Source organism: Ruditapes philippinarum, unplaced genomic scaffold (assembly GCF_026571515.1).
Source record: "Ruditapes philippinarum isolate M1 unplaced genomic scaffold, ASM2657151v2 ctg4254_1_1_1_1, whole genome shotgun sequence".
NCBI lineage: Eukaryota > Metazoa > Mollusca > Bivalvia > Venerida > Veneridae > Ruditapes > Ruditapes philippinarum.
In genome coordinates this window covers 2,877-71,624 of record NW_026861107.1, presented here as the reverse complement: position 1 = coordinate 71,624, position 68,748 = coordinate 2,877, and the positions used below count along the sequence as shown (strand labels likewise).

Sequence of the window (68,748 nt, the reverse complement as noted above, 5' to 3'; positions counted from 1 at the left end):
AATGTTTTTTTTGTCTTTAAATGCCAGAATTACAGAGTAAATACGTATTCAATGTCTGTTTCTCAAGGATTGCTTATAAAATGAGGAAAAAGTGGTCAGTTATTTACAATAGTCAGACAAAATTAAACAAGAAATGTGTCCATAGGACACGGATGCCCCCACACGCCACTGTTCTGTCAATCTTGTGACTCTAGGCCAAATATTTTTTGGACTATATGTGCCACAAGGTGAAAACTAAAAATCAACAAAGGGCCATAATTCTGTTAAATTTGGTCGCAGCAAAAATTCCTCCCTTGACTACCATCTACACATTAGGTTGTTCATCCCTGGAGGTTTAAGCAAAATCTGCCATCCGGTTTAAGAGGTGATGCGTTCACAAGATTTCGGGACGTACGGACAGACGGACGGACGTACGGACGGACATACGGACGGACGGACACTCGGACGGACAAGTGCAACGCTATATGCTTCCACTATGTGGGGGCATAAAAAATCACACAACATAAAACTATGAAGAATAAGAGTTACGTACCAGTCAGTTGAACACGCCATGAGATATTATTCCCAGGATGTTAGTTTTATTTTTATTATAATTATGTTATTTATCTTTATATCCTCGCGAACTTTATGACACATTGTTTTATGTATTCAGAAGATTATTTATGTAGGAAAATATATAATCACATGAAAGCCGTGCACTTATTTAAGAACTTGTCGGGGGTGTTTGTATAAATTGTGTTCTTTATTCTTGTAAACAACGATCAATGGATCTATATAGGTGAGACATTAGCAATGTGTACGAGTTTTTACAAGATACGTTACTTAGGCCAAAACATTTCTGAACCATGTGTGACTTAAACATTTTGTTATCATGTATAAGTCTGAAGATATCCTATTGGTCTGAAACAGTTAGATATGGAGAAAGAAATTAAACACAGGTACATTTTACATGAACTGTTTTGCAAAACCTTTTTGTATAAAATCGCTTAAGGCATTTTTGGTTTTCTAATTGTGAAACAAATGGAAGCAAATCACAATACAGTACACGGTGACAATGTAAAGACAGGAATATTGTTTATGACGGCAATAAAAAACGTAATGATTTTATAGTATATGTCTTCAGTTCTCACAGGGATTGTATATCAAATGAACCGTCAATTGCACATTATCAACACGATACCAATAACAAAAATCGTAAAACAGGATGCGTTTTATGTATTTTATGTAATTTGCTGTAGAAACTGCTATCGAATAAGAGGAACCGAGCATGTAAAACTTGTATATGCAGACTGTTTCCTATATAAAAAAATATATATAACTAGTAACTTTGTAGTAATCTTAAATACTTGCATTTCTAATAAGTTTACTGTATAAGCAGTATTATGCATACACTCATTTATATAAATATCTGGAGAAAGGGTGATCCCTCGGAAGCATTAAAATCAGCAAAATCATAAGTAAATTGCAGACTCAGTTTTATTGAGTCTGTACATGAGGGATAATAAAACTCTGCAACATCCCTCAAGCCCCATAGGACCGGCTTGAGCGGTACTCAATTTTGAACACTTAAAAGTGCTGGAATCAAATATCCTGAAGGACCAGAAGAATATAATAACATTGAAGTAAAAAGTACGGGGCAACTTTTTATGCATGCCACACAGCACTTGTTGAGATTTGTAAATAAGAATATTTCCATTATTACACATATAATTACGATGATTTAGCTTATATTGTCTTTTCAAGGTCAAAGAAGCCATAAACTGCTTTGCATTGGATAAACGCAAACATAATCCTTAAGTTAAGCAAACAATATTTGAAGTTAAATTCAAAGAGAAAAACATCAAAATAAAATGATAATAGCTGTCTAGTAAGGATAACATTTCACAGTGTTATAAGAAAATGTCTGTGTTTGTATATAGATAATACTATCAAAGAAATCATTGGACAAAACATTTCCGTGTTTCGATATATGATATTGAATTCAAATCTCTTTCACAATATTTATACTTCAATTCATGTTGTTTTTTGTTTTGTTTTTAAATTATAAAATCTTGGTTTACATTTGTTTTATTACAGAAACATGTTTAAATTTATAATTATTTTTTAATACTGTAGTATTTTACTTTTGTATCGTAATACATTACTTTGCAAACGGTAATTTAAACATTCATCAAATTGCTCGTCCGTTACTTGCCCGATATGGAATATATGATTCTGCAAAAAATCACACCAAGGCGTGACTAGACTTCCTTCCTCGTTAACATTTAGCAAGGACAACATATAGATAACTCGGCTATTTTGGTGTTTATCAATATGAAAAATATTTCTTGTAGCGTAATATGGGCCATGGCGTGATATTTTGTAGTAATTTATATAACATATAAAATAATAAAGATCAAAACATTTTACTGTTATTAATTCTTTATAAAATATGGCTTAATTTGTGTTTGATTCACAAGGAACGTCTTTTGTATTTCCGCCCTTTTCAACATTAATTTTAACAAAATAAAGTTCGTTATAAATCTCAATTGATATGCCACGAACCGTTATTTATTGAATAGTGAAATTCAATAACAAAAACCCGTTCAGTTCCTATATCTATTCCTAATGATTTGTTTTTCAATTACAACAGCAAACGAGAAAACTTTGAAATTGCTTTTCATGCTTTTATTTATAGATATTTTTTATGTAGTATTCGGGTAGGAATGCTGGAACCATCAAAATAGAAACGAGTCAAGTATAAGAAATTTAGTACCACAAAGATTATAATGATGTGCAAAACGATCTTCAGGGATGGTTTAATTGTTATGTAATGTTAATTCATTTACTTGAATTGAATTGTAATTCAAGGGTTAAATGTCAAATACATAACAGTCGATCTCAATAAGAAACCAATTTTTGGAATAAGGAAAACGCTATAATCCTTTTTAGACACAAAATTTGTTTCAATTTGATTATTACATTAAAATACTTGAATTCAATGATACAGATTTAAGGATTTAAATTTATTTGATACATTACCATTTTATTCCCGTTTTGTTTTAAATCCTTATAACTATTCTATAAATTAAGAAAAATGTCTCAGAATTGTTTTTCTAAATAACAAATTCTAAATAGACACAACGTTTTGCGATATAATAATTAAATAATCTATTGCAACACTGAAAATGAAAATAAAACACAATTACATTAAGAGTAATCAGCATTGCATGACTTCTTTATTTGGAAACGAGTTTTCTTAATAAGAGCAATTAGCCGATCAACAATATTATTACTAACAAAATTCGGTTAGCAGGAAGACAATTCTTGTTTAAAATAACACAATCATGTGTTTCATCATTATTTCTGCTGGAATGATATAGGAGCTGTTGTAATGGCATTCTCAATATTCGTAAACAATGCATTTAATTCGATTTTTCTCTAGCGTTGTGTCTTTTGGTTGTGCGCATACAACTGATAGTTTGTGAAATCATAAAGTATTGTTAGTTGATTGTAATTCTTTGTTTGTTGTTGTTTTTTTTGTTTTTTGTTGTTTTTTTTAACTTAATTTTGATTAAAAGTACAAACTTCTTTTTGAGGGCAATTGCTGCACATCGTAACTGATGGATCTATGTTTTAAAGAAAGCAGGCACTTTAAACGTTGTTATAGGTTTGATAGCATAAACATTAAACAGATAGCAAAATTGTAGAGCAAAGCTATATTATTCTTAGTTGTTTTTATTATTACAAAATACATTTTGATAATTCTTTATCTAAACTGGTGGCTTTATTTGAAATTTTTGTAAAAAGCATGAAACTGTATTGAACATGAATGTACATTAGACTGGACATGATAGGGCAATTATGCATGTAAGGTGAAAACTGAAATCATTTATAGTCAAACAAACAACCTTTAAAATAGCAAGACAAAGCAAGATTGAAAATGTTTCAGGTTCGTTTTTTAATCTGTTCATGGGTGGCATTAATAAATGCAAGGTGAACTAATAAATCACACTTTATTGTTCATAGAACATTCAATGTTACAGGGCGAGTAGCAGTGTTTCTCCCATAATAATAAATGGTTGGTGCCCTAAACTAACAAAAAATGAAACGGCAAAACAACGGCATATCAAATTTGAGAAATAAGAGATTTTTAAAAAGGAATCAGTGGATTTGAAGAACAGAAAACCATCATTTTCATAAAGCAGTACTCATACAGAAATAACGGAATAATCCAACGAGAAAAGAACCAACAACACGAAATAGTGAGGATCAGAAGTATCACAGACACACTAAGAATATTGTGATGAACAATTTTCAGGGATTGAACATTTTACGTGGCTGTTTGACAGAACGTAAGTAGATACACGCAGATACTTTCAATGGACGCCAAACGACACCGAAAGTTTTGAAAGCAAGTTTGAAAAGATAGGCCAAAGTAGTTGCATACATTTGTGTTAAAATGCGATTATAAACTAATCTCAGTATGAAAAGGATATTATGAGGAAAAGGTCAGATGGTTTGTTCCTTGTATTTGTTTCATTCGAATCCAATTTAACATCATTTAATAAAAGGAATCGTATGTTATGACCTTAATTTCTCAAGTTAGTTTTATACCTTACAAATGCGAAGGTATTACAAATTTAAATAGGCTCTTGTTTGTTACAAAACTACCTGAACCATATCAGTATCAAATACTGCTAATACAGGCTAGTTATTGACAGGATTTCTGATGTAAACGGACATAAATGATAATCCTCATGGCAGTAACTGAGGTGAACATTTACAGTATCTGTCTGTTCCCATAAGGCTGCTCATTTAACGTAATGATTTAGCACGTTTTCAACAACTTGCTTATGAAAAATGAAGATAGTAACAAATTGTAGAACATGAGCAGTTACACAGTATGTTTGAGCTTGCTGTTTTGTTTTGTAATTAAGATCTAAGACTTTACCTGAACATTTATCAGCAGGTTTGTCCTTGAACACCAAGCTGAATGTATACCATGCCAGTTGTATTAAAATTGTAGTAAAAATTGTATTATCTTCAGGAAAAAAGTATTTTCTAGGTTGTTGTATAGAAACTTAAGTTCTTCATTGTAATTGGTGTATAGTATGTCGAGCATCATTCTTAAAAAATGCGTGATTCATGTTACAATTGTTATCTTATATATGTTTAGAACTTAGAAAAATGTTAAATTTGCTACGGTCAATCATTTTTGAATCTTTTGCTAAAAAATGAAAATGAATAGCTAGATTTATGGAATATATATAATTACCAAGACTTGAAGTATGCCTACTTGGAACAAAATCTTTATGCTGGACAGTACAGTTGTTTGTTCAGCAGTTAGGTCTACAACGCACATATTGTCCAAATATTGATTAATTCAATAAAAACGAATTAATTATCTGGATATTCTTATAAAATATATCTTGAAATAAATAATAATGTTGATATAGTTTTTAGTGATTATCAAAGTCCTCAGCTACTTTGTTCCTTTAAATTATCCTTGAAAACATGTATTAACGTGCAAAATTACATGAAAATTGCAGACTCGGTTTGATTGATTGATAAACCAACTGTTTAACAAACAAATATGATTAACTTTAAATATACAAATGTTAAAAACGGTAAAAATCAAGATTAAAGTTCAATTGGGTACAAGTTCCTCACTAGGAAAATGGTAATTGTTTCTCTTCTGTTTTGTACTATAATTGCTGAAATATGTCAATAGCCCCGTAACAGCTGCCGGCAGATTGAAATGCAAGTTTGTTACCTATAAGAATACGTTTCATATTCTATAACTGTAGATACTAAATCAAATCATTAAGAATGAATGTAACAGTAAGAATTGAAAACAAATGCATATAAAAAGGTTGCTGAATTTCTTACGTACATACCAAAACTACGAAAAATTGATTAAAGAATGTCAGCTTAATATTCCGTGTACGATTGTCCTTTCTATATTTCTGTCAAGAAGATAATTGGATTTCTGTCACAAAACTCGTACCATTTTGACAAGAAAAAGTAATTGCCTTTGTATGCATATACATTCATATAAAGAAACGCAAAAATAAAATTCTATCAATTCTAGATTGACCACTGTGACACTGCAGATATATTAGCAATACGGAGATGGATTCACTCCTGTCCGACCTAGAAATAATTCATATTTTCTAAATTAGATACAAAGAATAACATATGCATACGCCATACACTGTTATTAAATTTGTTCATATTGCGCATAGTTCTATGTTATTATTTACTTTTGAAAATCATTTTTAATCAAGTTTTATGTATTGAATAGGCAAAATTCGTATGTTTTCCTGATTCTTCGGGCAACAATCAATGCAAAGTAATTAGAAAGTTTATTTGTGATATAAATATTAGTTATCTCTCTTGGAAATTTATGAATGTACTTCGGATAAAACATATTAATTTAGGTTCTGAGACAATGGGTCTCCTTTGCATTCATTAACATACGTTTTTCTATGTAATAAATGTTATTTATTTTTTCAATTAGGCAACAATTTATACAGTTACAATTATTGTAACAATCACTGATAACTACCTTTTACCTTCCGAATTTAAAGTGAATAAGTCTTATATTATGCTTGGTTTTCAAAGCAATAAATAATGAAATTGAAAGTAATTAGTATCAGACATCACAACAAGCCACGAGGTAATTATATTTGGATGTTGTTGGCAACTTACTTTATTAATGAGCAATCCGCATATTTCTACTTTTCAATTTTTCAGAAATTCTGATGAGAATAACTCAGTAGAAACTAGTGTCTTATTTACTGAAAATATTTCTTAGACAAATCAGTTACAGAAACATAAAAGTAACGGTAGACAATGGAGGATAAATAAGTGACGTGAGGCCTGATTTACACCGACATAAGTGAAGAGAATAACATAAATGAACATTTATAATGTCTGTCTGTTTTCAGGTTGTGCTCGTTAAATGTGTCGGAAATAGCAAGTTATCAACACGACGCCATTGCTGATAAATGAAGTTGAGAATTGTAAAACAGGAAGAGTTAAATATCAAATTTGTTGTGATACTTGAAAGCAAAATCTTAATTTTAAGTCAGTTATTTGTAAGAGTTTTAAGCCTTAAACTCGTCCAAATATTTAGATTAATGGAGTAAGAAATTGTAGAGTTATCTTATTTATATTACACCTTTAAAATAATTGAATTCTCCATTGATCAAAGTTATGCTGTTAATTTAAAATTAACTAGCCAAGATTTGAGTGAAAGTTATACTGCACATGAAAACAATAGAATATTGGTATTTCTTTAAGTTTATTGTGATTTAATTTATTTTTTGTGCCGTCAATAAAAAATTTAATGATGAGCAATAGTCTACTAACGAGACTTCAAGCAAAACTGCACGGTTATTGTTGGCAAATAATTTGATAACATTACCGTATTACAAGTATTATTGAAAGAGCATTTTCCAGGCAAAAACGAAAGTACGTTGTACTGTCGTTGTTACTAAAGTTCTTTCGGAGAGAAATCTTAACAAAGGTTTATTTCCTTCCGAAAAAATATATACAAAAAGACGCTACAATGTTAAGGATCCCTTGCATTATTTTGAATAATTTGATTTCGAGGCATAATTCTATTGAATTTAAACTCACCTTAATTCAAATTGAAAAAAAAAATAATGTGTGCAAATATTAAAACAATATCTAAATTTAGTAGTTACTAGAGTTCTTTTTCTAATTACCTTAAGTATGTTTGTATTTTTATACATCTGAAACACAATAAACACAAGTACTACAGTTACCATATTTTCTATTATACTTTACAAGAATATCTTCAGGTTTTAATACAATAGTTCTTTCAAGTTTCTATTAGTAATGGAAAACAAATATTAAATACAACTTTTAACTTACAACTTTATTTGCTAAAAGAGTGCCCGGTTTTGAAGTTGAACACATAACTTTACACAACTTCTCCAATTAAAATTACCATCAACTTCACATTTAATCTCTTCACAACAATGTTTTATATAACGTCGTTTTAATGACCTTACATGATAAAAACTGAGAAGACAAAGTGACGTTCAAAAATAAATTCTTTCACACTGATTTAGAATTCAGATTATCAGGTTACCTAGAAATTTTTCAAATATGGGAATTATTCATCTGACACAGAAAATCACACATTGTCTTAATTTTCTAAGACATCTTTTTTTAGAAAAACAAATATATACCACAAACGAGCATATCCATAATAAGAATAATGTATTTGATTTGAACATGTTTGTATAAGTTCATTTCGATGCTCAAGTCTATAGTATCATATCAGCTGTATAGCTTAACAAGCGATTAGATGTTAATTTAATTTTTGTAATTGATGGAAATGTTGCATTCAATATCTAGGTCAAATTAAAAATAGACTTATATTCTCATTTATATACTTATGCCATGAATAAAATCACCTCCAGACTGAACTAATTCAACAGAAAAATCAATTTTCTTTTGGTCAAAATTGTGAGAAGGAATCATTATAAATAACCGTTATCTTTCATGCAGATTTAATTTTAAGTGACAGAATTGATAAAATTGACAATGTCATACCAAACAGCTTAAAGTGTGCAGAAATTGTTATTTAAATCTCTTTCCAAGCATCTCTAAAACATCCAGAAAAAAGAAAAAAAATGTACTTCTCACATATGTATTGGATACAATAACTGTAAAGTCGTTTTGTGATTAATAACATTGATGACATATGTACATAAATGTAGAGTCAAATTCCTGACTATATGCTGACCTATACTTATGAAAGACAAGATTGAATTGATATGAAAACTTTGAAAATTTAGTTTTAAACATCGTGTTCTATAAATGAACAGTGTTATATTGTTTCAGTATGTAGTCATGAAAATCATTTACTGTAAAACTTTCTTATAAGTATTAATATTTAAAAATCAATGAGCATGGACGCAAGCGTATGGCTGTAAAATTAGCATGATGTAAATCAATGAATCAATAAATAGAATAGTTACCCTTTTTTAAATCAAAAATACATTTCTATATTGTGAGTAATGACAAAGAATCTTATGTCTGGAGTAGATACCATTTATAATAACATAAATAATGCCTAAAAATATAACAATTTTCAAATAATTTTCAAGTTCAAATATTAAATAGATAAATCTGGAAAAACAGAAGCTAATGCTATACATCTTATCACATATGACAAAGGTGTCGATAACAAAGCTTCTTTTTTGAAGTCTGGATCAAATCCCTGAAGCAATAAAGATGTTACAGACAAAATAAGGAAAATTCTAAGGGAAGATGATTTAGAAAATATTGACGCATGAGAAATGAACTTTTTAAATGAAATAATAAAAGTCCAAGTTCAAGTGGGTAACAATTCTGGAAATATTGTGGCGACAGCTAAAGAGCTTACTACACATGATGTGGGTGATAATAAGAAACAAGCATTTGAAGCTTGCAACAAGTAACACACAATCGAGTTCGAAGTAGATACCTCCACAAATGAAGAACTTAAATTCTAAGTTTAAGTAGAATAATTCGGACAAAATGTGTGATAGAATTATGAATCTTGTCACACATCATTTGGGTGATGATAAGGAACATATATGCGAAGTTTGATGTAGATACCGTAAGAAATATAGACGTTATAGTGAAATTACATTTAAAAAGGAAGAATCTAAGTTCATTGGGAAATAACTGGTGCTAAAATCTCTTGTCACCTATGATTTGGATGGTGATAAGGAACATATAGTAAGGGTCTGAAGTTGATCCCTTAAGAATTAAAGTAACAAGAGTAAAATCATAATATTAAGGAAAATATCCAAGTCCACCAAATTTTTGATCTGAACTCTGGGCGCCGACTCGGATGCCGCAAAGGGGTGAGTAGGAAGACTCTCCATATACTTCGTATAGTCGAGCTTATATAATGTGGACAGAAGAAATTTATATTTGAGAACAATTGTGTCGAGTTTTGCCTTTTATCACATTACATGTAAACGTGTACGTTTTTAACACTTTGCTTGCATTTAAAGCAATAATGAATAATAGTTTTACAATTATAATTATTTGCTATACACAAAATGTGTTTTTTTAAAGTTTAAGTAAAAAAAATCGACAGCACAAAATGGTAAGCATTTTGTAGTTAAGTGTACTTTATCGTGTCAGTTATTCATTAGAAGAGACTTTGTTTTTCAAAATACCACACACATTCTTGTGCTTTTGTTAGATTTTAATTTTCTTTGCACATTAATGCTAAGACCTTTAGGAAATGAAATTGACTGCAATACGCCACAAGCTATTTCTTTATTCTAGAACAAAGAAGATAGAACATTTAACGCCACTTGTTATTCAAGACGAAATAAAAGATAATTACTTTCTACTTTTGATTATGTGTTTAATTTATCACTTGTGGCTTATCACCTGCTTTACGAATATTAATTGTAAAATTGCGGGGTTCAATGCAACGATATTTTCCCCCAGAAATGTTTTATTTTTCCTTACGTAACTGATTATTAAACGGTAATTTTTATTTTTGTGTACTTTTATAAGTTTCATGGACTAATAATATGAACTATTTTTCTTTTGTCGCGTTTGGCCTAATAGTATTGTTATAGTGATTAAGAGGTTTGTATGGTAGTAAAACAATTCTACTCAAAAATGTATAAGGGTAGCATTTGTCTCCGATGACAACATCGCCAATAAGATGAGCATATATTAGAACCTAAATAAATTTCTCATGCGGTTTTGTTAAAGCCATGTAAGGATCGTTCAGTACGACATAAATGTTGTGCTTGTGGTAATTCTGTTCCTTCTATTCGGCTTTTGTCTTGTTGGGTGGTTCCAGTATTCCCCTGCTAAATACTGTTGAATCACCTTTAGGATATGTGGCCTTTTTTAGATCTGTCTTTTGACGTACTTCCTGTGATATGCAGGTTTCGTAACCTCTGATCCGCTTTCAAAATTATTCCATTCTATTGAGTTTGACCCATTGTTTTCTCGTTTAGGGCACACGCATATTTTTTACTTGGGGACCATACGCCGCTTTTCATGGAATGGCACGTATGTGTCACATTGAAGGTTCCATGAAATCCGCCAAAGTTCATGTAAAATGTTGAATTCTGCTTAAGCCGGTGCGAGGGGGTGTGGACGGTCATTTGCACTTTACAATACCGTCCATGAACAGACTCAATCAAACCGAGCCTGCAACATTTTCAATTTGCCGTGTTAAGCGTTCTTTAGGGATTCATATTTTCTCTTTTGTTTTTTTTTGTAAACGTGAACCTCAAAAATCTAGATTTTGACGGCATGTATATAACGTGTATATTTCTATACTGCTGTGTTCTCGTTTTACGATTTGCAAATCAGCGTGTGTGTAAGCTTTCAACATAATGAATTAAAATCGAAAAACGCATATGAACGCAGCATAATAGGGCGGTTGGTGTTGCAGACAGGCATATCTCTGAGGCAGGTTGCTCCCACCTTAAAATTTCTCAAAGTGTTATTAACCGAGTATGGCCTTGTTTCCGAATCAAAGGGAATAGGTGGTGATCGTTCTATGTGTACAACATTTGAACATCATCGCTTTCTTTGCTCAGTTTAAAAAACTCAGGTGACTTTTTCATCGGTTTTATATAAATAAACAATGCGATCAAAATTTAATGTATCATAAACTGTTCAATATTTTAACCTGAACAATGATAGTTACATACTGCAAAAATCGCCCTAATCACAATTTATTTAGTAAACTAATTTATATACCCTGTGCCCCCTTTATGACATATAATAGCCATTTCACTGCTATCATCTTCAAGACCTGCTATAAAACCACAATTCAAACGCTATTTAACTATTTTGGGTGTGTTTTCTTAAGAAGTAAAATAAAACCTAGTTATGAAAAAAGTACTCGTTAAATATAATCGAAGTATAACAACCAGAATCTTATAGGTAACTGGATTAGAACGAAAATTAGAGGTTAATTAATTTGTTTACGGGTTTTCGAGACTCCACTGAAAAAAGGTGATTTGCTCAAACAATCTGTAAAATGCAAGCGTAACTATGGACTTCACATCATGTCAGTGTTTGCAGCATTTTTGTCTCTATAATATTTTAAGCACCACCTTAATTTCACTTATATTGCTATCTCTTTTGCATTTTATTAAGTATCATATGTAATAAGTCTCGACTGAAACGGAATTGTAATGTTTTTTTTTTAATTTGTGTAAAAAATACATTTAAAAAATGCAATCTAAGTCAACGTCTCTTCAAATGTCAGGATTGGTAAGTAATCAAATATGTCTCATGGCTTTATTTCTGAGTTATTGCTTTTAAAAAGGAAACAATAAAATAATTTTAGTGCAGGCATTTATTTTCAAATTCGTTTTCAAGAACTTCTAATTGATGAATAATTCTATTTGACTGTAATAAAACGAAAGAAGAATATGCTTAAACTTATAAGAAGGAAACAGAAAATTAAAACAAATTAAGCTACCAACTCAATCCGTGCAATGTTTTTTTTATGAATTTTATAAAATAATGTTAAGATTACATATTAATACTGTTTTTAACTTAACTAACTTATTGGAATTTAATATGAAGTATAACGCGTAGAACTAGAGTAATTTACAATATATAGTGGCTTTTTTAACTTTTCAAATATTTGATATGCTTTTTATATATTTTTTCCCATATTTCAACAAACAAAGGGTTTAAAAACAATAAGCTTTGTATATGTAAAGATTTTTGGCATGTCTTTTACAAATACTTAAATAAAAAGTAATATGTTTAAGTAAGTTGTCATAAAAACGTTTAACAAGTGCTTGAGATATATGAAAATCATTCAGGATATCTGGAAACAAATTACAAAACTTTAAATTGTATTGCAAAACATTAATCAAGATTTCAGCAAATGAATAGATAAAACAAGCGCTTGTAATGTATCAACCATAGCTATAAAGGGTCAGTGAGTATTTAACCGTGAAACACGTCAATGATTTCATTATTGTATTGCATGCACTATTTATCTCTATTCTAGAACCCATCAAGTACATTGCATTTTAGATACAAGATAATTTCAGTTAACATTTTAAGCAAAAGACCAACAATGCAAGCAAGATTAAAATGGAAAAGATAGAATGAAAAATGTGTCAATAGAATACAACTTTTACAGTAACTTTTCTTCTTTATCAATCTTCAAATGATTGTTGCGAAAAAAAATGAAATGATTCCTCTACAACTAAACAATTGATCCTGACGACCGATAACATTCTACATGATCTGCAGAAACAAATGTTAAATTTCATTTTAATGATTTGGACAAATTTGTTGCAAGAACTAATGCACTAACATTTGCTATTGATACAAGATTACCGAATTCAACTTGTATTAAGTCTGATATTCCCTGAAACAATATGTTAACAGATTCAATTAATTATTCTGTCAGATAAGCTTGCTGTATTATTCAATGTTCCAGTGATTTACAACTTGTATTATTTGAGATAAATGGAAAACTGTTCACATGATCTATTTGTTTATAACACGTAGTTGGTGTAAAACATATCAGTTTGTCTACATTTTGTCTGTATATGAATCGTATCTAAAGACGGTAACATTATTTACATATGTTCTATTACTATTACATTTCATTGATAAATTTTATTTTTTTTTACTTGAAACTAATGCTAGGCGTTAACAATATATGTTTAATCAAATGGTAATAAAAACCATTGTAATGCAGTTTGTTATATTTCAATAAAAAAATTGTGTTTATGAGACTTTCCTCGTATTAACTTCATCTATTACTTCATTCTTATTTGTTAATGCTTAATATTATATAACACAGCTTATCTTTTCCTTTTTGTCTTTCTAAAATGTTTTAAAGGTTGAATCATCCGTACACAGCAAAAACATTGGAGCTACTTTGATATTGAAACAAACGATGCTAAAATGTTGGAGAAAGAGAATCATATCTTCATTTTTACAATCAATTCAATAAGAGGGAAAACTAGACTGCCAACTTTCTATCGTTAAGATCTATATAAGAGAGGTAAGTCTGTCAGAACAACAAACAGTTGCTTTACAGAGTGATTTCACAGTGGCCAGAGAGATTTATTACACTATTATAGTATAACTTGTGTTTTCAGTTTTATTTATACTGGGCGCCGGCTTTGCCATATGTCCAAGACTATCGGCCTCTGTAACGTCGCTGGTCGTAGAGCCTGCTACGGAGGACTTAGTTCGCCTTCAACGTCGCTGATCGTATAGCCCCAATGGAGGTCTTCTCATGCCGTCCTTTGTCGTAGATCTTCTGTAGGACTCAATTCTCCGATCTTGAACGCAGTAGACAATATAGAAGAAAGGCACCTCTTCCGGGAAGAGAAGCTCTTTGTAGGGCTACACTTTTCGCCGTTGGTTAGGTCACACCAGCATAGTGACCTAACTAGGTCACCCATCTGGTGTAACCTATGCCCTCCGAGCGACTTGCACGCCGCGAAGGGAAGTCGAAGGTAGTATTGTAGTGAAACATACATAATATTTATATTGCCGTGTGACGGTATCTAAATAATACGCGTTTGCCCGGATGTCACCGTTGATGAAACAGTTGTTACAGCAACTGGTTGTTATGTTCTTATTGCTCTTGATAGTTGTTTTAAATAGTACACATTCTAGTTTCACTTTTTTGCATTTAACACGAAGATGTGAATAATTTCAAGTTTATTACTTTTCGCAGTACAAGGAATATTTTCGTTTGTTAGACGATTTGAAATAAAAGAATATCGATATTTACACAATCTGATAATGATAAAGTGTTTATCTAATTACACTTACACGTGTAATCTATTTTTAAAAATGGTTTAATACGTAATGTCTAATTACCACACACCTTTATTACCTTAATCACCTTTTACCTTTTATCGATTTTATGGAATTCATATTATGCATATGCCAAGACGTGTAGAAAATGCTTGTGACTACACGACGCCCCTTATTATTTGTTTTATTACATAACATAAGATAACACTTTACACGTCACTTGTAAATAATCAAAACAATATTGCTTTCTACTTTCGATTATGTTTTCATTTCTTGTCGCTTTCCACTGAATGTAAAGTTATCATTATACTGACCAATATACATATACACAAATGTGTACATCTAAAGGATAAAATATAAATAATGAATTATTAGTCATTGTCGTGCGCACACTTGCGAGTTACTAAGCCGTTGCCACGAGTTTCTTAGTCGTGGCCACGAGATACTATGTAATGACCACGATATACTATGTCGTTTCCACGAGTAACTAAGTCGTGGACACTAGATAATTAAGTATGTAGTGGCCACGAGTCACTAAATCGTGCGCACGAAATAATTAAGTGGTACGCAAGAGATATTATGTTGCGGCAACTAGTTTCTAAGTCGTGCGCAATTTCAAATAAAAGTACCTTAAGGTTGTTGCAATATAGTTTCTTAATTTTTAAGATCTATATTTGCAAAACCAAAAGTTTATTAACATAGGGCAGTTTATAGTTAACCGAAGACTACAAGTTGAACATAATGGTTTACACTTTAGAATGTCAGGTATGGAGAACCAAACAAAAACAATAACAGTCCGAAATCGTTGACTTAGTTTTACTGTACCTGTTTATGAATAAGAATTGGAATTGAAACATATCTAACACCACCACCTTGCACTGGTTAAAGCGGTATTTATTTCACGTTTAAGTCATAAATATGCAAAAATACAGTTATTGATAAAGCCCATTATTAAAAGAAAATTATATCAAACCCATCCCTTGATTTTCATCAGAATTTTAAAATTTTTTTTTTTGACCCACACTAAATACCACTTATTTCCATGGCTTAATAAAACTGAGCCTGCGTCATTCTATAATTTTGCTGTTTACGGCGTTCTTAAGGGTTTCAGTTTCTCCCTATATTAATGGGAAGTAACTCATGTTTACCACATTGTTGGTTCTTAGTCATTACTCTATATAAAGGGTATGATTATTGGCAGTGTGTTTTCAAGGTTGTAGAATAATAATATAATAGAGACATTCACTGAATAATACAGATGTTTTGTTATATTGCATAGATATTTAAAAGGAAATGTTACATTCCTCTTACCATTTATTGTGTTAACTGTAAACTAATACTTTAAGCCAAGTCTGTTACACATAACATGTTATATTCTAATGCAAGTAAACTTTAGATATAAAAAAGAAAGCACTCAAGATAACACTAAAATCGTATTTATCAAAAATAAAACAGTAGCTCTTCCTTCTTGATCATTCTTAAAATATCAATCTTAACAACGATGCGGAAAAAAAGTTTCCATCGTTGATTTAACCCCAAACATTTAACCTTGAAAACCAATAAAATTGTGAATGATCAACAAAAGCACATGTTAAATTTTATAGTACAATGATTTGGACAGAGTTGTTGCGTTTACCCTCACACTGACATTTGCTGTTGATAAATGTTTCACGATAACATTTTTTATTACGTCTGTTGTTCCAGGAAACAATATGTTAAAAGATTCATATCATTATTCTGTCAGATACACTAGATTTATTTTTCAATATATCAAAGATTTACAGCATGAACTATCTGATATACACGGAAAATGTAGACATAATCCGTATGTTTAATCAGTTTATCATTTAAAATTACAATGGGTCTATGTTTGAACTTTTGTCTGTTTCGCAAGACTGTTATGTCATTAACAGTAATTTAATGGAAAAACCGAAATGGAATTTAAGCAAACAAAAACAAAAAACAAGCAAACAAAATTAATGAGTTGCTGTTGCTATTGTTTTTGTTGTTGTTAAGTGTTGTGACTAAATAATATATAGTTTCAAATTTTTGAATTTAACACGATTATTACATTTCTATTCAATTCATTACAATACATTTACAATACATGGGATGTTTTAGTATTGTTAAAACGACCTGAAATTTTATGATAAATGAAAACCCTTCTAATATTCAGTTCTTTCCTGTAAATTTTGCAGGAAGTCAAACTGATCTCAGACGGACATCGTCCGAGGAAGTGGTTCTAACTCAATGACACAAAAGCTGGCCTACGAAAGTACATTTACCAACGCGGCTTGCACAACTAAGATGCTTAGGGCTATGTTCTTTTTTAAAAAGTGTTTCGGGTATGTATTTAGCCGTACGGAATGTCAAGCCAATTTTAAATGTAACAATGGATAATAATTCAGAATGATAAATGAGTGATTAGTGCATATCGATTCGACATATTTGTAGGCAAATATTTTTCGAATTTGAATATTTGACCGATACGAAATTGCATAGAATATAGGGTAACTTTCGTGATGCAACGGAACGATGAATTAAAACCAAAAAAACTACAGAAGACTTAACGGTTCTTGTATAATAAATACCGGAAAAAATAAATGTTAATTTGAATATAATACGTGCACGAATATAATTATTTTTAATAAATGCGCATTATTGAAAGCCAATGAAATATGAATAACAAGATCATCAAGGAATGGCGTAGTCAAATGAACGCAACCCCCATACGACCCAGCAACACAGGATTACCGGCAAGGAGCCCAGCAATACACCAAACAAGGACAGCAAAGTCAATTTCCTTTTAAGTGTAAATGTAAATACTTAATCCTGCATTGAAAATAATTTATATGTACGAACAATTATCAACAACATCACTGTCAAAATAATTCTTATGTTGTGTTTATGTTTTGCCTTTAATAGATTTTACTATATTCTCCTTGAATAATAACTATAATTCATCAAGTATGTTACGCAAATAAACATTATATGCAATAAAATGCAACACGAAGAAAATGAAAAACGTATAAAATGCAAGCACGAAGAAAATGAAAAACTTATCTATAGAGAAAAAAATAACCATTTGTCTTTGTCTTAGGTACCAATCAAATTCAAAATGACCAACAGCAGCAAATGACATTTCCTTGCAATGATTTGGACAAACGTGTAAACATTTCAGATTACACGAACAGTTTTGTTGATATATATGTTAACCGATTAAAAGTATTAGTACCTCTGCTGTTTTAGGAACCAATACGTTAAAATATTCAATTTATTGTTACATCAGACAGATATACACGTCTTATTCAATGTTTTAGTGATTTACAACATTATCTCAGATAAATGGAAAAATGTGTTTTTGTTGGCATGATCAATTTGTTAAACTTAGTTTATCTATATAAATCAGTCTATGTATGGATTGCTTCACAAGACTGTTACATTGTATATCATTTAAAATAGAAGCCGGGAGGCATACTTTATCTTAATGACATTTTTTCCATTCATATCGGAACTTCATTTGTAATGTAATTTAAAGCTGTAGATTTTGCTAGTGATGAAAAAAGGAATTAGTAAAATATTGATATTAAAGGGCTATTTGTTATATTTGAATATTACCCTTCGTTTTTATGAGACGTGCGTCGTATAAACTTCTCCAAATATGCGTTCATAAGTCACAGCTAAAAAAGGCGTTGCTGCTAATACTGTGTTTTTATGTTGTTTATTGTTGCAAACAAAATGCATTACAGATTCCTATGTTTGCATTTAACAAGATTATGTGAATTCTAATATATTCATTAATATTCACAGTACATATAAAGTTTTCTTTTTATAAACGATTTTATGGGAAGAATTGTGTAATTAAGTTATTTTTTAGAAGAGCTGCATAAATATTTCGAAATGCCACACACATTTTGTGGATTTTGTAATTGCTTTTAAAAATACTTTTAGGAAATACAAAAGACTTCTCGACCCAACAATCAATTTCTTTATTGTAGAACAAATATGATAGAGCATAAAAAGCCACTTGTTATTCACAACATAATCAAAGACAATTACTTTCTACTTTCGATTATGTGTTTAACAAAGCATCTGATGTATCATCTGTTTAAAAGTTATTAGTTCAGCAAAATGTATGCTCTACACTTTAAGAGTTTGTTTATACATTGTTGAGTTCAATACTGAATTCTTAAGGACGAGTACACAACTGTCAAAATTTAAGTAGATGGGGAGCTCTCTTTATTTTATATGTGTGTCATATTACAGAACTTCAAGTAAAATAAGTATTAAATATGATTTTATTTCAATCTACAAAACGAAATTCAGGCTAAATGGGGTACGATATGCATTTAATATAAAAACAAACAAAGGTTTCAAGAGGTACAATATGCATTTGATTTTTTTGCGTCTTCTGCACAAGTATCCTGTGTCATAAGTCCCCATTAGAACGCGACTGTATCGTAGACTCATGATTTATGTAATTAAATACATTGAGAAAATATCTCTCTAAGGGTCAGAATTGATTTCCATCACAGATGTTTCTATTGCTTACAAGACGTAACAATAAAATAATTCCAGTGCATGAATTCCGTAGCAAATATGTTTCTAGAAATATGTTTCTAGATGATTTTACCAAATGGACTGTAGAAAATACATCAATTTATATAAACATACATGTATATTTAACCATGAACTTTTGCGAAAATAACTCACTTATATAAAATAAAGTATTATACAAACTGTTTTGGATGTAAAATTCAGTGCAACTCAGATTCCATGTATTATTCAGTGTAAATCAAATTGCATGTAAATTACACAATTTCAATCCATGTACAATTCTGTAATTTAGTATCAAATTTGTATTTATATCATGAGAAATTCAGTATTTTGCAAATCAATCCATCTCAGAATATCTGAATACTGAACAAGGTTTGAAATGTAGTCTATTGGTTTATATAATATGGAAACGACGGCAATCCAAAAATAAATTTACAAACTTACAAGTATAAGACTACTATAGACTGTACTGATAAAGGGAAGTAACCGCTGCGAGGAGTTTTGAATGTTCACGGAATTCAGCGAAGTATCACCAGGCGTACTTATACAAGCATATGTTAATATATTCAAAAATGTTTATTCTCACAATCTCATTCTGGTAATAAAAATCACATAAAATTACACCATGATATAATGGCCCAGCACATGAAAAATCTTCAAATCATTGGTAATTGTTTGTTACATTTTGAGAACTATTTGTTACTGCGCAGCAGTAAATTAGAGTTAGTAATTTGGCTGTTTTTGCTCAAAATGACCAGTCTTTCCATAAGTTGTTATAACTAAAGCGGCTAACCGCAATAAAAATCTATTTTCTTCAGTCCAAACATCAGTGCTTTTTATCATTCTCGTGACATTCAAACCCGTTTGACACCAGTTGTTCAGAACTGTCCTAGTTTTTTCAAAGAAAAAGTAAGCAATCGTCTTTCCTTGTGAGACGGAATGACACAGCCTTTGCATTTTCGTCCATGGTTCACCCAGAAATCACCGATACCGTGTCAGTTCTTTCCAATTGCGACCAAGAATTGTGTCTACTTTTCGTACATGATATCTTAACCTAGTGGTTCTAACAATCCTACTGATAGTTAGACTCAGTCCTGGTAAAATTGAAGGTAAGAAAGTCAACTAGCAGACAACACTTACATTACCATACTTAAAGACTGTACATATATTTAATTATAATTGTTAACTAGTGATACTTCATTAATCACTTTCAGGTAGTCACCATCATTAATATATAATGTCAGTATTTTAATTTGTTGAATGTACATGATGGTTGAAGTATCGTTTGGGGTAATTATATAATCAAAATCAAACATTTTTTTCTTCCATAAGGGATCTGAGAGATGCATGGTAATTGAGTATAAATAGCTAATTTAAGGTACTGAACTTTCTGATTAGTGTGTATAGGTAAATGCCATATTTTTTTTTAATTTTGTAGATTTGAAAATTTGTTTTATATGTACCATGCATTTGATATTTCCCCTACCTCTACCCCCTCCCTTCTGTCCCTGTTACAACCCCAAAGATATTAATCTAATTCAATTCCCAAATGTAATATTCATAACAACAAAAATATGACACTCTGACATAACTTTCATTATATCAATATAAGTATAAATTATCAGAGAATGAACATATTATAAGTCCACGTGGTATTGATGTATGTTTACCCCCGAGATATATGAAAAGAATACAAAACTAGCAAGGTTTTGACCACGTGCTTAAATGCATATGACTAGATACAGATATGTCAACCCCAGCGCGTTCCATTTATTTGTTTGTGTATAATAAGATATAATTCGGTCGGTGGGAGTGATATGGACTCTGTTAGATCGTTGAGGATTAAGTCTGCTCTGATCGCCCTGCTCATTATCAAGAATACCTTTATGTGCCTCAATGGTTACTTCTTTACCAGCGTTCAGGATTTTGTATATTTAAATAAATTTCGCCTATGGTTTCAAGTCTCTACCTTTTGGTTCCAGGGAGACCAGTAAAAATAAATAAATTTTATCAAACACCACGGATTAGTAAAGTCCGTACAGGCACATGTTATTTTAATTGCAATTAAACACTTTTTTTTCAAATTTGACTGATGAATATTTACTGTTTACGTCCGAGTCTCGGTCGTTTGATCCATCTGCATAAATTTGTCTTAAACCAGTATATTATCAAAAGAAATATCTGTTTCTGATCTAACAAGGTACAGAAAATAAGATCTGTTTCTATTGAAGTTACTTCTAGCGATTCGATGGTCCAGGGAGGAACCACTAAAGCCCGACGGTCAGAAATACATATGTGTTTATGGTCCATTTTGTCAGCCGGTAGACCAGTATTGGGAAGAAGGTCCATACACTTGGATTTAGCAAAGCATTTTGTTCCCTAAATACATTACATATACACAGGGTAATTTATATTATTGTGTCTGATCCGTAAATAGCAATTAAGGGGCTGCTCTAACCTTCTTATTAAAGAGATGATACGGTCTCGGACATGCGTATACGCGAGGCCCCCCCCCCCCCCAGAGCAAACCTAGGGGGTTAGGTCTATTTTTTCAGTAATCATTTACTTGCATTAAAATAGGCCAGTGCACCGTTATATTTTATGAACGTGTCATATATTGTATTACATGTCTATGGCAGCTGTAGACCAATGGTAATGGGCACTATAAGGAACTGTAAAATTGACAACAAAGGACAGTTACCTGCCTTAAAGGTCACCTGTATGCAAAACTTAAATAAAATTTACCGTCTGGTTTATAAATTAAGGATATATTTCTGAACTTTAACTTTGCTGTTAGAAGAGCTTTTTTCAGAAATGAGGAAACTCTAAGTAATATATAATATCATCATTAAGAAAAATGTTTTCCTATTGCTCATTGTTAATTAACAAATAATAACATTCAAACAAATAATAACATTCACGTAACAAATTACACGAACAAAATTATTGATTGTAAACAAAATGTTTTTCATATGTATAAAAAAATGTCACCCTATCCCACTCACTTTAAACACTTATTTGACCATTTCCTTATATAAAAAGCCTTATTCAAAATATCCTTAAAATTAAACACAATGAGGGGCTGTTTTCAAAGTTTGTCTTAATTTTCTAAAAAGTATATTGGTTGATCATGCGAAATATAAATTTATTGAACCATGTAGTTTTATTTAATTAAACTTTGAAAATATCTGGTACCATATTTGCTATAAAATTGGCATTATTTAGCAAATAAATACCTACAGTAACTATATAATTAAAATCAAACACTTTTTTCTTCCATAAGGGATCTGAGAGATACGTAAACTTGTTAAAAGAAAAAAACACAGAAAGAAAAAAACTTGCCCCTTCTTGGTTTTAACCAAGACTCCTAAATTTCAATGTAGTTGGCAATTGATTCTAGCCTATTTCAATACTCTTCAAAGTGGAGGTAATGCATTACCGTGGCCAACCTTAGTTTTTACCGCGTATGATTAACTTCCCTTACTTAAACTCTGGTCATTCGTTTACTGTTGTATTTGTTCAATTGTTTTGTTTGTTTTTCCTGTTCCTGTCCCCGTCCCGCTCACTCTTAAGTGTCATCTCTTACGAGTCAGACGTTCAGTTTTTTTTTATTTAGTATTTAAATCTAGATGTACTGTTTACTTTATTTCCATTATATATTGATTTTTTATTGTATTTATATCTACAGACGATGTGGTAAGAAATTATACCCTTAAGATCGAGTTATATATTATATCTCTTATTCTGCGTCGACTGTGTATATATTGTTAATTTATTGTATACTGTTTTAGCGTGAATTGTAGCTATATGATATATAATTGTTTATCTTTTTATATCAGTTTTATTTGGATTTTAAAAAAAACATCGAACTTACGCATATAGTCTCTTTGTATCCAGTGTTTAATATTTAACCATGTGGTAAACGTATTAAGGATTTGTATCATAATAAAAGGCTATATTTCAATAGGACCTGAAGTCAATGCCTTTTAACAATCTCATGACAAATGACCGTCCCTACACAAATGCGTTAAAGTCAAGATTCAAAAACATACAACCTTTTAAAGGTATAACGCGGCAGGCAATAATTTCACGCTTTTGCTATCGAAACCTCTGAAATAGTTATTCGGTGTAGGTTAAGATCTGAATGAAAACAAAGAACTCTATACCATTTCTTTTGTCAAACAAGCTCGGCCCGAAATTGGTTAAAATTAATTATAACTAAATATGTAACTTCATTCATTTGTGTCCTTTATCAATCTTGTCATAATTTAAGTTTAGTTTCTATTATAAAAGGGAGATAATCAATAGCCTATTGTGCCTTAGCTTTACTACATAACCTCCCTTTACATTTTTCACAAATTAAGTTGTAACGGAAAGAGTTAGATCTTAATTACACTGACGAGTTTATTTTTAAGTTTTAGTTATTTATTGACATTAATATGTTTTATGTCATTTCTGTAACTAAAGATAGTATAAAACATATGTGCTTTTTAGGGCATGAATTAGATTGATGTAGAAAGTTTACAATGTCCTCATGAATAACGGAAAATAATGTATAAAATCAACAGTGTATAACCGGTAATACCAATGTACAGAAACACAATTAGTAGAATTAACCCCAATAATAATGGTAATCTGTCAGTATTTGGACAGTATAAAAATGTGAAGTAAATGCAAATGTGTAACCGATATATCCGCATTTTTAACATTTGATGATTCTATTAATAGCTCTAAACTTTATGGTTACATTTCGTCCGGTTAGATTAACAGGTAAAGTATTTGACTGTGATTCGGGCGTTTCGGATTCAATACCCAGACGGTTCAGGTCACTTTCGTTGTGATTGATCACGAACTCTTTCCTACAGTTATTACCATTGTACTTCTGTTCTAGCATGTACTGAAGTTCTTTGCAAAATCGTACACAACTAGTGCTGGTAAACTGCTTTATAGCCTGCCCAGGAACAATGCGATGACTGAACTGTGCTCTTTTAAATTCAATGTGGTTTACTGTCGTGAGCCGGATGGTAAGCTACAAACACCACAACCAGGTTTTATAGACTAAGTATGATTTTATTTGACTTGTCATTTATGAAAACATTATTATTCTCGTTTTAATATTCGATCCAACGTCGTTTTATCGCAATAGCACAGTTGTTTAAGTGCTGGTAAACTGCAAGCTACGATATAAGTGTTTCGTTCCCTACTAATACCAATGTTGTTGACCTACTCTTTCTTTACTTGTGCAGTATATTTCAATGGAATGACCGAGAGCTTGGCAATGCATAATTTTCTACACGGATGAAGCAACTTTAAAAAAACTATTTGTGTAGATTTCTATCGTTGTTTTACAGCAATGAAAGAACATTTATGAATTTTAATCCAAATGAATTTTAAATATTAGTTCTTAAACTATCATCATATTAATAATAACAAAAATAATAGACCTACACGGTCCCGATCTATTCGTTTTCGTAAAGTCAATATCTATAAATATTTCAACTTACAATTACTTTTTCAAGAGCTTTCTAACACATAAAAAGCACGTGTTCCACGACTTTTTGGAGAAGTGATATATTAGTACATCATGAATGTGCTTAAACGAATTCATAACCGTAAAACAAATGAGTAAAACGAATCTAAATAATATTTTTAAGTCAATGTCAGCACAATTTACCAATATCAGTAGTTTGGAAGATTTGTTTAATTTACAATAATAAACTAGTATGCAACTTTATGACGCTAATTTTTGAGTGTTTCCATAAACCTACACGGCGACAATGAATGTTGGATGCATGGTTTTGAAACTCCAACATAATTCATGAAAGGGTCGATGTCCTCATCAATAAATTAAGATCGATTAGTAATCCTGTGGCAAAACATAGTTATATTAGTTCGTGCAAAAGAAATTATAAATAAAATACTATCAATGCACTTTATTTAGACAGAATGAACCTTTGAAGGAGACATTGTAATATTCCAATTATCTACTGGGACTAAATTGTAAGAAAACACTCCAGATATGTCATGCATAAACTTTATTTATTTCCGAATCAATGGGGTGGGGTGAATTAAAGTATTCGTGTCTTGTCATTGACATGTTTGTTGTTTATTTTATAGACTGTCTAGCGTTTTATTAATTGATAAATTGAGAAATAAATAAACCGAAGAGGTACAGTTTTCCTTGTATGACAACGCTTAAAAGCGATAAGGAATAAAAATTTCATTTTCGGTTTCGCATCCGTCAGTGTGGCCTCTGGTATCACATGGTGGTATAACATGTATAATATCACGACGTATTTATTTTGTAATAGATACGCTGTTTCACGACCGAGTGAGTTTCAATACAAAGTCGCATACCAGAGTTGTTTATCACATACCTGTTATTGTCCTAAAACTTAAGACTTCTTTAACATTTTAAAACATCTGCGGATGTTTCAAAATTTTTACAAGTTTACAAGTTCATGTAAAATGATTAATTCTGCTTAAGGCGGTGCTAGGTGGCGTGGAAGGTAACTTGCATTTTCCATTACCGGTCATGATGAACAGGCTCAATCAAATCGAGCCAGCAATATTTACAAGTTTGTCGTTTTGGATTTTCTTTAGGTTTTTTTTCTTTCTCTCTATTTTTCCATATATACATCCCATATATTTTGTTAACCCAAACATAACTTCATGTTGTGACATCAATATGCAAATCGGTTATTTCCCGACGTTTGACGGAAAGGGCCGAGAAGATTCGATCGGTTTATCAGATACACAAAGTATGTAAACTATTTCGTTCGTTCAGTTCATTTCAATTCAATTTGTATTGATGATGTGTTTGATAAAGTTACATTGTATCAGATATTCAGTTTATTAACAAAAATCAATGTAATGACATATTATGAAATTATCATAGATCTTCTTCTGAAAGAGCCAATCAAGCTATATACATTTATAGTTCGGCTATTGTTTGGTTTTATTAACCTGTCAATTACATACTGATTAAACGGTCGATGCACACAGTATATTAATATTCGGTAGATGTTCGGTAAGTTCCGTGAAATGTACGCTGTACGATGGAATTTAATTTAATTTGAATCTCTAAACTAAGTGAAATTAGCGTTATAGCGCAAAAGGGTAAATCACGAGTTTATAATCTAAGTGCCACAAGTGTTTTAAGTTCGAGGCCGCATTGGTCCATGTTTTTTTCTTATTAATATTTTCAACATATTGCACTTTCCAGTACCGTCCATGAACAGGCTCAATCAAACCGAGTCCGCAACATTTTCAATTTTGCCGTGTTGGGCTTTCTTTAGGGATTCTGTATTTATCTATATACTATCAACAGCCAAACATGTCATAATAGTTTACCTAGCAACAAAGTAGTCACGTGATCAGTTGCGTGAAATATCTTACACCCGTTTTGTAAAGTTTATAAAATTATAATACCCGTAAGTTATATAGACCTCTTTATACGCACAGGATGTGTTATAAATTATGTACATCATGATAATGGATTATAACGCATAACTAGTTATCAAAATAACTATGTGTTTTCTGAAAAATATTATTTATATGACTGTTTGAATTTGTTAATTTGTGGATATTCCCGAAGTGAGAGCGCATTCGTTATAAAAACAGGTAAGTGTTACATTTTTATTCTCACGTTTTATCTTAAATATATAGAGGAAACGGAATCCCTAAAAAAACGTCAAAAACGACACAATTGAAAGTGCTGCAGGCTGGCGGCTGTAAAAAGTCTCCGCGTACATTTAATCAATGATGTTATATTTTCGATCCTTGAAGATCGTTGTGTATACATGTTATATTCTGCTTAAGCCGGTGCTAGGGGGCGTGGACGGTAACTGGCACTTTCCAACAGGCTCAATCAAACCGAACCTGCAACATTTTCAATTTTGTCGTGTTAGGTTTTCTTTAGGGATTCTGTATTTCTCTATTTAATTGTCACATCCGTGTTATTTGTGCCGTGTGGCGGCTGTAAAAAATCTCCCCGTACATTTAATCAATGATGTTCAAATGCGTTGTAATTAATCACTCAGGCCTATCGGCCTTCGTGATTATATTACTACGCATTTGAACTCAAACCGTGCATTATTCTACAACAATGCACTCAGAATTGATATCTATTTCCTAAACAACACCACGGCGACAATAATATGTATTGATAAGCATAAGCATAACAATTGAAATTTGACTTCAAAGACATTTGACATGACTTAGATTAGCAAAAGAAATCTTGAAAGGGAAACTGTACACGAAGAACTCTTCGGTGGTTCTCTATTAAAATTGCCCAAATGGTACTGGTCCGCTGGAAAGTATTGCCGCCAGATTGCAACCGGAGCTTAAAATAGAAAACGTCATCTCCTCTTCAAGCAATAGCCCATTAATGGAACTATACTGCAATGATCATTGGGCATGACTCTATAAAAATGAACAAATAGTTTTGGTTGCTTAGCAAGTTGACTGCAAGAGCTAAAACCTGTAAATGACATATCCTCCACAACCATTTAGTAGTTTTGATGAAACTGTGCATAAATGATCAAAAGATACTCTTTTGATCGAAACAAACATCAAAGTTTATCCTATTTGCATTTGACTAAGTATCAATAGGGTGCCGAATATATGATTATATAAGTAAAAAGATGTATAGTGCTATGTTCAGAAAGTTCCGATTACCTATCAACCTCCTAGGGCATATCAATTGGGTCCTAGGACATATACTTGCTAAAATATACAATACAATTGGAATAAAAAAAATAAAATGAAAACAATAATGAATAAGGAAGTTATCGTACATGATATATCATACAGAAAGTATATGCTGCGTGTGTTGATTTTGCATGTACAGACTCAATCAAATCGAGTCTGCAATTCTCTTGTAATTTTGTTGTGATTAATGCTTCCGAGTGATCACTTTGCTACCAGATTTCAATGATCTTTTTTCACATTTTTTACAACGCAACAACATGAAGACTGATAGCTAATCAAGCAACATGTAGTGCAATTGGCTTAGAGGTGCTAGCTTTCGCTTGTAACTTCAAGGAGAACTTTTGAAATGCTCAATATTTTGTTAGTTTTAAATGTCTGTGGGCTAAGAGTTCTAGAAGTTAGTTGCACTATTATAGTAAATAAAAATTTCATTATCTTTTCATAGCATTTCGAATCTCTAAAACTTTACTGATTCATCAGATTTGATACAGCTTGTACGTTTTTAACAGGTTCAGAGTGTTTTTTATTTGTAAAGGTCACTGGTTATTAACGCATTTTAATTACATTGTTAGATGTAAGTGTTTACTTCCGTTTTCCTTAGTTAACAAAGACATATACGCAGGACATATATTATTGATACTTTCTCCGTCCAACATATACCTAACAATTTTATTTTGACATATTTTAAATTTGTTCTTTAAACATTTGCCCGACCTCTGGTACCAGAATGAACATGAATACTCTGGGTGGTGACACTAATTATGTGCACTGAGCATATTTTTTTCAAGTTTTATAATCCAAAACTACGGTGGCACGGAGATGACATGTATCTCGTGGGCACAAGATACTATGTAGTAAGTCTTGTGCATATATTATGATTTGGACAATATTTAATAAGTCAGTTACTACATGTAAGTCGTGCGCACGAGATAATATGTCATGCGCACGAGATATTATGCCGTGCACACGAGTAACGAATCTAAGAAAAATCATATCTATAGTGTAATTTGAATTCATTTGGTTAATTTGGTTGTGCGCAAGAATAATTTATCTCGTTCGCCCCACATAGTTACTCGTGCGCACGACTTAGTAACTAGTGCGCAAGACATACTATATCGTGCGCACCACTTAATTATCTCATTCGCACCACTTAGTAACTCGTGCGTACGCCATAGTATCTCGTGTGCACTACAAAGTATATTGTGCGCAAGAGATACATAAAACACACACATGTCACCTCTGTGCCACCGTAAAAAACCGCTGCTTATCAATACAAAAAACGAAGACGTAAATTATACTTTGAAAGAATATTGTAAACAAAAATATAACCTGACAAAGAATAATCAATATCCAGGGCTATATCTTTAACATGTCTACTGACGTATAATCATACATAAAGCATGATTTTGCAATAATTATTTTAATTGCTTTACCGATCAGGTAACAAGTATTATATTACCTTTTAAAAAGAGTATACACGTGTCTCGTATGACTTTATTGATCCCGTCATATTTGAGTATTTATTTAAATATTCAGACTTCTATTCTATTCGTAGTATTGAATGAGATTTAATGTAGATTATTAAACTATTTTCTGAAAAGACACACAAACTTAATGTAAAGGTCGTCACGCATACGAATTAGCACAGTCGGTTACGAGATTGCCAAATTCCACAGGTTTCGGCAGATTTGTCTTGCAAATTATTATAGTAAACGGTTACTGGTCTTGATGATCAAGAGGAGATTTTTTTATGATAATTTGACATTTATTGGCAAGACAAATGTGCCGATCGCCTGTGCCTAATTCAAGCCGTATTGTTTGACTTTTTATTTTTGCGACATTATCAATGGGATTTGACTGGTGCTTGCAAAATATGTAAACATGGATAAAGCACTACTTGTATTGTATAATATTTGACATTGATTTAAATCCGCTTGAATTATACATATATATAGTCTGCTTTTATTGACCTGTCAATTATGAATAAATTATAGAACTCATTTAAAGATTCGATCTCACTTCGGTTCTGCACGTCTAGTTTACGAGAAATAATATTGGCGGTCACACCAGCTTAAAGTAAAGATCGTCGTTACGTCCACAATAGCACAGTCAGTTCTGTGATACCTGATATGTTAGAAGTCTGTGGTTAGATCTTGTTTAAGACCTACTTCATCTTTACTTTTACAGTTTTCTTTAAAGGAAAAGGCTGATTTCTTTCATAATAATCTACACATATGGGAAGCAAGTTAGAAACACTGTTTTGTCTCGATTTGTATTTTGATTTACGTAACTTTTTTAATGAAATTTACTGATTGAATATTACTGATTGAATGAACTTTAAATACTTATTCGTAAATCCATGTTATAAGAGTAAAGACTTTACAAAACTAAGCCCAAAATATACAAAAATAGAGAAAATAATTCTTCTATTTTTTTTTTAGATAAAACTGTTGTAGTTTTAGAACGCTTACGTTTTTTATGCTCCCTGAAGGGTGATATAGTTGCGGCTTTGTACGTCCGTCCGTCTGTCCGTCCGCTTTTCTTGTCCGCGACATAACTTTAAAACAACAAGACAAGAGGTATCAACATGAAACTTTGTAGGTAGATAGATCTCATTGAGTAGGTGTGCAGTGCACAATAACCGTATCTCTGCCTTGTCTAATTTTTGAATTATTGCCCTTGGTTTATGTTTACACTTTAAACATTGTCCTGGACATTAATACTCTAAAATTATAAGAGGTACCAAAATGAAACTTTGTTTGTAGATATATCTTATTAAGTAGGTTTACAGTGAAGAAAAACAGTAACTATGCCTTGCCTAATTTTTGAATTATTGTCCTTTGTTTATTTTTACACTTTGAACATTGTCCGGAACATAACTCTTAAACTATAAGAGGCATCAACATGACACTTTGTAGGTATATAGATCTCATTGAGAAGAAGTGTAGTGCTAAAGAACTATAACTTTGACTTGCCTTATTTTGAAGTTATTGCCCTATATTTATTTATATATTTATTTGTTCGGGACATAACTCTAAAACTATTAGAGATATCAACATGAAACTTTGTAGGTAGATAGATCTCATTGGATTAAACTGCAATGCTAAAGAACCTTAACACAGCCTTGTCTTATTTTGAAGTTATTGCCCTTTGTTCACTTTACTTCTTCACTTTTTACACTTTAAATTTGACCCGGAACGTACCTCTGAAACTATAAGAGATATCATCACGAACCTTAATAGATAGATAGATCTCATTAAATAATACCATTGCTCTGTCTTGCCTTATTTTTTAGTTTTAGCCCTTTGATCTTTTTTTATACTTCACTGTGACCAAAACCTTTTCGGGGAGCATCACCCGGGTCAACCGGTTCTTGTATTTTGTTAGTTTAATATAAAGTATTTATTTTAGTTGGAATGTGGTCCGATTGTGTAGGAAGCTATAAGGTTATAGACACACTCTAGAATCCGAGTTACTTTCTCATAGAAACAACAGGTTGTCCCTGGAGGGTTTAAAGCAACTAGACTTGATATCTTAATATGATCACTAGTCCGACAGCCATGCCGTTTTTATATTTGACAGGGATCCGTTATTATACCGTGTCCGGTATTACTTAATATTTTACTCAAGGATAAGCATAGTATATCCTTAAGTATTTCATAACTGCCAATTATGTCTTGCGTGTTTTGTGCTCTTTAAGATAATATTAAAAAAAAATATTGTACTAAGGACACGTTTTGTCGCTTTTATTTAAGAACATTAGTTGAATATCTTTTAACTAAAAAATGTACGTTTTATTATCACTAAGAAGAGTGGCGTTGAAATTAAATCCTTTCAATTACACGCTTCAAGCATCTGTATGTATATACATTAATGATAAATTCGTCGGGGCGCTTTGGGTATGAATAAACGGAAACATTACCCATTATTATAAAAAGGACAACAATGATCGACTTCTTATGTATGATGTTAGTGATTATCCGATTTTTGCCCTTCCCAGTTATTGTTTGGTGTCCTCCTGGGCTCCTAGCCACTGGCTCTTGTTGCTGGATCGTGTGGGGGTTGTGTTCATTGAACGCCACCTTTCCTTGTTGATCTTGTTTATCATATTTTAACAATGGATATAACGTGGTGTCAAACGAATAAAACGATAATACGCGCATTTTATTTAAATAGGCAAAGAGATAGTGTGGTTATTTATCCCTTTCATAACTGTTTAAATGTTGAATGTCTCTATTTCTTTTTATTAACCCCTTTCAAATTACAATCCTGGCATGAGTTTTCATTTCATTTCATTCAGACCTAAATAGAATACATACAGTTTAAATGTGCTCATCTTTGAGAAAAATATTTGTTTTGTAGAAATTTATTAAAATCGATGAAATTGTTACTAAATATGACTTGTTTATGCAAAAGAAAGCACGCTGACTGCCACAGCTTGATAATTTTAAGTTTTCACTCATAAATGACAAAGACAAAATTCAGTTTTCAGAGAATATATTTAGGTATACCAAGGATCACAGTTTCAAGGCATATATAATTACGTTTTCAGTGTGTGTCACATATAACAGTCCTCAATTTTAATCGGACATGTTTTGTTAGTCGGCCTGCATGTTCAATTATAATCTTTTTTTTATAAACACAATTTACTAAGAGATTTTCATATTACCTGCATTCTGAGATTCCATGAGTCTCAGGCAAAGACATCATCAACATAATTGTTACCAAAAAGAACATAAATGCCAATCAAATAACAGCATACACACATGCTGGAGTCAAAACAATGAAATATCAAAATAAATGAACCAATGATTGCGTCTGTGCATGAGGGATAATGAATACATGCAACATCACACACGCCCCCTAGCACCGGCTTATGCGGTACTCAATTCTCAACACTCAATAGTGCTGACATTAATGGTTCCGAAGGACCAGAAAAATATAACAACACAAACACTTTTATTTACCAATCAATAAAGGTACCAAAATGAAAGGGTTGGGTGGGAAATTTCAATTTAAACAAATAAGTGATCCAGATGGTCAACTAATACAGAATGACAAAATATGCCAAGGACAAAAGGATAAAAGCGACCAATGAAAAGTCGTTCTGTGATATGAAATAATTTTATTAATGTATGGAACCAAAGAAGCAGTATATAAGTTGATGTTACATTCTATGATAGCAATTTCCACTATATGGAACCAAAATAGCCTATTTTCAAGTCAACAAGTCAAAGGCCGAGGTCACTGGGTTCTGTTATTACAAGGCATACACTTTTTCATGAAATCAATTATTTGACTGGTTAATTTTACAACTTTGTGAATAGATTAACCTTGATGTGTCCTACTGGCCATGCCCATTTTTGATCAAAGGTAAAAGTCGAGATAAACTTATGTTTAATTATGTTCTTGTTTATGATCAGTACGACTCAATAGCTTAAATTATGACTTTGAAATTTTACATACACCACGTACATATATAACGTACATATATAAAGTTTTCCTTGCCCAGCCCATTTTAAGGCCAAAGTAATTGAATGTGACTTTAAATTCAAATATTTCCTTATTTAGAAAATGTGCAGTTTGCCATTAGTGAAGCACGCTGGTATTTTGACAGTTCAACAAGGAATATTGGCGCGAAACTGTAATACCGGTGCGAGGATAGAATACAGCCTTTAAAAAAGTCCCGTCAGTATAATTGCACGCATTGCTCATTTGGTTCCATATATTGAAAAGTGGATTCATATAACTAGCAAACCTATGACAAATATATTGGGAATTGGTGCCATATCAATGTAAAAATCAACATATATATGGAAACTTCAGTCCAATACATTGATAAAATGGTTTCATTATATTGTAAAAACGATTTGATATATTGATTATTCGGTTTTATTTAAGGACATTTGGTTGCATATATTACTACTTTGGTATCATATATTAGAGAACTGGTATCATATAATGTAATAATCAACTTATATATTGCTACTTCGGTTACATACATTAATAAATTGTAAAAAATGAATTGATATATTATAATTCGTTTCATATCAGGACATCTGGTTCCATGTATTGCTACTTCTGTACAATATATTGAAAAATGGTATCATATAATGTGATAACCAAAAACCTATATATTTCTACTTTTGGATTCAAAAATTGAAAATGGATTCATATATTGAAAAGATTAATTGATATTTTGATAATTCGGATTCATATAAGGATATCTGATTCCATACTTGGGCTACTTTAGTAACCATATATTGAAGAACTGGAATCATATATAGAGAAAATCAACTATATATAATTGTTAACACGGTTTTCATACACTGAACGGCTATGGTTTCATATATTGTAACTGTGGATTAATATAATGGATTCCGGTTAAATAAGAAGGTGTTTTCAATTCATATATAGTCGAAGTGAACTTATATAATCCAAATGGTTAAATAAATTCGAAAAGAACAATATAAGACAGCCATGGCATTCCATATTTTTTTCGCTCTGTTATGTAAACAAAGGTTCAAGTCGAACTCGATAACTATTAACGGGTCATACCATTATGATATAATGGGTTGTGCAAGTTATTCAGTTATTTCACTTTGCATTTTTATTGATATATAGAAGAATGAAAGTGGATGTGGATACGTACAACTGAGCAGCGTAGTGGTTAGAGAGTTCTGATTATGAGGAGATATGATATATTCTATTATTCATTTAGTGTTACGTGTCTTGCTCACGAAAATAACGGCTTGCCCCTAACTGGCTTTGTGCCAACACGGCGAGCGATACATAGATGACTAGTCCGACGCGATAACCACTCGCCATAATAATACTTTAATTTATTTATTATAAATATACATTCATAATAAGTACTATAATTATAGTAATGATATGGTTATAAGGATATTTATTTCATGTACAAGTTCTGTTTTTATTTTTAAAATATATTAGAAAATAATTATACCATTATAAAATAAGATTTCTATTCCCCAATACTGGCAGTCAATGTAACAAAAATGTATTTTTACCATTTAATTCATGCGGTGTTGAAATAAAAACTATTATGCGATGCAGACGAAAATGGGTGCAAAGCCTTTTTTTAAAATTTTAATAAGAAAGCAAAGGTACATTAATCTGGAATATCTGTAATTACAACACCTAAGAATGAAGTGTGAAGGACAGCAATAGCAAAACCGATATAATTGATAAACAAGTGATGCATGATTAATAATTTAAACAATTACTACATTTACAAGCAACATACAACATATACAAATTTAAAAACAAACCCAATGTTTAAAAAATTACAAGTTCACATATTGAACTTTAAAAATAACAGCGTTAAAATGAACAACAGAAACATTCAATACATTTTCACCCCGATAACGAACCAATTGTACCACTCGTCTAGCAATCGGAATCCGACCATTCAACCTTTCATTCATCCAATAACAAGGAGGAAAATCATTTAGGCGATGGACATAACCCCATGCTATAATCATAAGTTATGTTAGATAAATGTGAAGCAAAAGTATTTGTAAAGTCAATAAAGGTAAATTACCTGACTTATGCGTTCGGACAGGGAGAGATAAAAATGAGGACACGCATAAAAAAATTGTTTTAAAACTTCATAAAGGACATTCATATTTTTTACAGAAATTGTACCACCATAATGTGGAGGCTGTCATTTCTGTGCTCTGTCGCTGAGCGAAATATTCAAAAACACGAACAAGTATGAAATAACGCAGTATGTATGTAACGACAATAAGCCAAAAAAATGGTCAACGCCTGGAATCCCAGCGTACCACGCATAAAACAAGTTACGCCGCTACTTCAACCAAAATGATAAAAAAGACGTTTCTCTATATATATCTCTTTATATATCTTTAAAATAACCAAAACTTCATCTCCAATAGACCATTTTTTATATCATATTCAATAAACTGTAAAATTTTTCAAAAAGGTCACCAACTCAGAAAATTAGTTATATAAAGAAATAAAAAGTGAATCTCAAAAGTGATTTGTCTTTTTATTTTATCCTTAAATAACAAGAATTGTCTTAATAAAACTTCATAAATGCCGTTTTATTTGTTTAAAATAAACATTTCTTCAATATGTGAAAATTTTTCGCCGTCAAAGGCCTCTGGGCTGCACAGGCCGCCAACTTCACAAAAAAAAAGAAAATATAAAAAAATCACTGAAAGTGATTTTTTCTCTTTTATTATATCTTTAAATAACAATGTTATCTTAAAACTTCATAAAATGCCGTCTTAGGTTAATAAACCCCCAATTTATTCAAACAAACATTAAAATTTTTGGCCGCTGGGCGCCCAACTTTCACAAAAAATACAAAATAAAAAGTTCTCTGAAAGTGATTTATTTTTTGATATATCCTTTAAATAACATAATTATCTTTAAAACTTCATAAAATACGATTATAGTATTAGAAAAAACATTCACAAACATTAAAATTGTTGGCCGTCAGCCGCCTGGGGTCTGCCAGGCCCCAAACTCACAAAAAATGACAAAATAAAAAAGTTCTCTGAAAGTGAATTTTTTCCTTAGATATATCATTTAAATAACAATAATTATCTTTAAAATTTCATTAAATGCCGTTTAATTGTTAAAACAACATTTCTACAACATTAAAATTTTTGGCCGTCAGGCCGCTGGGCTTCCAGGCCGCCAACTTCACAAAAATGACAAAATAAAAAAGTTCTCTGAAAGTGATTTTTTCTTTTGATATACCCTTTAAATAACAATAATTATCTTTAAAACTTCATAAAATGCCGTTTTAGTGTTAAAATAACATTTCTAAAACATTAAAATTTTTGGACGCCAACTTCAGGCCGCTGGGCCGCCAACTTCACAAAAGTGACAAAATAAAAAAGTTCTCTGAAAGTGATTTTTTCTTTTGATATATCCTTTAAATAACAATAAATGCTTTAAAACTTCATTAAATGCCGTTTTAGTGTTAAAATAACATTTCTACAACTTTAAAATTTTTGGACGCCAACTTCAGGCCGCTGGGCCGCCAACTTCACGCCGCCAGGCCGCTTGGCCGCCAACTTCATGCCGCCAGGCCGCTGGGCCGCCAACTTCACACATTTGGGACGTTGTCATATATCACACATAAACGATAAACATAATCAATACGAAGATGTTATGTAATCAATCAACATCTAGTTTCTAGCTTTTTCTTTAAAGAGAGCTTTTTAAATATTTACCCAGTGTTATTTGTTTGATGTCCTGTGGGCAAATAATTCCAATAATAAGTTGCACTATAAAAGAAAGTTAAACTATCTTTTTCATAGGATTTCGAATATAGGGTTAACGTACGTTTTTCCGTTTTATAACGTCTGCAGAGTCCCGAGGAACGGCTCCAACAGTTCTGAGGAATAAACGTGCGTTGACGCTATTATAGCATAAAATTCCCAAACAGATTCGTGATGTATAGTTAATACAATACACAATTACATTAAATTCTTTTTATCCAATTCTACATGTTTTACCTATGCCTTTTATTTTTCCGGCGCCAACAACTTGGAAAATTCTCGGAACCGAACGAAATTTTGAATTTTAATTGATAAACAAAGCTTGGCCTTTGGAGATTTATTATCTCAAGAAAAAAACAACAACCTTACAATACTCTACCCTTTACCCAAGGCAAAACATGACCCTCAGAAATTCTTAGAATGATGTCAGATTGACGGTAGAAAAAAGATCAGTGACATCAGAATCGGTTGTTTTTTTTTTCAAGCAAACAAGTTTATAAAAAAATCAGGCACTAAGCATTATTCTCTCAAAGAAATATAAAGAGCATTTATCAACATTAACATAAATAAAAAACATTTTCGCATATTAATTTTGTGTTATCTAGTTTTGTAAGTTAATCGGAGTGTTAAACTGAATGACAGGTAGATTCTACTGTATTTGTTTACGTTGACAACTGTCCGTTTCTTAGAAAGGGCGACATCCAAGATAAGCACCGATGTCTATACGCCGTATTTCCGGCATAGTTACTTGAATATGCGATTGAGGCCATCGAATCAATAAATTTTAATATAACAAGAGCGCGTGACTCTTTGGCAAACAGGCCAAATCGTCATTTTTTGTTTGTTTACTGGGCCCTGTATATATTGCTCATAGGTGAAACCGGGCTATAACAAGAGCGCGTGACTATATTAACACATGGTTTTGGTCCCGTTATAACATGGGCAAAAGAGGGAAAAACAGCCGATTTTATGCTATAATATCTAAAAATGTACGGATTTGTACGAAGTTGATGAAGCTTGTGTGTCTTGAACAGGTTCAGAGGTATTATATCATTACAAAGGGCGGCCATTTTATATTTACAAAGGACGCAGATCATTAAAACCTATAATTACACTTTTAAGACGTTATTGATTATTTTTGTTTAATTTCTTAATTTTACAAAGCCATATAAACATGACTATTGTTATTGACACTCTGAATATACCTAACATTTTTTTTGACAAATTTTAAATGGGTTCTTTCTACATTTGCTCGTCCTCTGGTATCAGGATGCACATGAATACTCTCGGTGACATTATTTAAGTACTGAGCATTTTTTTTCTAGTTTTTTTTTATCCCAAACTACGTTGGTACGGAGGTGGCATGTGTGTGTCTTTGTTTATCTATTGCGCATACGATACTATGTAGTAATTCGTACGCATATATTATGTCTTGGACAATAGTTACTAAGTCGTGCACAGAGTAACTGAGTCGTGCACACGAGATGATATTTCGTGCGCACGAGTTACGAATATAAGAAAAGATATTGCCAAATTCCATAGCTTTCGGCAGATTTGTCTTGTCACTTACTATAGTAAATGGATGCTTGATAGTAGTTTCGGTCTCGATGATCAAGAGGAGATTATTTTATGATAATTTGACAATTATTGGCAGGACATCGTGCCGATCGTCCGTGTCTAATCCAAGAGGGGTCTGTAGATCGAGCCGTATCGTTTGACTCTTTATTTTCGCAACATTATTAATGGAAATGACTGTGTGCTTGCAAAAATGGAGATATGTATAATATTTATGGAGCATGATTTAAATCGCTTGAATTAGAGTCTGCTTTTATTGAACTGTCAATTATGAATAAATTATAGAACTCATTTAAATATTCAATCTCACTTCGGTTCTGTTCTTCTTTTTATGAGAAATAATATATAACTAAATTGTTGACGGTCACACCAGGTTAATGTAAAGATTGTCGTTACATCCACAATAGCAGAGCCAGTGCAGTGATTACCTGATATGTTAAGGGTCTGTGATTAGATCTCTACTTATTCTATTGCTTGAGACATACTTCTTCTTTACGTTTACCGATTTTTAAGAAATTAACCGATTTCTACACATATTGAAAGCAACTTAGAAACGTTTTTTTCTCGATTTGTATTTTGTTTTGCGTATTTAAATGGTACCTATAGAATTTTACTGATTAATTGAATTTTAAATATTTATTCTTAAATCCATGTTATTTTAAGAATATAGACATTACAAAACTAAGCGCAAAATATTTAAAAACAAAACGGACAACATAAAAAACAATCATAGCTTCAATAACGTTGAAAGACATGGCCCTACGTGGTCTCGATCTTACAAAACGTAGGGCACGTTGAAATTATAAATCTGTAGTTTACCTTTTGAACTATATAACTCTCTCAGAGCTCATAACGGAACTTACCGAAAATCAAACAATCTTAATGGTTAAACAAAATTATTTAAAAAAGAACACATGGAGTTTACAAAGGAAAATATGCAAATCATATAAGAACAATTCTAACACTATCGGAAATTTTTCTATATAAACAAAGAAGGCCCGAAACGTGCATTATTCTACAACAATGCACTCGCCGTTCTTATTATCACCCTTTTTTTCACATTGAGGGCGCCATTGTGTTTGAAAAGTGTTGTTTACGTGACGTCATAATGTGGCGCCAAACAGCACGTACAAAACAATCAAATCAAGTACGCTTTTTTAATGTCGCAAACGAGCTAAGTTTTACATTTATTTCACTTTTAATAATTTGTTTTTCGCTTGAAAAATTATAGAGTGAAATAAAATAAACAAACAAAGTTTTATCAACGTTTTCAAAATTCGTTATTCTCAAAAATGTTTCTAACCACGGTAGATTTAACGACAGTTTTTTTGCAACCCACTGGAACAGCCTTTAAAGAACGTTTCTATTGAAATCTCTGAGGCGAAAAAAATTTTAACCATCAAGCATAAAGTCCAACTTTATAATAATAATTTTATTTTTCTTGACGTGTTAGAATGGAAATAGATATTAATTCTTCGTACATTATTGTAGAATAATGCACGTTTTCGTTCAAATGCTTTGTAATTAATCGGCCTTCGTGATTATATTAATACGCATTTGAACTCAAACCGTGCATTATTCTACAACAATGCACTCAGAATTGATATCTATTTCCTAAATATAACAACATAAAAACAATCATAGCCTCAATAATGTTGAAAATAGATAACAGAAAAAAACATGTACATTCGCGGTCCAAAGGGGTCTAATACTATGTATAGTCTTATAAAAAAGTAAAAAGTTAGATATGCAAATTGACATGCAAATAGATTTATTTTAAATAGTGTAAAACCTGCCCTACTGTACGGATGTGAGATATGGGGTTTTGTTAATATTGATTGTATTGAAAGAATAGAGCTTAAATGTTAAAATATATTCTAGGTTTTAAGTCAAGTACACAAAATAGTATGGTGTACGGTGAAACGTGTATAAAAACACTATCTATTGAAATTAAATGTTTGTTTGTTTGATTCATTTTACGCCTTTTTCAACAGTATTTCAGTCATATAGGCGGGTAGTTTCCTAACCATCGTTCCTTGAGAGTTACACCAGTACTAGACTACCTTCCTCCGCGCTAAACTACCAAAGCATCTCCCGGGGATCGAACCCACGCCAGAGAGGTAACTGGATTAGAAGTCATCGACTCTAACCCCTCGACCACGGAGGCGGTTGAAATTAAATTTAGAATTATATCATATTGGTCTGACTTAGTCATACCACGACAGAACAAGTTACCGTGTTTGCTATGTCGTCTTTCCTTAAATAATTTTAATAACTCCCAGACTGTATCTACATGTAGATTAAGATTTAAGTGGATAAAATTTGTTCAGAATATTTTGTATGAATAACATTTGGAATTACCATGAATTCCATAACTTTAAATGGTTAACGATGTCAGTCAAACAAAAATTATCAGATTTATTTTTAAATGAGTGGTATTCTGATATTGAGAATTCTAGTAAATGCATAAATTATAGATTATTCAAACATAATGTTTGTTTTGAAACATATCTTGTAAAAACTCCATCAAAATTTTTACAATACATGATAGAATTTAGAACAGGAAATAATAAATTGCCAGTAGAAACCGGAAGTTGGAATAACATCGAACTAAACAGGCGTGTCTGTACACTGTGTGATATATCAATTAGTGATGAATTTCATTATATTTTTGGCTGTCCGTGTTTTGATGACAGCAGGAAACGTTTTTTGAAACTTAACTATTTTTTAAGAAACATAATATGCATTCTATTGATCTTCTTATGAACACTGATGTTAACCTTCCAGATTACAAAAACAAACTTTGTTTATTTATTTAAGAAATTATATTAAAAATCAAATGAGCCAAAAATTATATAAATTTAATGTTGTGGAGAACCCTATTGAAATATTTGTTGTAATTATGACTCTCCCGTAATATTTATGTTAACAATTTATATATCATGTTAGTTTGATACTGTCTTATTCTATTATGTACATGTAATTGTATTATTACCTCATGTTGTCATGACAGTATATACATGTAATTGGAAAGGCAAACAATACGAAAAATATATCGAAGATAAATATATAAATGCGTATAATGTTCATTGAATGTAACAACAGTATACAAATGACAGCTTGATATAATAAGACTGTATAACTTAGATAAAGAATAATTATTAAAGTGACATTATTTCTTTAGGAATAGTTTACCTTGTAAGAACTATCGTTAAAGCATGTACCTTTTGTTATATGCGTTCATTTTATTTATTAACATTTTTTCATTGCTTGATTGATCCCTTAGACAGCAGGGAATACAATTATTTCATGAGGCTAACACTTTCAAGCTGGAAGAAGATTTGCGTAGAGAAAATATTTTTTCTATGGTTTAGCTAAAACTGTAGTTATGGTTTTCAGATAATTAGTTTATTATACAGTGTTTATTTTAGTTCAAGTGTGGTCGATTGTGTAGGAACAAACAAGTACTTAGCGGAGTTTAAAGTTTTCTACTCAATGATATAATGGCTTGCCCCTGGCGGGGTTTGAACCCACTAGTCTAGAGATGGTGGATCAAGTATCAGACAATTTAAATTCAACTCAAAAAGGCAGTGTGCATAACCGATGCAATGGCTATGCTTATGAAGGTCAATTGTCAGTCATATTTGGGAATCTTTAAAATTCTATAAAAGTAGACAGTATTATGTTGCATACAATACATGTTTCATCAACTGTATCTGCATTCAACTGTTGATTATTAGCCCAGCAGACGACAATTTCAAGTTTCAATAAATGGCCGCTTATTTTATGTTTTATGTCATGCTTTGCGATGCTTTGATTTCCTGTACTATGTTGACCTGTGGTAAAGACTTATCTCACACTTAACAGTCGCCTGTTTATCTCTAAAAGAAAGATGACCATATATGATAGATAAATGGAAAATGGAAACAAAAATCTTGAAAATATAATACTTTTTTTCTAAGCATATATACAAATTTACTTTAAAATCAATGCTTTAATAATATGCTTAGATATATATCACATTTATAAAAATATTTTCATTCAGACTGACCTGCTTCGAAAATGCTATGATGGAAAGTGAGGAACTGGATTCAGATCTGTTTACGAATTGGGTGCGAGGCTCTAAAGGACTTGAATACTTACAGGAAGGACTTCAAGAATTTGTTGGAGAAAAATTACTGCAATGTCGTGATAATACCCTTCAAAAAATAATATTGACATTACCATCTGTAGCACCACAACAGTGCAACCAGTGTACGTCACATAATCTTTCTCCTGACCATTTGAACACTACAAAGGCATGTAACAAAAACACATGTCACCAAAAAAGCCCCGCAAACTGTTTTGGAAGCAGACCAGGCGGACGTAGGAAATGCCCTGACAACATTTGTAGTAAATTGTACGACTCCATTATAGATGAGCATGTATTTATGGACCCCTTATGGAAGAACACTGATCCAAGTACGTGGTGTTCGGATCCTCATGGGTGGAGCTATGCAAAATGTTTCCAAACAACTAAAGGTCCAGGGACATCAGCTCAAGATACAGATGCCGCTGGTCTGCTAAGCATTATCATAAACAACAAGTCCATACAAACCTTTGTGACCAGTATTAATCTTACCAGTTCGTTTCATTTGGTAAGTACAATAATTTATAATTATAAACATTTTTTGTATTATTAAACATTTTCTTTCATTAATGAATAGACAACATGGTGAAAATGATCATTTAACCATTTTATTATTATAAGAGATAGATCAGTTTGTTTGATATCCATATAAATAATTCATCAGGAATTAGAACTGAACAAGTAGAAAAGGTAATATTGTTTATTTTGAAACATATATTTAAGAAAACAACAACAAACAAAACAACAATGAAACAATAATGGAACTTATTTGCTTGGATTATTCTTAATAATTGTTTGTTTTCAGGCGAGAGACTTCCGAAATGAAATCTTGCATAGCCCAAAGCTTGAAATTGATGAAACAACTCTATTCTCTTATTTGGACGCGTTCATTGCAGTTCTTCAAGATCCAAAGTCTCTGATTAACGATGAGGCATCAAAGAAAGCGGTTGATAAACTTACACAGGTTTTTAATATCATATTACAATTAGAATCTGATTTAATAATGTGATAAGTGAGTATCTTTTTTTATACAAAGTGCTCATTGAACTAAGGGATGCCATCCGACTATCTTTGATACAATTTGGTATATTTCCTTTAAATGACGACCGAATGGCATAGTATAAGTGAAGCATTATATAATTTACAATAAGTTGATAGCTTATAATAATAATTTTTTTTAATTTTTCTTATACCGATACGTTGTGTTTCATGTAAATGTAAACTTGTCTCAAACTGAATATTTAACATTGTACTACACACTAATTGTTCAAGGGACAAGCCAATAGAAAGCTTTCAAAATGCTGCTAAAATAATAAAACAAGATTTCCGGCCGATAGCTAAAGTTAGGAATGACACATGATACTAAAACAAAGTACATACATGTAGTTTATTTGGGAAAGCTGTTCAAAGATTGCCTTTTGGCCTCGTAGGGTCAAGGTAAAGGTCACTGATATTAAAAACAGAAAAATGTCAGCAGTTTGTATATTAAGAAAACAAAAGGAATTATACATGTAAGAGATGAATAAAAATTGAATATGAAAAGCAACATAAATGGCGTAAACTGTGGGATATTTGACCGACAAGTTGACTTTCAAAATATCAATTATTGTCATTAATTGATTTTTCCTCTTTAATTGATTGCGGATCTTCTTTAAAAGACATTATTATAATGACTGAGAATAAGTTGTGAATTTTTTTTATGATATGAAGTTTTCTGTTGTTGGGAGTAAATATTGCTTACAGTGAAGTAATTCAGTTTTTGACAATAGTTATAGATAATATAGTAGTCGCCGTAATAGCTCAATCGGTATACAACACAATTATATATGCCTTTTACATTACAGTTAAAAAACAACACAATACACATAAGCCAAGGAGACAAAGTATCACTTCTTCAGATGAGAAATAATGCGTTGACCGAACTTGACGACAAAACAGCAGAATCATTGCGTAAACTCGATGAGAAAGCATTAGCTGTTCGGTATAAATTGAAACAAGATGTAGATTCATTTAAGGATGCCGTTTTAGCTGATGTTAAAAACGCTGGGATGTCGGTAAAACAATCAATTATTGTAGAAAAAAAAGTTGTCATATTGGACATTACCACAGCCAAGAAACAGGGAGTACAGGACATTGCTGGGAAAACTACTGATAGTATTTCTGAAATAAACACAGCCGAGAAACAGGCAAAACAAGACATTGCTGGGAAGGCATCTGAGGGTATATCTGAAATAAACACAGCCAGGGAACAGGCAAAACAAGACATTGCTGGGAAGACGTCTGATGGCATATCTGATATAAATACAGTCGGGGAACAGGCAAAACAAGACATAGCTGGGAAGACGTCTGATGGTATATCTAAAATAAACACAGCCGGGGAACAGGTGAAAAAAGACATTTCCGAGGCCAAAAAAGATATTGATGGACAGAAAAATGAAGCAATCTCTGATATTTGTGATAGAAAAGAAGACGTTTTATCTGCAATCACCAAGGCTGGTACAGAAGCAAAAGCTCTGGGGGCTAGTGCTGCTTTGTCTGATATGAGCGGACATGTAATTATATCTTTTATTAATTTATTGCCTTTGTTTTGTCAGTCCAAATTTTGAAAAATATTTGAATTACAAACTTAAAATAGGTCTTGTTACGACAGAATGCAATGCCTAAGATAAATAACTCTATCCATAAGATTTTCCAGAAATTCCCTTTCTTATTATTCATTTTTTTAACCTTTGTCCAGATCATAACCCGAAACTATCATAGGTAGATAGATCTTGCGATACGCCACGCCTTTAATGGGTTTTGTGTAATTGCCGTTTATTATTTTCAGTTTACATTTTTGTCTTGTTCATAAGGGTAATAGAAATCATTCAGTGTAGAGCGTAAGAATGGTACTTCTGTCCTTTATTGTCCCCCGTCCTTTCAAGAAAAGGATATATAAAGAAACAGTCCCCATCCGTCTGTCCGTCTACCAAACCTTCGTATTCGGTCCATAACTTAGCCTTTTATCAAAACTAATTAAATAATTTTGCGAACATGTTTGTTATAATAAGACAATGTCTCGTGGTGCGCAACACAAAATGCCTACTTCAAAGGTCAATTTAAAATTGTGTCATAAGGTTGTTATTGTGTCAAGTCCATACTTTTCGCACAGATGAAGGAACTTTGAAATTATTGAGCACAAATGATCAAAATAATAAGACGATGTGTCATGTGCAACACCCGGACCCTCCCTCAAAGATCAAGGCCATCTTGAACGACTAAACTTCACATAGTCTGTATAAGGTATATTTGGTGTCCGTTCAATATCTTTTTCAAAAATCAAGATATTTTAAATTATTATTGTACAAATTTCACAATAATACGACGATATTTCATTCGCAACACTTGGACAGTTACCTCCAAGGTCAATGTCACAATTGAAAGTCAAATCTTTACATGGTCTGTCATACTGTGTATTTTTTCCTGTAAATAATGTTTTCTTCGTTAAATTAAAAGTTATTTTTAAATCACTTGGCACAAATATTCACAGTAATGTGCTGACGTGTCATGCACAACTGCCAGTCCCTACCCTACTTACCGGCCGGATACACTTTTGGTCAAATCTCAACAAAGTTCGTATAAGGTAAGATCCAAGGAAAGTCCGGTCAAAGCACATAAAATGCCATTGGTGAATCGCCGTTAAACCTACATCGATGAAAATGTCACGAAATGGACACAAAATATATAACAATAATAATATCTTCATTTTCAATTACAAACTACTATTTTGCTTACGATGTGAAGAAAATAACGCTTAAATATTTCATCAAAAAACATTCTAAATATCATATTTTTATTTTACAGGGATTGCAATGCCGATCAAAGAACAAAGCAGGTACTTTTTTATCTTTTATTAAAAAATAAATTAAGATGTTTACTTCTTAAGTTTAAAATTCCTTTTTATTATTAGATAATGAGATGAAATATCTATTAAAGTGGATATGTACTGTGCAGATAGCTACAAAACTGCCAATGATTTAACTGTGGAATAAGTTAAATGTGACGTTACATGGTATATTATCTTTAAAACTTGCTGAAACTTACTGAGGTTTCCATGATACCAATAAAAAACTCTGTAGCCGGAAGTTTAAAGGCACATTATGCCTCAGAAATGCATTTGTTTCTATTTTGTTTTTAGAAATGTCAATCATGTAAGTGAGATGTTAAGCTACGGAATATATTAGCGCTTTACGTACAGTAGAGAAATGAGTCATGAAGGTATCAAAATGTCAAAATGGCTGCCTACAAAATATTAATTCTTTATAGGTATTATAACCATTTCCAAAAGAAGCAAAAGTTAATTTATGCATATGGAAAATAAGATGGGTTTTTTTTGAAACTGAAGCATTATAAAGAAATACAATTTCTTGACAAATAAATATGATAGCTTTATGAAACGTAATGGGCATAATGAGCCTTTAAAGTAAATGCAATAATGTGTTCGTTTTTTCCTGTTGCCGTTCGGAAACTTGAACACTGGCTTTATATATTTTTATTGATAATTCTCATACTTGCACACAACAACCCTTTGGGCAAGACCTTCTTGTAGACACGATTGAAATTCCCCTTGTATTCTTAATGACATTGAACTTAAATTTGATTAATACTTGGGCAAAATGTTTAAGATTCAAATATAACATTGACCTATGAATGACCTTGACCATCAAGGTCAAATATTGAATTTAGCTGAGATTGTTATAACTTTGTTATTCATTTACGAATTTGATTTATACTTGGACAATAGCTATCGAACCTTTATAATGAACCCGTATGTTGAATAGTTCAAATATATCTTTAACCTTAATTTGACTTAAAAATAATTTGAAACATTGAAACGCGATATTTACACTACATATCAAACAATGTAACGCTGTAGGGAAACATTAACTCGTTGTATAAAGAACCAATAGATACTGCTTGATTATTCTGACAGTATCTCATTTATAAATTGCAAGTTTCAAAGTTATTATTTTTCTATGGATAGATATTACAGTGTGTAATTGATGAATCTACTCTTTTTAGGTATAGTTTTCTTTCTGTTGATGTCACAGGTGTTAGCTATATCGGTACCCATTTTGCAAATTCTTTTAAAAAATGTAACCTCGTTGCACGTGCACATTTGATTCTCTTCTTATCGGCGACATACCACGGAACGTATGTCGTTGTGCAGAAACCTTAATGTAACCAAAAACAGTTTTGAAGGTACCAACATAAAACTTTGAATACTTACCATGACAAGGTCCAGTTGTTGGCCAAGGTGCATAATTCTGATATAATTCTGAAAGCACTGTGTTTTGAGTTATGTCCCCTTTTTATCATAGACGACCGTTGTGTTGAAATACTTGTAGGATACTGCGTCTTCGCGCTCTCACTCGGACAATTTTTGTGGAAAGTATAATTTAATTATAAGAAATAGTTAGAGTATCAAAATATAATGTAGCGCACCAAGGAATATCTACAGTCCTGTAGGTAATTGTAAGAAACGTTTATAGATTTATTGTCTATAAAAATAAATAGGCAATAAGATATAATTGCAAATATAATTAAAACCTTTCACTATTTATATAATTTCATTAAAATGGAAAATGCTTCCAAGTGAACTCGATTTTTTCAGAGACGCCCCCTCTCGGACTCAGAAAGTTTGGTGTTTTCATACCTTAACGAAATACATGAAACACACTTTAAGATCTATGCACTTTAAACACACCTTTACTAAAGATTTATAGTAAATAATTTAAACATAAATATATTAAATTGAAATGTACTTTTTCACTTTTTTCTCCTATGTCTTGATTGTATTCATAGATCACCCAAAAGACAAATAGTTAGATATATAAAGATTTTGATTCAGTAGATATGTATTTTTAAAGCTGCACGCTTTCAGATGAACAAAAATATTTCGATAAAATCAAACCTGAGAAAAATGTTCAAAGATTTTTGGAAAAATATAAAGTTTCAAAATTTTAGTAGTAATTTATATGTTATGTGCAATTAATGACAAATATGTCAGTATTTATAACTATATTTCTACTGCGTTACTAACGCAGTAAGGGCTATTTCTGCATATTGTGGACCTCTTTATGGTTATTTAAATGAGTTTTATGTACCATTGATAATGTGTAAATTGAATTCTTTTGGTAACGTCAAAATAATATACTGTTAAATAAATTTCAAATGTTTTTTATGAAAATTAGCATGAATCTGGAATCTGGAGGCGTGCTGCTTTAAGATAAATGTAATGCTTTTTTGCTTTGGTGTACTTCATGGGCAGCATTAGGGGCCTGCATCTATTCTATAATTGCTGAATATAATATTTTGTTCATAATTCAAAACATAATGACTTAATTGTATGTTGAACTTGTGATTTAAGGTATAAAAACATCAAAATTGTAAGTTTATGAACATGATGAAGTCTATCTAGCGGTGATGTAAATCATTTTTGTCGCGAATAAAAAGTTAAAAAAATGAGTTGCTGCTATTTCATGGCACATTACATGTATTACATAATTGACAACTTTGACAATTTAAAGACTGAAAGTTATGCTTTTATGACCTTGAAAATAACAAAATAAAATAAATCAAAAACCAATAATAATAATTAATATCTTGGTGTACATATTTTGCTGAAATAGCATTTGATAATTACTATTGTTCATTTTAGGTTTTGTAATAGATATTTACCTTGGCTGAGTATTTTGTAGAAACAGCATATTAACTTAATTGTGTTTTAAAATGTGTGCGTACATGACAAGAGATAAGGTTGACTATAGATGAATCATTAATGAACCAATTCTGGAACGATCCTGCTCACTGAACTGGGAATCTTAGCAATGCCATCTATATGGAAATAATATAACACACAGAAAGGTGATATTAATGATAACTGTCAGTTTGCAGGGTTTTTCTTTCCTTTGGGGGAGGGTGTTAGTAATCTGTATCTATACATATTAAACAGAACAGTAAATATTATTTACGTGCCAGTTTTTATAATAGAAAATAAACAAAACACACACACACGCACGCACGATTGTACACACAAAACAAAACAAGAATCATAGTTGTCTTTACCATCGCATTTGTCTTTAGTAGCATACAGCAAAATCCCTTGCCAAGCAGGAGAAAAATATCTTATAAGGTAACCCATACTGTAAAAGGCAGAATTATACAATTCAACGATTTTTGTTAGTTCTACCAAGATATGCAAAAAATGTGATTTTAACTAACATTTATGATTCTTTCTTTTATCCCCTTAAAGTCGGCGGGGGACAAGGTACTAGTCTTCTTTCGTCCTTCCATTCCATAATTTTATTCGGAGTATAGCTGGAACAAATATTTGAGATATGAACGCTGGATATATCGCAGTTAGGAGGAATGAAATGCACAATGATATGCATCAATTTGAAGTTATTGCCCTTTGTTCAGTTTTTTGCATAATTGTTTAGACAATACCTCATAAAGGATTTGAACTTTGTTTTTAAACTTCTTTGAAGGAAAGATTACAGTAAAGCAGAAAACCGTTAACAAGAACGACAACCCTCAGTTTCATCCTAAAAGTCTTATTAGTTATTGTCCTTCTGTATTTACTATGGTTAGTTTGCAAGGACCATAACCACTGCGGTATACCGTACCCCGGATATTGCTCGATATAATGAGGACTTTCATCCCATTTCGCGACTTTGAACCAGGAAAGAAGGTAAGTTCAGTGGCGATATTTAGTCATTTTGAATTGGTTTGATATAAAATTTAAAGAAAAACAAATACTTCGATAATTTCTCTAGTTGCTGAAAACCCAAAAATGTTGAGAAATAGCTTTGAAATGTAATTAGGATGTAAATTCGTCTCTTTGCTCACGTGACAAATGAGCTCGGATCAGTCAAATTTGATGTTTTTTGTGCATATACCTCCTTAAAAGAAAAACTTGAACCGAGTGAAATGTGATAATGATGATAATGTTTGTTGTAAATGTTCAATCAACAATAGAACCTCAGATGACAGTGCATTTTGAGAATAAATACACATGTCAGTGTACCGAGTATTGCGTTGGAGTTGCCCGCCGGTGTCACGAGTATTGCTTTGTAGTGTAACGAGTATTGGTAATCAATATAGAGTAAATGCAAGTAGTAAACACAGAGTATTTACTACATTTAATTTTAAATATTCCTTATTGTCTACACTTATTTACACTATATGTGTTCGGAGGTACTTTACTGAAAATGTCTGCGAATAATCCTGATTTTCATTCCCGCTCATGAAAAATCTCAGTCGAACGAACTCAGCAACTTTCTGTGTTTAAAAAGTTTTCGTTGCTATCGAAGGATCAACCTTTCCAGATTTTGTTAATAATTAGTACATATCTTACTTTAAATAGTAAATAATGCATCCAAAGTGCAGTAATGCTGCCTCAAGATTGTCAATATTAGACGGTATTGAGCAAGTGTGCCAATATCTAATATCAACCGACTTCCTACTATGCCAAAAATCTATATAAAAGTAACTTTCTGTCATTTTGTACATTCACTCTAGCAACGTCAGACCGTCTGCACGTGATATTTGTTGCGTCATTAGCAATGAGTTACCGTATGACTGCCGAGCGGGTACAGCTCAAAAACCGTATAATGGATTTTGATAAAGGGCAGCAGATGCAATAAAAGGTTTATGTTCCTTATAACCTTTTAACCTCATAAAGGCATAAATGTGCAGATTTGACAGTTTAAAAATTTGAATCGAGAGATCAACGCATTTTTCTCCCATTCCGACATTATTTAAGCATGCCTAGATAAAGTAAATCTTCAAAACGTTAGTCCTTTATGTTTAGAGGCGTTTGTGAAGGTGAATGACCAGTTTAACCTAGACCTTGCTGCACCTTGAAGGCTTTACAGCCACCCCTTTTGAGGCCTCAAATAGTTTAAAACATGCGCTATTTAGAATTTTGAGTTTGAGAAATGTTGTTCAAAACAGTGATCACTTTTTTGGCGCCACCCCCTCCCCATTAAAAAGGTACATCAAGGGGGTGTCAAAGGGGGGATGGGCCCCTTCTGTTTGGGGGTTTGAAGTGGGGCAGTAGGCAATCTAATCGCCGAAAAGATTTGGGATTTGTGGGGGGGGGCTAAAATGGCCTCAGTTCGATTAAAACGTACCGTGTAATCAACACCGAAAATCTTAGACTTTATCTCAATCAATTGAGAAGTTGCTGCACCTTGAAATCAGTTTTGACGGGGAAAAGCAGCGCAAAATAGAGATTTTTTGGCAATTTTGAGACGTCCCCCGTTGCCATGGTAACCGGAAATTTAAAATTGAGCATTCTACTCACAGGCTATGGTCCAGCCAACATTTTGCCCAGTTTGATCAGTATTGAAACATTTGTTTATAGTTTCATAACAGTTTGAACTTGTAACAAATGGATTAAATCAATTTAAACAGGGTTTTTTTCAGTAAAAAATACAGTAAAGGTTAAGACGATACCGGCATAAGCCGTCGGGCCAATATTTTACTAAGTGTGTCGATATGTTTCTTAAAGCAAACTTGCCCTGTAAAAATCTATTATTAATGTCATCTAAATATGTTTTTTTCTTCTCCTTTTCATAGATGGGTCTCCTTGATCAAAGTTTATTAAGAAATGTATTTAAAGATCTTTATCGTCAATTTTGATGGCTCTACCCTGCTCCCGACCCTGCTTCCGACCTTGCACACATTTTATGTCATCCATAGAGTGATTTTCAATCATATGGGAAATTAAATCTCTGTATTTGCCTGTAGGAAAAAAACAGTAATAACACTGAAAATGCATGTTGAATCTGAATATTTGAATAAATATCATATAAACAGTACATTATCAGCAAAATGAAATGGAATCGATAAACAGTCGTGAAAATTAGACAAAAAATCGATTTTCCATACTAATGTGCTTATTCTGTTTTGCAATACTCTGTACACTAAAGTGTGGCTATTTTGCAATGTTCTGTACACTTAAAATCAATACTCGTGAACTTTCTTGTATCATTTTTTTGCACTTTCACACATTTTTGCCTGAAATTTGGACAAAGCATACTTTGATTGTGAATGATAAAATGCTCGATTCAATTTTTTTAAACTGGTGATATAATAATTTCTAACGATTTTACAGTATCGCGGTCAGTATTTTCCAGTGAGCAGCGGATCGTTTATGGGTACTTTAATCAATTTTACAGACACCTGTAATACTTTTACGTCTTTTAGAGCTACAAGAATACCTCTAGATATAGAAAACCAGTTGAGATAAATGAAATAGCCATTAGTTTGGAAAATATCGTCGCTGAACTTACCTTCGTTCCCCATTCAAAGTCGCGAAATGGGATGAAAGCCCTCATAATATCGAGCAATATCCGGGGTACGGTATACCGCAGTGAAAACATCCTTCTTATAATTATGTAGGATATACTGGTAAACTATGATTATACGGTCATCAGTACTGCACTGCTCAACTCTGTGCTGAATATAAGCGATAATATTTCCCTTAAAAAACATTTTAGCTTCTTTTTTTTAACATGGCAGTGTATCTTTTCAAAAGATATCTCTTGTTTCTTCTATACAGTTTTACGTCATAGGAAAGTCTATTTTAAGATTGATGTCTATTACAGTTAGGCCAGTGCAAAGTTCCTTCCGTGCATTTCATATTTATAATTTAGTAAAGACAGCAGCTGTACAAGCTGTCCAAAAACTTATCGTGATTTTATGAGATTCAGATAGAATCGATAAAAAATAAAGTGAGATGCTCTGCAAATACAACAATGAGGTATTGTATTCATATGTTATATGAATTTAAATTAAATTAATTAGATCTGTCCGTCTGCTACGTAAATTAGGAAAGTAGCGTTTATTAAGGAAAACTGAAAAAGAAGAAGTTGTTGTTGTTGTTGTTGTTGTTTGTTGATTTTATTTTTAATTTAGAGGATCTAGAGTATATTTTTATTTTGTTTTGATTTGAACCGTGCCGCTACTAAAAATGTATTAATAAAAGCATGTTTTTTTTTGTCTTCCCTATTTTTCATAAACATCATGAATATATCTGTTTTTTCTTCTTTGTTTCAAAACTGAAGGATTTCTTTATTAAGTGGTACAACAAAAATCAGAGTACAGTTTTCTTCTTTTCAACAATCACAGATGAGTTCCCTACCCCTTTAGCTTTTGGGTTCTACATTATGCCAGAATTATGACATTATCTAGACTTATCTGCGCAGTGGAAGGAAAGAAACAACTACGATGTCAAGTCGTTAGAGGACCTTTTTTTACACCGGGTAGAAAAGTTCCACAGGAAATATATTTTATCAGGCCAGTCGCTGGATTAGGGAAAACAGCATTTTTCAAAAAATATCTTCACCTTGACATGGGTGTCAAGCCTCATCAAAAGGATGAAAAATTATATAAGCATTTTAAAAAAGAAGAGTTAAAAGCCATTAATCTTAGCTTTGAGTTTTTTTTATGGTGGAATTGAGAGATTCAGCTCAAGTCCTGGTGATGTCGAAACGGACAAAAATGATTGAACAACAAGTCATACAATACCTTCCTTGCTCATCGTCCATGCCAAAAGGTCTAATTAGGAGGAAATTCTACGTGAAATGAAAAATGTTCTTGTTATATTAAGATGGACTTGATGAATATGGACTCATCCTGGACGATAAACAAGTGTACAAAACTTTCTAAAAGTATTTCCGCATCGGATGTGCATCGTGGACAAATGTGTAATTTTTAAACAACAACTAGGCCATGGAAGCTTGCAATGACAAAATTTTAATCACATAGTCGAAAAGTAGAGCTAGTTAAACTAAATAAAGACAATGCCTGGCAGTTTTAAAGTGTAATGCTAATGAAATACGTTGAATGTGAAACTTAAAGGGATGGGTGAACCTAATTTTTAATGAAGTGGTAAAAACATTTAAAGAAAGCAATCACCCAAACCATGGCCTTGAAGCCCAGGGAAAATCCACCCCTCCCCCTTTTTAAACTCTATTTTAAAAAAATTTTTTATGGACTGAGAAAAAAATTTCCAAAATGGGAAAATGGCCCCAGTAGAATTATAACACGCATTATTAAAACTCCTTAAAACCAGAAAAAAAAAGGGTTAAAAGGGAAAAAGTTTCATCTTTCATTTTAAAAAAGTCCCCAAGGTTCATTCCTTTTGTTTTTAAAAAATCTAACATTTATTGTAGTTTCTGCAATTTTTTGGTTTAAAAATTGGGGAAAAACAAAGCTTTTTTATCATTTTTTCAGTAAAAAAAAAAGAAAACCCAAATTTTAATTTTTGATAAACATGATGTTATTCATGTTAAAGAATTTTAATAAAAAAAAAATTTAATTAAGTTTGTCAATCAGGAATATTATCAGAAAAGTAAAGTAAAAGCATTGAACAAATGAAAGTTTTAAAATCCTCATTTTTCACATAAAACAGTGGCAGGAATACTTTTTCAGCCATTATTAATAAGTTTTCAAAAAATACAAATGAAGTTCCCAGCAAAAAATATTTGAAGGAAGTGCACACTGTTTACAAAATATTCAGACTATGTCAAAAGTATTTGTCTTTATTAGTGGCATGAAATCCTAAATTAATGTCTACTAAATATCAAAGTGAGTTGAATGCCTGTGAATAAACACTGAAGAAAAAACAAAACCAAATACAGGAACTATGACAAGATAATGAGTACAATAAGCCATTCCAAGAAATACAAGACATGGTACACTTTCTTGTTAGCAAAGGAAGGAAAAGAAAACAAAGAAGCTTAAATTGTGGTTTAACAAAGATTTCATCAATTGATGAAGAAATTTGGTAAAAAGAAGTTAAAACTACTTCTTCAAACAAATTACAACATCTTTTGTTAAACAAAAAAAGGGAAAAGACTTTAAAACCCCAATAATGTTTAAGTTTAAAAAGTATTTTTAGTGTACAAAAAATTATCAATTTTTTTTCCCACTTCTGACCTTCCACATTTTTAAGAGAAATTATTATTATGAGGTAAAATTTTAAAGAAGGGGAAAATTTTTAGTGAGCTTGGGTTAAATTGAACGTTTTAAAAATGTTTAACTGTGATATCAATAAATGGGGGCCCAAAAAAAATTTGTAGAAGAACGTTGCCAGCTGTTTTGCAGAGATAAAATGGAGGAAATGGGAAAATTACAAAAAACCCAGAGTGTTTATTTATAATTTTTTGTTTCACTTTTTGACCCCACCCAAAAGGGAAAAGGAACATTTTTAAAATTTTATCACTAGTAAAAAACCATTTAAAGAAATAAAATTGTACGTTTAAACTGTTTTTTTTTTGTGATTTATGGTAAAATTTTATGGGAGGGGGGGTTTAAAACCCTTTAACCCCGTCTCAAATTCACAACTAAGATATTTAGGATTGAAAAAGAAACCTGTGGGCACAAAATTAAACATGGATGATCGTTGTTAGAGGGTTTTTACTGTAGGTTTAATTATAATAATCATGGTGTTGTGTCATCTTATCTCAGTAACTACCCCAGCAAATAAAACTACAAAGATTTACGTGTGGTGAAACTAGAATTTTTTCCAGTGAAAAAGGATACAATGTTACACAAAAATTACATTTTATAGCATGTTGAAATCTGTTTTAAATTGGGTTTGAAAACCCAAACTAGGGGGGAAAGATCATTAAAACCCGTCCCTCAAATTGGGAAAGTGTGGGACTTGTGTTATATAACAATGTTTTTGTTCAGTGGGTTTCATGGGTCTCATTACTGTTTATAAACCCAAACTATCACATACCAGTACAAATGAAAAGTAAAGGGATGCAAGGGTTTTTAAAAATAAAACCAGAAACAGGAAAATTTTTTAAAAATTTTTAAAAAAAATTTTTTTAAAACAATCCGAAAAATTTTGTGGTTTTACACATGATGGACCTTTTTAAATCTGGAAATGTACCTGTTTGTGTTTAGAACAACAACAACAATACTAGAATAACCTTAATTTAACTTGGGAGAAACAATTTATAAATAGGGTTTTGAGACAAAATGACAGGTGAAATAGACTCATTTTTTTTATTAAAACAAATATTTACTGAAGGGATAGATAAGGAAAAAGTTTTTAAAAAAAATTACAACCTTTAATTTTAGACAAAATTTGGGTTATTTTCTGGAAGGTTTGGGCCCCATTTTGGGTGGACTGATGATCTGTATATTTAAAAAATAAGTTATTTTTTAAATTTTTTTTTATATTCTTTAAAATATTATTATTATTTTTTAACTTGGTGAAACAAAAATTTTTTTTTTAAATCTAAACGTTTTTTTAAAATTTATGGGGTCAGACATTTAGAAGTCTTTATTCTTCAAGAATAAACTAGATAATTGTATGTGTGTAATTGTGTCTTACTTGCATGTTATACACTTCGTAAAATAATAATGAAATAATATCTTAATTTGCACTTGTAAATTATTTCATGTCTTCACCATGGCATGATATCTTTTAATTGGAGTCAAAATGGGGAAAAAAATTAAATAAAATTTAAAAGGGTTTTAAAAGTTTAATTTTTAAACCTTTTTTTTCATGGGCAATTTTTGTATTGTGAAAAATGGCCGCTTTCATTGGAAAGCCTCCTGTTACAACGTCAAGTTCAAACTGCTATGAAACTATGAAAAATGCTTCCAATACTGATGAATGTTGGCAAAAATGTTGACTGGACCATGTCCTCCTTTTAAACAGCTGTTCAGTTAACATTTTTTGTAACCATAAAACAACGGGGGTTTCCACTCAAAATTTCCAAAAAACACTAAATTTTTCATTGTTTTTTTCCCTCCCAAAATTTATTTCAAAAATGCTGCCCAAATTCCCAAAAGAATTTTAGGGGGGAGTGAAAAAAGCTTTTCAGCATTTTTTAACATATTACCTTTCGATTCCACAAAAATTTTTTTGACCCAAACTACGAAACTAAAGAAAGGGGACATCCCCCTTCTTTTGCAAAACCCCTTTTATTTAACCTTTTTTTTTTTTCAATGGGGGCGCCGAAAAGTGATCCCCTTTTTTATCAAAAATTTTTCGAACGAAAAAAAAAGTGTTTTTTGGGGGCTAAAATAGGGGTTTTTGTCCAAAATGTTTTTAGGCCTCAAAGGGGGGGTGGTTTGGGCAAAAAACCGTCCCAAAAAACGTCTAATGAGGTTAAAAGGGGGTTTAAAAAAATTTTCTTATTTAAAACCCCATTTGAAGAAATTTTTAAAAGGTTGGGGAGTTTGCTAAATTTTTTTTTTAGGGGGGGATTTGGCCTGGGTAAAAATAATTGACTCTACATACAAAAAGGTGGCTAACCATTTTTGTTTTAAAAAAAAAACTCCCAAAATTTTAAAAAATTTCTACATTCTTCCGGGACTTTTTCAGACTTTTCCCGGTTGAAAGGGCCCTGTAAATATACTATAGTTACTATATTTTGGGTGTTAAAAACTGTCCCCTTTGGATGGGGCCTGTAAAATTTTCATTTCGCCCTTTTCCCTTGCAAACATTAAATAAAATCCAAAATAAAAATTTTGCTTTGGGAAAAAAAAAATTTTTTTTTTTTTTTCCCATAGTTTTTTTAATTTGGGGTTTTCAAATTTTTTAAGAAAAAAACTGAAATAGTTTTACTTCCATATCAATTTAATCAATAAATTTATCGGGTTCAAGTCTGTTGGGAAGATTTATTTTTTATTTTTTTTTTAAAAAGGGGGGGTTGGGTTTGGGTTTTCTTTCCCCGGGGGATGGGGTATGGGCCCTAAATACGTCCCCCAAACGGGAATATTAAAAAAATTTTCATTTTAAATGATGGTTCGGGAAATTTTTCAGGTACAAATTTTAAGGGCAAATTTTTTCCCCCAAAAATTTCAGCCCTTTAAAAAATCCCAAAGTTTGGACTCCCCTTTTTAAAATAAATAAGAAAAATTTCGGGTTAATTTGGGCATTTCAAAACCCCTTTAAAGGGAATGCCAATTGGCTTATCATTTTAAATTTTAAAATACATCTTTTTTTCAAGTTGTCACTAATTATTTATATCTAAAAAAAAAAAGAATATTTTGAACCACAAAAAGGGAAACTCCCAAAATTTTTATTGTTCCCCAATTGATATTTTACCCTCATACCGGGGACGGGGGCCCCAGTTTTTAAAGATGTGCCCAAACGGGGGTTGAAATAATTTTAAAAATAACCTGATCTGTAAATGACCATGACTTTTAAAAGGGTTAAAACAATGGGTCAATTTATAACTTATTTATTGGGGTACAAAAAAATTGATTTTTTGGGTTAGAATATTAAACAACATTTTTCTTTAGCTATTGTTTTGACTGCTTTTTGTTTTAAAATTTGCTAGGGTGAAAAAATTTTTGAAACTTAAAAACAAAAAAAATTTCTTTCTATTTTTTCGGGATCTCCTCCCAGCCAAATTTTATCAGCAAAACCCCAATTTCCAATTTGCTAAAACACTAAAATAAATTTGGGGTGATATCTTTTTACAATCCTGAAAAAAGAAGATTTTAAAAACTTTTAAACTTCACAGTTCCATTTCAACCATCTTTTGGAAATAAATTAAAATGCCCAAAACATCACTTATTTCCTTTTAAAAACTACCAAAAAACCCGCAATAAATAAAACTGTTTTTTTAATTTGCAAAAGTCTGGGGGCTTTTTTCAAACTGGATTTTCATTTTTTTTAAAAAACTTTCCCTTAAAAAGGGAAATTTAAATTTTGGGGTTTAACCCTTTTGCGAACCCCCTAGCTAAAGGGTTTAAAAAAACTGTTTCCCCATATATTGAAAATTTCTTTAAAGCAGAAACCCTCCAGTTTTCAGGGTTTAATTTTTTGGAAAATTTTGGAAAATGTTTTTGACTTTTTAAAATATTTTTTAAGGTGAACAAATGAATTTTTTTACATTTTTCAATGGCACTTACAACCCATGAAAATTAACCCAAAAAAAGGGTAAAAAATGTCCCAAAAAACCCCTTTTATTCTTTGTAACCCCCATAAAAAATTATGGTGAAAAAAATACTGAAAAAAACCCAGTTTTAAAATCGAAAATAAAATGTATCCCTTTAACATTGATCTTGATTTTTTTACCTTTCTTGAAATTTTTAGAACTTTTTTCTAATTTTTTCATTTTTTTAAAAAATTTTTTGGCCCCATCTGGAGGGTGCAGCTTTAATTGTTTTTTTCACTAGTACTTAGTTTTTTTTTATCGGGCTTTCGTTTTTCCGTGGGTTTTTATAGGGCTTTTTGTTGTGTGACTTTTTGGAAGTATTGGTAAATTTTCCTCTTTTTGGCACCCAATTAATTTTTTAGTAAATTTTTTAAAAATTAATTTCTTTATTTTTTTAATAAAAAATTCAAATTTACCCCCCCACCTGTTTCCCCTTTTAATAATGATTTGATATATAAACTTTTTTCTTATTATTTTCAAAAAAATGACCCTTTCCCCTTTTAAATTTTAAAAACCCCCAAAAAAATATATTTTATTCCCTCGTTTTTTATGCTTTTCCAAAAAATTTTCGGGGCAGCAAAAAATTTCGTCCGTCAGTCAGTCCGTACGTACTACGTCCCCAATTTTGTCTGCCCATAACTTTTTTATTTGAGGTCGGGGTTTTAAAAAAATATTTTACAGAAATGATCACCATATCGGGCGACGGTTTGGCCAATAACATTAAATCGCTACCTTGAAGGTTTTAAGTCACAGCATGAAACCTTCTGCAAAAATCGTGTCCGGGTTTAAAATTCGTTATTTGAAGTCGGGTTTTAAAACTATTTTACAGAAATGATTACCATATTGAACAACGTGTGGCGCCAACATTAAGTCGCTACCCTTTAGGTCAATTCACACATTCTCAGCAAAAATTTTTCCGGCCCATAAATTCGTTATTTGAAGTCGGATTTTTTTAAATATTTCACAAAATTTTCACCATTTTTTAGATGACTTCGCGCGCATTATTTGCGGTCGCTACCTGAAGTCAAGGTCACAGCAAAGAATTTAGCAAAATCGTGTCCGCCTATTAATTTGATATTGAAATCGGATTTTAAAAATTTCACAGAAATGATCTCCATTTTTGACGATGTGCGCGGCAAAAATTGGGTCCTACCTTTTAAGGGCAAGGTCACAGATCCTTGCCCGCAAAATCGGTCCCCCATAAATTCGTTATTTGAAGCGGATTTTTAAAACTATTGTTCGGTAAGGAACAATTTTTAAAACTTTAAAGAATACTTTTTCGTCACTTATATCTTAGTAAGGTTTTAAAATTTAAATTACACAAATTTTAACTTATAGCAAAACATGCTTCAGGTTTATCTTTACCCTTTTTTCTGCTGTCCCTAAGCATAATTTTTTATTAAACCAATACCTCGATTTGAACAATATGTTTAAGCTACACAATGCATTATTAAAATAGACTTTTTTACAAAATCGTTACAAACTTTCGGTTTTTCAACAAGAGGGCCATGCTGCCCCCAAGACCGAAAAACGAAAAATTTATAAGGTTGAATGAATCTATTTATAACCTTTTTTTAGATTTTGATAACCCTTTTACAAAATATTGGCAGTCTTTTACTCAATTTGCTAAAGTTTTTTTAGTCTGTTATACCCCCTTTAAATTTTTTTAAAACATGTCAAATTACTCTTCATTAAACTTTTGTGTTCAGCTATTTAAAACAAGGGGTTTTAAAAAAATAGAAGGAGAATTACTTTTTTAAAAATTTTATTAAGGGAGTCAAAGGTTTTTGCTTCGTCACAGAAAAAAAAGTTTTCAGAAATTGGAAGTTGGGGGCAAAATTTTTTTTATAGATATATTACCCCATAACCTTTAAAAGCAAAGCTACTAATAAAATGCATCAAATTATCTTAGAGTTAATTAAAAAAAATACCATAATCAAAATAGTCTTAGAAAATACAAACGCAAATGCTGTCGTATAAAACATAAAAACATACCATTTTTAGTATATATGTGAGACATTTGAATATAGGGATACATAAACCATTTGTTTTATACCTAAGACAATGTTATATAGTCTACAAAAAAGGACTTTTTAGCTGTTTTAATATGAGAATATGATGCAAATGACTGAAAAAAATGATATAAATAATAATAATTAAAATATTAATTTTTCAGTACAATCAAAAATCATTATATTTACCAGCTAAAATACAATTTTTTTTTTTATATCATATAATTTTATAAATTTTTTTATGGCTTATTTAAAAACTCCATTTCCTACGACGGAAATCGAAATTTTTCAGTTGTCTACTTCCCTTATCTTTTAAATGAGGCCCTTTGAAGCATATTTCAGTGTTCTTTAAAAATTAAAAACAATAACAAAAATAGAATTATAGAGTCATCCAAGTTTTTGTTGCCCTTTTTTCAGAAAAAAAATAACAAATTTGGGGTATTCACTCATAACTCGCGCTTTTGGGGGGGGTTTTGGAAAAAACTAAATTTTTAAAATAAAAAGCACCGCAGGCGGGCATTATATGCCGAAAATACTTAGCGAGGTTGATTAATTTTTTGAATTATTGGGGGAAACTGTTTCCATTTTAAAGGTATAGTAACCTTGATCTTTGACCTTGTGACCCCCAAAAAAAATAGGGGGCTTCTACCCCAAAATGGACAATCATCCATGAAGTTTGAAACGTGGACCAAATGGAAATTAAGTGGGTGCTCTGGAAACCATTTTCAGTTTAGGGTAATATACCTTGACCCTTTTACTTGTGACTCAAAATCAAAAAGGGGGCTTCTACCCAAATTTTGGACAATCATCCTATAAAGTTTAAAAACTAGTGGGCCAAAGGAACATAAGTTATGCTCTTGGAAAACAATTTCAGTCATTAAGCTAATAATGACCTTGACCTTTGACCTTTCTGTGACCCCCAAAACAATAGGGGGTTCTTCTACCCAATATGGACAATCATCCTATGAAGTTTGAAAAAAACTGTGGGCCAAATTGGAATTTTAAGTTTATGCTCCGAAAACCATTTTTTAGTTTTTACTGTAATAGTGACCTTGACCTTTGACCTTGTGACCACAAAAAATCAAGGGGTCTTCTACCCCATATGGGCAATCAATCCTATGAAGTTTTGAAAACTGTTGGCCAATAGGAACTTAAGTTATGCTCCCCGGAAAACCATTTCAGTTTTTACGGTAATAGTAACGTTGACCCTTTGACTTTGTGACCCCAAAATCAATAGGGGGCCTTCTACCCAATATGGGCAATCATCCTATGAAGTTTGAAAACTTAGGGCCAAATGGAACTCAAGTTATGCTCCGGAAACCATTTTCAGTTTTACAGTTATAGTGACCTTGACCTTTGACCTTGTGACCCCAAAATCAATAAGGTCTTCTACCCATTTATCCTATGAAGTTTGAATACTGTGGGCAAAATGGAACTTAAGTTATGCTCCGGAAACCAAATTGCTAACGGACGGACGGACGGAAGGAAGGACGCCAGGGGGGTATAACATAATATGTCCGAAATTCTTTCGGGCATATAAAAAAAGTGAAATTCAATTTACTCAGAAAATCTTTTTTTAGGGGAAAAACAGTGAATATACTCTTATATTGACTTCATATTTTTTAGCAATCAGGGAAAGGCATTTCAAAGCTATTTATAGATTATATAATAAACACTTATGTACCATTTGTTATTTATATCTTAGACAATGTAAAATATTCATGAACATTTGTTATATATATCAGAGGCAATGAAATATTAAAATATAAATATGTTATATATATAAGACACTGTTATACATACATGTATATTGTGTAATATATATCCGGGACACACATACCATTTTGTAATATATTTCTGAATCAGTGTGATATATACATGAACCATTTACAATGCAATATATATATGAAACATTTTGTAATTATGCCCCCCTTCAGAGAAGTTGGGGTATATTGCTTTGCATTTGTCTGTCAGTCGGTCCGTCCGTCGGTCTGTACACCAAATAGTTTCCGATCAATAACTAGAAAATGCTAAGAGTAAGGAACTTCAAACTGTGTATGAGGGTTGCTCATGACTAGAAGATGTCCCCTATTGATTTTGGGTCAATGGGGTCCTTGTAAGCAAAAAAGTTTACAATCCATAACTTGAAAACCCATGGGCTGCTAGCCCTCAATCTTTGTAGGTACATTTATTTTGGCACGTAGATGAATCCTATTGATATTATGATCTAGGGGTAAAATGCCAAGGTCATATTGTATGTATTCCGATCAATAAATTGACAAACCATGGGTTGTTGGCCCTCAAATGTCATAGGACTGGGTACATTTGTCTTGACATGTAGATGACACCTATTGATTTTGATGCCAAGGGTAAAAGGTCAAGGTCACTTTGACCTTGTAGGTAAAAACAGTTTCCGATCAGTAACTTGACAACCCATGGGATGTTGGCCCTTAAACTTCGTAGGTAGATTCGTCTTGGTAGATGACCCCTATTGATTTTGGGGTCAATAGGTCAAAGGTCAAGATCATATTGACCTTGTAGGTAAAATATACGATCAATTACATGACAACCCTGGGCATTTAGCCCTCAAACTGCAAAGGTGCATTTGTCTTGGCCAGTATGTCAAGGTCACATTGACCTTGTAAGTCAAAACGGTTTCCGATCAATAGCTGAACAATTCATGGACCATTGGCCTTCAAACTGCACTGATGCATTGCGTTTGGTCAAAACGATATTTGGGGTCAATGGGCCAGAGGTTCAGATCACATAAACTTTTTAGGTAAAAACGCCTTTTGATCAGAACCCCAACACCTCAGTTGCCCTTAACCTTCAAACTATACAGGTGCATTGGCCTTGACAAGTAGACAACCCCTATTGATTTAAGGGTCAAGTGTCATAGTTACATTAACATATTACGTAGTAAAGGTTTCTGACCAATAACTCAACAACTTAAGTTGCCTAATGGTTGATATTTTATAAAACTAAAAATGCTTCTGGTATACACATTTCAAGGTATCATGTAATATCTCAAACTTGCTGTCATTAAGGAGGCCTACATGATTCATAAAATATATGCATATATTTCTTTGGTAAGATTGGTGATAAATGTGTCATAAAATTGCTGCACAAAACCTTTACGGTTACAATTACGTAGTGACTAGTTATGACAGTAGATAATAATTGTTTGGTCACTAGGTCAAAAGTCAACATAACGTCCCAATAACCTGATCACATGACTAATTGGCTGCCAATATGGGCATACATGTTTTACAAACATAGCATGTTGATATATATTTAAGACAATATAATATTATACATGTATCATTGTTATATATATATCTTAGACAGTGTTATAAACGCATGGTTACAAGAATGGACAATTTACAAGTACATGTACCAATATTTTTTTCAGTTTTGTTATGTTGAATGATATTCAAGCAGACATATAATACAAAAATTAAATTCACTCATTTTAGACATATATTTAGAATGTGAATATATCAATAGCAATTGCCACTGCACCATTTGTTTTATGTAATTGATAGTAAAATTTCTTTGTTCTTAACAGGTCATATTTGCATGTTCCAAACAAAGTCATGTTTTTAACAAACTAAATGTTTTATGTAATTATTATAGTATTATTATTGTCACTTTTGAAAGCAAATGTAACTATTGTCATGACCAGAGCTGCATCAGTACTAAGGGTGTAGTACTTAAGTACCAGTACCAGTACTTGGCAAATTATGCAGTACCATTACCAGTACCAGTACTAGATTTTAGCTCGGTACTGCAGTACCAGTACTTTTTTTGTGGTGAAGTACATAATTAAGTATCAGTACCATTACTTTTTATATATTCATCAAAAGTTTGAATAATATACAGTGTCAAACAAATGATTGCAAATATTATTTCAGCAAAAAAGAAATTAAATCATAATTTACTTTAAAGCTGCACACCTCCATATGAAGCCAAAATATTTCAAGAAAATAAAAGTTGAGTAAAAATGTACTAATATTTCAATAAAGGTAAAAACAATCAAGTTCAATGTTAAAGTTTACATGTTTTTTTTGCGGTCGTTTAACTGATTTGTAGTATTTATCACCAAATAATTTCTACCACGTTACTAACGCAGTAAGGGCTTTTTTGCACATTTTGACCTCTTTTTTGGTTATTTGCATGGATTGTAAGTGTCAACTGCTTATGTAAATAACTTCATTTGTTCACCTCACAATATTTACTGTCAAATACATTATCAAAAGATTTTCAGGAAATTTAACAATGAATCTGAGGCGTGCCTGCTTTAAAGATAACATAAATATTTACAACTTTATAGTTTTAAAACTTTTAAAACAATATTTACAACATATATTCATGTCATATCAAATTGTTTAAGTAACGTCAACTGTATAAATACAATGCAAACATCTTTCATTTTTAAAAACACAACATGTCTTTTGTTGCCTTTTCACACCTTCACACCTCTGTTCAATATATACCAAAGTAAAATAACAACTTTTTTTTGGTGCTAACAATATCACTTTTTTTTAGTTGAAATGAGATTATTTAGAATATAAGTAATAAATTAGTGTTTATTTGCTACTTACTAAGAAAATACAAAGTAATAAAAATTTTTAATAAGGAAGATTTTTAAGGGTAAAGAGTTATTGAGTCTGTTTATCTTAAATTGTAATTTTTACTTAAAGTCTTTGTGCTTTTTTATGATGAATACTATGTTAAACTATTTGAAGGAATATTACAGCAAATTATTCTTTAGATTTGATAATATAGTTAATGTAATTTACAGCCTTAATTTTAATGAGAAAAAATTTTTAATTTTTAATATTTTTTCAAAACCAAAAGTACTTTGGTAATGCATAGCAGTACCACTTTTTAAAGACAGTAATGCAGTACCAGTACCAGTAGTAGCAAAATTTCGTATAGGGTAATTCAGTATCAGTACCATACTTGCAATATCGCTGCAGTACATACTGCAGTACCAGTACCAGTACCAGTAATGCAGCTCTGGTCATGACCCTCTCTTCTGCATCGGCATTGGCGATGACTAACCTTTAAATATGTCCGTTTCAAAAATGGTTCGTATTATAGGAACAGCCCTGGCTGGCAATCTGGCGGGTGGGTGGCATCCAATTTTGTTTGGCGCATATCTCCTACACACATGGACGGATTTTATTAAAACTACAAAGCAATATTAACCACTATGAAGAGCCATGTGGCGGGCATGAAGCAGGTTAAAGGACATGGTCACACATAAAACTCAATGAAAAACGCTTGTCCGAATCAAATCTTTTACATGCCTTGAGGGATTCCTATATAACTTGGCACAAATGTTTTCCATTGTAGAGCAGTGTCGCCTGTTAAATTCAGGTACCTGCAGTCAAGGTCAAGGTCACAAAAATAGGTCAAAGTTAAGGTATAAAATATGAAGATTTGTATAAAGCCTATTAAGTCACCATTTACCCCTCCCCCCCCCCCCCCACATCCAAAAAGAGGAGTTATATTATTTTTGCTAATGGTCAGCCTGTCTGTCTGTCCATCAGTCTGTCCGGTTTGAAAACAAGATGATAAAATATACAAATTTGTTACAGCCATATCTCCTACAACGCATGAAAGGGATTCTAATGAAACTTCGTCAAAATGTTTTCAAATTGATGACACAAAATTGAAAAATGTCACAAAAATACCTATTTTCAAGTTTTATTTCTGAGTACATTTGTTTTTTTGTTTAATAATTTTTTTTTTTTTGTCCATTTTCTGTTCTCTTGTTATAATGTAACAAAATTTGCATTTTTTTCCTAAATATTTTCCATTATAAAAATTGTGATGTCATGAAAATAATATGCAAGACTATTCCCTTTATGACCTTTTTTACTGTATTCATTGTCATTCTTTTTCTGTACCATTTTTTGAAAAATCAACGGATACTGGGAAATACAATACAGCGAGGCTTATTTCCGCCTTAGAAATTTCCTTTAAATACCCGGCCACATTTTTACCTTTTGCGCAAATTCAATGTATTTTTATTTATATTTGATATTTGCAAACAGGTAAAAAAAAAATCAGATGTATTCATAAATCATTTAAAAAAATTACTCTCCGTTCAATGTGAATCTAGTTCAATAAGTTTACCAATTCTCTCTTTATTTAGATCATAATGCTAATAAAATATTATTAGCAAACAGAATATAATAATATAATATTTATCTTTATGAATTGAAGTATCTAATGTATGTTTTTACGTTCAAATGTTTACTTTTTAGTCACTTTATATACCTGGTTTGGTATTTTTACATATTTAGATAAATTTAGTCTATTTCAACTAAAAACTGTTTTTGAAGCATTTGTACTATATAATGCATTAATACAGCGATGACATGTTTTTAGCAAATAAAATATTGAAAATAGACAGTAGATCTAGAGTAATTGAATTTTTTATTGTTGTACAATATGATGGGGAAATTTTATCATTTCACATTATTCCATTTTTGAAGTAACCCCCCCCCCCCCCCCCCCCCCATGCAGTATCTCCGTTTTGGAGATAGTCAAGAAGACTAAACTACTGTCAACTCATTGAAACTGAGAGCACCCGTTCAAAAACCACCAAAAGCAGGTTTATTTAATTCCTTTTTTTTTCAACACATTTAAAGTCTCTTCTTCACATTTTGAAAGAAAAATGTTGTCCCTTTTCTATTAGGGAATATTAA

General features: G+C 31.6%; 1 protein-coding gene across 1 annotated transcript; it reads left to right on the top strand.

Moving 5' to 3' along the window:
• Positions 1-26,759: 26,759 nt before the first annotated feature.
• On the top strand, positions 26,760-45,605 carry LOC132714540 (uncharacterized; the record flags this gene model as incomplete). The annotated part of the gene is made up of 4 exons (XM_060697433.1): positions 26,760-26,982; positions 42,970-43,561; positions 43,859-44,017; positions 44,898-45,605. Coding segments are annotated over exons 2-4 (1,437 nt in total), but the record flags the coding sequence as incomplete, so codon positions are not given.
• Positions 45,606-68,748: the final 23,143 nt, after the last annotated feature.